Source organism: Mirounga leonina, unplaced genomic scaffold, assembly GCF_011800145.1.
Source record: "Mirounga leonina isolate KUSES-001 unplaced genomic scaffold, KU_Mleo_1.0 Mir_93, whole genome shotgun sequence".
NCBI classification, from domain to species: domain Eukaryota; kingdom Metazoa; phylum Chordata; class Mammalia; order Carnivora; family Phocidae; genus Mirounga; species Mirounga leonina.
In genome coordinates, this window is record NW_023270854.1 from 32,662,159 (window position 1) to 32,734,247 (window position 72,089).

Consider the following 72,089-nt stretch of genomic DNA (forward strand, 5'->3'; position numbering starts at 1 on the left):
AAAAAAAAAAATCCCACATGCACAAATCCAACTGTGCTGAGAGGGAGTCAAGGATACCACACAGCAAAAGATCTGGAAGCTCCCCTTGGAGACATTAACACCTAAGTCAGAAAAGTGTGGTGTGAGGGGGAACGTGAGACAATAGGGTGGACAGTTAGAGACCAATTTAGAGTACCTGTGCATCCACTGATTACCCAAATGAACTTGGGCAGTTCACTCAAAACTTCTCTGTGTATTTGGGGAGTTTGCCAAATGGGGGTAGGGAAGGGTAGGATTTGATGATCCCTTCTAACTCTAACATTCTGTGATCTTTCTGTCTCTATTTTAGGCTTTTCAAGATAATCCCATTGATGTTTAGGCCTATAGGGGGTTTGAGGGATTAATCAATATCCCTTTCATTCTGGAACCATTCCAGCTAAGCTCAGAAAAAGAAAGCAAGCAGTTCAATCTTCTTGTGTATATCTGTAACAAGGATACCGACATGCCCGTAGACACAAATCTTAGGTCTAATTGTAATTATGCCTAGACTCATATATGAAAGAAAATATAACATTAGAGATTTGAGATGAATGATAGTCATCTTTTTTTGTGTGCTGACAAAACTGTTGTTTTCCTCTTAGTAAAGTTATTTTCCAATCCTTTTTTTCTTTTTCTTTTTTTTTGTATTAAAATGTATCATACTAATTATCAGACACGTAGTACATATGCTTTCATATACATTATCCTATTTACTTTTTATAAGGACTCCATAAAGAAAACAATGTAAGGTAGTATTTTCTATATTTAACAAAAGAAGAAACCAAAACCCGGGGTAGGAAAAGATTTAGCTGTACTCACACAACAACAAAGATGAAGAACTGGAACTTGAACTCCGCCCTTTCTGATGTACGATTCCTTATACTTACTGATATATCATGTTGCAGAAAGTAAAACAGAATATTTAAACAATTATATATTTAAAGTGCATCTCCTCTGGTTCCATAAACTTACAAAATCATTTTGATGTGAAGGAAAAAAAAAAAACTTTTGCTTTCTTCCCATTCAAATTTAAGAGAAAAATAAAAGCCTTCAAAGTACAAGAAAAGCTGGGATGCTGATTTGACATGCAGATAAATTAAATATTTTGCTTGTTAAAGTCCAAGGAAGTGGTTGCTCTGTGGGCAATAAATTCATCATGAGGCTCCACAGAACTCTGCTCTGCACAGCATTCTGGGATTACCTGTGGAATGGGCATCGTGGCATGGCATCTTTTTATTTTAAAAGGAAAAATCTACACCATCCTTGTATTTTAAGCCATTTCCCTTCTGTTCCCATTAAGTCACCTCCTCTCTAACATATACATACCCGTTAAGATTCTCCAGAGAAACAGAACCAATAGTCTATCTATCTTTCTGCCTATCTATTTATCTATCTACAGAGAAATTTACTCTAAGGAATTAGCTCATGCAGTTATGGAGCCCAGTAAGTCCCACCATCTCCAGGGTGAGTTGGCAAGTTGAAGACCCAGGAGAAGTGATTGTGTAGTATGAGTTCAAGTACAAAGATCTGAGAAGCCAGAGAGCCAATGGTGTAGTTCTAGTCTGAAGACTATCAGGCTTGAAACCTAGAAACCTAGAAACAGCTTGAAACCTGGAAACAACCAATCAGTTCAAGTCCAAAGGAAAAAAAAAAATTCTGATGTCCCAGTTCAAAGGCAGTCAAGCAGGAAGAATTCTCTCTTACTTTGGGAAGAGTCAAGTTTTACTTCTAGTCAAACCTTCAACTGATTGGATGAGAACCACCCACATAAGGGAAGGCAATCTACTTTTCTCAGTTTACTGATTTAAATGTTAATCTCATCCAAAACACCCTCAAAGACACATCCAGAATAATGTTTGACCAAGTCCCAGGGCACCCTGTGGTCTGGTCAAGTTAAAGCACAAAATAAACCATCAAAATCTACTTAGCGAGGGAAACATACTGTGGATTACCTGAGCTATATAACATGTCAGGAGGAGAATTGATCGATGTTTAAGTTATCCTACTCTGTAAATAGAGAAAACTCTAGAAAGTTTCAAGAAACAGGATAAACCTCCACACACTGTACTTTTTTCTTCCTTCTCAGAGTCATTATTACAAGCTTAAATTTGTAGAAGTTCACATGTTCATTAGAACAGAAAGGAAAAAACATGGTAACAGTGACTTAAAATAACTTTTGCCTACAGTAGCTTCAAAGGATCTTTTTCAAAAGCATATTTGAAAAGTCCGGAAGAAAAATGTTAATCTATCTAGTTCTTATATACAAAAAAGTAAAATTTGAGGTGGGTGCTTTTCAGAATATAGTTCTACTATTATTAAGATAAAAGAATCCATAAACTTCTGGGACTATTAGATTGGGTTCAGAGGGTCTGCAATTCCCTTTAAAAAGTATGCAAGAATTTATTTTTAGAGGATAATTTATTTCTTTAGTCAGATTTTCTTTCTTCTTCTTTTTCTTTTTTTTTTTAAAGTAGGCTCCATACCCAGTGTGGAGCCCTACGCAAGGCTTAAACTCAGGATCTTTTTTTTTTATTATGTTATGTTAATCACCAACATTACATCATTAGTTTTTGATGTAGTGTTCCATGATTCATTGTTTGTGTATAACACCCAGTGCTCCATGCAGAATGTGCCCTCTTTAATACCTACCACCAGGTTAACCCATCCCCCCACCCCTCTAGAACCCTCAGTTTATTTCTCAGAGTCCATAGTCTCTCATGGTTCATTTCCCCCTCTGATTTCCCCCCCTTCATCCTTCCCCTCCTGTTATCTTCTTCTTCTTTTTTTTTTTTAAACATATAATGTATTATTTGTTTTAGAGGTACAGGTCTGTGATTCAACAGTCTTATGCAATTCACAGCACTCACCATAGCACATACCCTCCCCAATGTCTATCACCCAGCCACCCCATCCCTCCCACCCCCACCAGCAACCCTCAAATTGTTTCCTGAGATTAAGAATTCCTCCTATCAGTGAGGTCATATGATACATGTCTTTCTCTGATTGACTTATTTCGCTCAGCATAGTACCTTCCAGTTCCATCCACGTCATTGCAAATGGCAAGATTTCATTCCTTTTGAGGGCTTCATAAGATTCCATTGTATATATATACCACATCTTCTTTATCCATTCATCTGTCAATGGATATCTTGGCTCTTTCCACAGTTTGGCTATTGTGCACATTGCTGCTATAAACATTGGGGTGCACGTACCCTTTCGGATCCCTACATTTGTATCTTTGGGGTAAATACCCAGTAGTGCAATTGCTGGGTCATAGGGTAGCTCTTATTTTCAACTTTTTGAGGAACCTCCATAGTGTTTTCCAGAGTAGCTGCACCAGCTTGCATTCCCACCAACAGTGTGGGAGGGTTCCCCTTTCCCCGCATCCCTGCCAACATCTGTCTTTCCTGACTTGTTAATTTTAGCCATTCTGACTGGTGTGAGGTGGTATCTCATTGAGGTTTTGATTTGGATTTCCCTGATGCCGAGGGATGTTGAGCACTTTTTCATGTGTCTCTTGGCCATTTGGATGTCTTCCTTGGAAAAATGTCTGTTCACATCTTCTGCCCATTTCTTGACCGGATCATTTGTTCTTTGGGTATTGAGTTTAAGAAGTTCTTTATAGATTTTGGATACTAGCCCTTTATCTGATATGTCATTTGCAAATATCTTCTCCCATTCTGTTGGTTGTCTTTTGGTTTTGTTGACTGTTTCTTTTGCTGTGCAGAAGCTTTTTATCTTGATGAAGTCCCAATAGTTCATTTTTGCCCTTGCTTCCCTTGCCTTTGGCAATGTTTCTAATGAAAGAAATTGAGGTAGACACAAAGAAATGGAAAAACGTTCCATGCTCATGGATTGGAAGAACAAATATTATGAGGATATCAATGCTACCTAGAGCAATCTACACATTCAGTGCAATCCCTATCAAAATACCATCAACTTTTTTCAAAGAAATGGAACAAATAATCCTAAAATTTGTATGGAACCAGGAAAGACCCGAATAGCCAGAGGAATATTGAAAAAGAAAAGCAAAACTGGCAGCATCACAATTCCGGACTTCAAGCTCTATTATAAAGTTGTAATCATCAAGACAGTATGGTACTGGCACAAAAACAGGCACATAGTTCAATGGAACAGAATAGAGAGCCCAGAAATGGACCCTCAACTCTATGGTCAACTAATCTTCGACAAAGCAGGAAAGAATGTCCAGTGGAAAAAAGACAGTCTCTTCAACAAATGGTGTTGGGAAAATTGGACAGCCACATGCAAAAGAATGAAACTGGACCATTTCCTTATACCACACACAAAAATAGACTCAAAATGCTTGAAAGACCTAAATGTAAGACAAGAGTCCATCAAAATCCTAAAGGAGAACACAAGCAGCAACCTTTTCGACCTCAGCCACAGCAACTTCTAAGCAAAGAGAGAGCCTAAAAGTAACATAGACCAGAAAGGAACACAGACAATATACAGTAACAGTCACCTTACAGGCAATACAATGGCACTAAATTCATATCTTTCAATGGTTACCCTGAATGTAAATGGGCTGAATGCCCCAATCAAAAGACACAGGCTATCAGATTGGATAAAAAATCAAGAGCCATCGATATGCTGTCTGCAAGAGACTCATTTTAGATCCAAAGACACCCCCAGATTGAAAGTGAGGGGGTGGAAAACCATTTACCATGCTAATGGACACCAAAAGAAAGCTGGGGTGGCAATCTTTATATCAGACAAATTAGATTTTAAACCAAAGACTGTGATAAGAGATGAGGAAGGACACTATATCCTACTTAAAGGGTCTATCCAACAAGAAGATCTAACAATTGTAAATATCTATGCCCCTGACATGCGAGCAGCCAATTATATAAGCCAATTAATAAAAAAAGCAAAGAAACACATTGACAACAATACAATAATAGTGGGGGGGACTTTAACACCGCCCTCACTGAAATGGATAGATCCTCTAAGCAAAAGATCAACAAGGAAATAAAGACTTTAAATGACACACTGGACCAAATGGACTTCACAGATATATTCAGAACATTCCATCCCAAAGCAACAGAATACACATTCTTCTCTAGTGCCCATGGAACATTCTCCAGAATCAATCACATCCTAGGTCACAAATCAGGTCTCAACCGGTACCAAAGATTGGGATCATTCCCTGCCTATTTTCAGACCACAATGCTTTGAAACTAGAACTCAATCACAAGAGGAAAGTCAGAAAGAACACAAATACATGGAGGCTAAAGAGCATCCTACTAAAGAATGAATGGGTCAAGCAGGAAATTAAAGAAGAATTAAAAAAAATTCATGGAAACCAATGAAAATAAAAAACACAACTGTTCAAAATCTTTGGGATGCAGCAAAGGCAGTCCTAAGAGGAAAGTATATAGCAATACAAGCCTTTCTCAAGAAACAAAAAAAGTCTCAAATACACAACCTAACCCTACTCCTAAAGGAGCTGGAGAAAGAACAGCAAATAAAGCCTAAACCCAGCAGGATAAGAGAAATAATAAAGATCAGAGCAGAAATCAATGAAATAGAAACTAAAAGAACAATAGAACAGATCAACGAAACTAGGAGCTGGTTCTTTGAAAGAATTAACAAGATTGATAAACCCCTGGCCAGACTTATCAAAAAGAAAAGAAAAATGACCCAAATAAATAAAACCATGAATGAAAGAGGAGAGATCACAACCAACACTAAAGAAATACAAACAATTATAAGAACATATTATGAGCAACTATATGCCAGCAAATTAGATAATCTGGAAGAAATGGATGCATTCCTAGAGATGTATCAACTACCAAAACTGAACCAGGAAGAAATTAAACTCAGGATCTTGAGATCAAGACCTGAGCTAAGATCAAGAGTCGGATGCTTAACCGACCTAGCCACTTAGACACCCCTTTAGACAGATTTTCTAAGGAGAGTGTACCACACCCCCAAAAGATAATATTTAAAATTTTCTATCCAGTGATGAGGAGTAGGAATAAGTCATGGAGTCTGAATGGGGGGGAGTAGGGTGCTGAAGGTAACTCAAATAGGTAGGGCACAGTCTGAAGAGAATTTCTAAAAGAAGCTTGACTTTTGAGACCACCTGGGTTTGGCTCCCATATGTCAGGAAGGTTTAGAGTGCCAAAGCAAAATGGAGCCTCTATTTGTGGCCTATGAGGCACTGGGAGGGAACCTATACTCCACTTCTTGAAACTGCTTCTTGTCCACACTGTCCTCTCCACACTATGCTCACCCTACACACATGTGAAACAGAAAGAATCCCTGAAAACCAAACAAACACACAATCAACCCCTCTGAGAACAGGCTGTGAGAGCACTTGCTGAACTGTAGTGCTCTGTTCCATAATAGCTGGGCCAGTAAGGTAAGGAAAATCAGCTCTGTAAGCCTCAGTTTCTTTGGTTAAACACGGAGATAATTTGAGTTTTTTCCTCAGATGGTTATTGTGGACATAAATGAAATAGTACACAAAAGGGATGTATCGTAACAGTTAAAGACAGTAGGTAGAATGTGCTCATTAGCCTCAATTCCCTGCTGAAACCCCACTGAAGTGACAAAAAAAAAAAAATCTTTAAAAAAATATACAAACTCACAAAGTGAACAAAGAAAAGGAAACATTAGCAATAACATTTTGGAAGGTGGAAAGTCGATAGATATTAAATAATCTATCGAACCTCCAAAAGCTGTGTTCAAAACTGGCAGCAGCTAAGAAGCAATTCGATTTACATCAAAGAAACCCTAAAAACCTCTAGAATTGGTGGCACTCTGGCAGAACTGTTAAAAATCTCAAGAACTGGTGGTATCTCTGGGAGGAGGTTTATACAGGACTTAAAATAAGAAAAGTGGATAAAAGTGTGTTTAGCAGTCACTTCTCCATCTCTAGGAGTCCTGGGAATACTGCAGTGTTGGTTATCACAATGACTAAGGGAGGGGGGCTTCTGGCATTCAGTGAGCTGGGATCAGCAATGATCACTAAATGTGACACAACAAAGAATCGTCCAGCCCCAAAATATCAACAAACCTCTCCTACTGAGAAATATTGATTTAGAGTCTTCCCAGATTCCTTCTCCTACTTGCATAGGTGACTAACTACCACCTCTCTCCCCATTAGAAGATTGGAATTTTGTGTTCTGAAGAGGGTACGCAGTGATCTAGACTAGACAATGTCAGTCACAGTTGTGGGAGGGTACACCATTTTGCACACCATGATGTTGGTTACTATTAAAACTCCTAGTCTTTTTTTCCAACCTAACCACCCAGAATTTCAGCCGATTTGCTGCCCTACAGGCAGAAGAAATCAAGAGATTTCTCTGGAGAATCTAACTAGCTCGTGGGAAAAGTTCTAAATGTGCTGACATAGATGATTGCTCAGTGAAACAGACAAACTAGATTACCCTGAGTGAACATTACAGTTGATGAGTACCACCCACGAATTCAGAGGTTCCAGTAAGTGTCTTAGTTTACACTCATGAATGCAAGTAGACAGCAAACAATAGCCAGGAGAGAAGCCAGAAAAATAAACAAATAAGAACAAATGGGTGGGAAAAGAGACTATGCAAGAAAAATAAATTTAAAAAAAAAAATCTCCAATGTCCTTATAGAGGAGAAAGAAGTTCGGTGTCCAAGTAACTGTAGAGAGATAGATAATCTAGGAAATAATGGGATAATTTTTAAAAACCCATTAATAGAACAAATATGACCTTTAGGGAATAAAAATTATAATAAGAGAAATGAAGAATGTAATAAAAAGATTAAAAGGTAAATTTGAAAAAAGTCAGAAAGAAGAGCAAAAAACTGAGATGAAAAATATTAGAGAAACAACATGAACATTGGTACAGGAGTTCCAATGACTGCATAGCAGAGTTCAAGAGAGAATGAGCAGAAGAAACAGAGAAAGGAATAAAACAAAACAAAACAACAACAAAAAACTCTGGAATCATTCTTAGAACCAAGAAAATTGGGTAGCCATATTGAAAGAGCCCATGAAGGGCCCACAAAAATGGATGAAAATACATCTATACAAAAACACAGCATCTTGAATTTTAGAACGAGAGGGACAAACAGATTATTTTTAAGCTTCTGGAGTTAAAATGGCATCCGATTTCTTAAAATGAAATAAACAAAGAAAACTGAAATAAGAAAATGGAAAAATGTTTTCAAAATTCTGAGATAAAATTATTTCCAACCTAAAATACTATACCTAGTCACTATCAGTCAAGAGTGGAGGTAGAATAAAGACATTTAGGCATGTGAAATCATAAAACCTTCCCTGCTAGGCACATGGTCTTATGAAATGACAGCATGACATGCTTTGCCAAAAACAAGAAAATAAACCAAAAATGGAGATGCGGCATAAAGGAAACACAGGTTCTGACCCAAGAGAGAGGCCAAGGAAATCCTCAAGGCAATCGCAAAAGGGAAATTCCAAAAGACAGCTGGACAGCAGTTCTTGCTTCAATTCCAGATTGAAGGAAGTCAGGAGATGCCCACAAACATTGCTTCGAGAAGGTGACACAGAGGGAATACCTAAAGGATCTTAATATACTGAAATACAATTTCAACAGAACGAGGGAAGCATGGAATAAATTAGTGAAAATTAATAGAAGATTTGTAAATTATTAAATATAGATTTAATCCAAATTATCACATAATCATTTTTGGATGATGGAGACACAAAAAGAGTACATATATTTGAGGGCAAAATGGGGTGAGAAAGATTGTGTTAACATCTCATCTTTCTAAAGAATCAAAAAGTAACTATATAAGCATATTATTTAGAGATGTAAAGAAAATTGCAAACAAGTCTATTAAAAGACCCCAAATCATTTTCTTTGGGTAACAGAAAATGTGCGGATGAGGGAGGGGTCAGAAAACTGCCTTTTTTATGATGATTCCATAAAACTTTGGGGCATGTTTATTGTGATTTTAAAAATAAAAAGTAGAAGCATGTGGAACATTGATAAAATAAAAATTAAATTTAAAAAATTTATAGTATAGTATAGTGCCAACACATTGTAAGCTGTCAATATTATTCCTCTTGATATGAATAATTAAAGAACTGTAAGGGTTTGTTCTCTTAAGCACCTTAAATTTTCCTTTTTGGTATTACTTATATTATTCATTTTCTCAGGAAACCGGTGTGTTCCAGGGCAAAGAAGTATATTCCAATATACCATTGCTTGAATAATCACAAAATCCCAGTCACTCAGAGATTAAATTAATATGTTTGATAGTACTATACTTTATGTACAGTTAAAATGTTGAATTAATTTTATGTGTGTGTATGGTGAGAGAATAAGGAAGATATGTAAGTTAATATTGAGCTAATACGAAGTGTGCCCATAATGTAAATAAGACTCATTTTTTTCAGAATATCACCAAAGAATGGTTAAGATCTATAACAATATTTTAGTGCATCAAATGTAAAATAATGCTTATCTCATTTACTCTCACAACATTCTATCTTAACAACCACTATTCCTATTTTAGCGTAGAGATTACTAATAATATTAGATTATACCCATTGACTGTTTTCTATGTATAAGACCCTATGTCAGTGCTTCTTCTAAATTACCTCATTTAAACCATTTTTAAAATGAGTAAACTTAGATTCAAGAAGGCTGGGTAATTTGTCTATGCTCAAAGCTAATATAGGATGCAACCAGTTTCATAATCATTGTTTAGACCCTGTGCTCTTTAGTTCTCTATATATTTCCCCTGCTGTAATTAACTCTTTAATCCTATCTTCTAGGGAACAAAAATGAGTGTTCAGTGGGCTCTATTGTCCCAAACAAGAGTGTGGAAATGGTTTCAAGGACATACAGAGTGAATCCAGTAAGAAAGCTGGGAATTCATATCAAATTCCTTAATCTTTGTAACTTTTCCATCCTTTCCATCTTGGCTATCACTTGCTTATTTTTCCATAATGATTGTCATAAGGTTCAGAGTGGAATAAGGACTGCTGAGGAGATGGGGTATCATTGCACAGCTAGTTTTGTTAATCAAAGTGAATGTTGACCTCACTAAAGTGATGACATTAAGACATTGGTAGAGAATAAATTGATAAATCCTGAAGAAACTGATAAATCCTAATTTGTTTTGCATAATTCTGATTTCTCCCTTAATGTCTAGATGCATCAGGATGGCTAATGACCAAAGGCGGCTGACATCAGCTAGGTTACTCTGTCTACTTGGTTTTGTAGTGGCTTTTCTGAGATGGATATTCTGTGATTGGCATTAATATGTATCACAAAGATACTCACAACTTGTGACCACACACATAGATCTTTCCACATGCTTCTTCCTCAGACTGCCTTTTCCTTGATTTTCTAATCTTTCCCTTCATTCTCTGGGTCCATCCAGTCAAGTCATTTGCTACTGCCCATCTTCCTGTACATGGTGAGTTGCCAGATGCACCACACTAACCTCTGACTAGTGAGGGGATGCCCACTCACCACTGTTATGGCAGCCCATGAGGAGGAATGTATTGTAGTTACAATCTATTTGGGATTTGTGCTCGTATACTGAACCAATCAACCTATGAAATAAACAGCCTTTTCCCTCCCATGTTAGCTGGTCATACAGGGTCAGCCTCATACCAGCATAGGTATGGGCTGAGGAAGAGGCCCTGGTGCAACCATAGTGGATGACACAGGTATCTGGGACACCTACTGAGGCAGCTTGCTTGTGACCTCCACATCTGCCTATGATTTATCCTAGATGTACTACTTTTCTCTTAAAATAGATCACTGTTGGTAATGCTCAATCTCACTAGATGGTGGCATAGAGAATCAAGCTCCTGATGGGCACTTCTGGTCCCAAGCCCACTTCATAACCCATGGTCAAATTTTTTATCTCCTGCCTTATATCAAGCCAGTTTTCTGAAAGGTGTAAAATTTTCTTTACAGCTGATATGGTCTTGCTCCAGAAACCTAGTGAGCTACATTGTGATTCTCCTACTAGGGCTTTCCATATACTACATACAACATCTGTTTCCAACAGAAATACTGCTCATACCATAGGTTGCAAAATCCTTTCCAATTCTGGACTGCACCAAAACTGGCATCCTTTAGTGTCATCTGATATACATGTCAAAGAAATATTCCCAGGTGCAGAAAATGTTTCTAGAACCCAAAAAGACCTACCAGATATTATGCCTCCTTGTTAATATAGGGGGTTGAGGAATGTAATGATATCTCATGCCCCGGAATGTTGGACCCTGAAGACTTTATCAGTGTGGCAAGTCTCTGAGTCCTAGGAAGGCCTATAGTTAAGAACTGTAAAGGTTGTAAGATTTTATCCTATTCGCAAGCTAAATTGTGACAGCTTTGTAGATGCTGGATAAAGATGCAAAACTCCTGGATCAGAGATGAAGAATCATGTTACTCACCAAATAGCATGAATATCGTGTTTGCCTGTTTTCCTTGCCACCAAAACATATTGGAGCAACATAAAAAGACCCAGGTAAACTCTGCACACACAGTAGGTTTGCATCACAGCTGAGGTACCCAAGGTTAGGGAACTGAAATCTTTGAGACTGCGTAGTAAGCCTGCCTGACCTCTGTCCAGAAGGAGACTGTCCATATTATCAGGGACAGTAAACAAACCTACCTTTTTGCTCTGGAGAGAGAGACACTATATTTTCCAAGTCTCATTGGTATACAAAGATTCTTGAAAAGATAGTCCGGTACAAATGCAGTCAGTGCTCTGCTTGGAAACAAGCAGAAATTCTAGAGACCATGGAGAGTTGTCTCCCAAAAGGCCTTCCACGTACTCGCCACTTCTTGTTCATCTGGTCTGATCTCTTTGGAGAAAGACTGAAAGCATCATTACCATATATATTTCCCATGGTGTTGTAGGGTTGTTTTCCCTAGAAATCCAGTTTCTCTTTCAGTTAATGGATTGCAGAAGAAAAAAACCTAGAATTTGGGTGAGGGAATCATGACTTTTTTTTTATTGAGGCAGCAGCCCTTACCTTTCTGATGATCCATATTTGATTTTCTCTTTTTGTATGCATTAAGCAATATTTTTGTTGGCAGCCTATCTTGCCCATAGGGATGTCTTGCTCTATGAAACATCTCTGTAGTTCTCTACAGGTATGGATTTTCTGGCTGTCACTATGGTTTTGTTGCTTAGTATAATAATTGCACTCACTTGTCTTCTTATTGTTGAACACTGAAGCTTGACATTTACTATATGGTGATCCTGCCAACCCCATTTTTCAGCAAGCCTCCTGTATAATAGCATCTCCTACCATCATCTATGATCTACACAGGACAGCCACCACTGAGCTTCTCAGTGGTGCTGTATCACTTTCATCAGTGTCCTCTTCACCGGTGTTTCTCTCTGGGTCCTCCTGCAGAACATGAACATCTTACAGTCTTTCTAGTTTTATGTGGAATATCCAGTGTCTGAGTCTATTGATCCCTTCTTTCACCCATCTGCCACACTAGTTTTGTCATTCCTCTGTCATTTGTTATGGGCATTCCTTTTTCCAAGTTTCCAAAGGCAATTCTAGCAATATGTTAGCATTGTGTCCCAGGATCCTTTCTAAAATGTTAAATCTTAGGGGCACCTGGGTGGCTCAGTCATTAAGCGCCTGCCTTCGGCTCAGGTCATGGTCCCAGGGTCCTGGGATCGAGCCCCGCATCGGGCTCCCAGCTCCGCGGGAAGCCTGCTTCTCCCTCTCCCACTCCCCCTGCTTGTGTTCCCTCTCTCGCTGTGTCTCTCTCTGTCAAATAAATAAAATCTTTAAAAATAATAATAATAAAATGTTAAATCTTAAATTATGGAAGCATGCTTCTATATCAATAAGGTCTCAATTACCCAACTTTAAGCTCTATCCCCCAGAATCATCACCTCAGGATCTGTTCCAGACATACTTCCTGACTCCTCCTGTATATGGAGGTTAGGTTTTTCAGCTCCTTCAAGGTAAGATCCCTTTTATCTCCTAGAAGTCCCAATAATTCTCGAAATAGGTTGTAAGAGCTGGTTGTCTTTGATGGCAGAAACTTCTGCATCATCATCAGGCAGGCGAGGAGTGTTAACCTTTAACACAGATGAATAGACCACGTCTAAAGTCCAGACTATTCAAGGGAATCTGGGGACTCAAGTCTGTATGCTTCAACTCAGACATCCCCAGTCTCTTCTCATGGGCCCACTACTCCTACTAGGTTGAGAATTCAACTCTGCTATGCTTATAATTAAGTCTTAGGCCTGATCCTCAGTCTTTTCAGCTCTTATGACAAGGATGCTGTCTGGGATTTATGCTTAGCCTTTGGTGATGAATCACCCTTAGTCTTTCCTCATCTTTCTCCAAGACATACATATTCCTCAGCATCGCCATTAAATTCCATAGCTCTTATAATTATCATTTCCCCATAATTTCCAAACACTGCCAGTTCATCCCTTTCTATTGACATACGATCTCAGTTTGACACCTATGAAAGTTTTAACAATTGCTGTACTAAAATGCCAGAGGCCACCAGTACTCCTATAACTACTGCAAGCGGTTGAATTCTCATTGCCACATTACCTGCAGCTCCAAAATCTCACTTTCCAAGGGCCTTCTTTTTAGGTCATTCTTGGTACCAACTATCATAGATTGGCTTTCAAAGAAACAGACTCTGGGATGGAGATTTGCATTTATTGGAGAGTGTTCTCAGGATCCAATACTCATGGTTAAGTGGAGGAACAGCATTTGACAAAAGAACTCTGAGAGATGGGATTGCTCTATAGAGTTGTTCAGATTTTCAGGCAAATAAGGTAGACTTTGACCAGTCATTGGACGCATGCTACCAACAGAGAGGGGGCAAGACCTTGGGTGAATTGGGCTCTTCAGACAAGGGCCATTCATAGAGTGGGTCTCAGCTTAAAACTGCCAATCCTTGACTCTCCCAGCATCTGTGGGAGTGAGCACTTCATTCCTGAAGGGGAAAATCTGAATAACACAACACCACATCCACAATAGCATAATTTAACCATATTCTATAGCCTACAAGAAAAACAAACATTGCAGAAATACACTAATGGTTAAATTCCATGTTCCTTTAAGACTTCATATCTCCACTTTATACTCCGGATTCCATGTCCTCTAGTTGTCAAAAGGATTTTGCTCCTTAATGATTCTTCTTACTTTAGCACCACCACTGTCACCACTTAATTCCAATTCTTTATCCCTAATGACTATATTATTCCATGTGCATGCAAACATATTCTAGCATCTTCTCTTTCCTGTCAGTAATGGAGGAAAGAAAAAAGAGAGACAGAGAGAGAAACAGAGTAAAATAAAAAGACAAAATTAAAAATTAAAAACTCGCATACATCCCTTTCAGTCATTTCCACATTTCTCTGCTAAGTTCTTGAAAGATTTATCTAAAATCTGTCTCCTTTTTCTCCTCCTCTCTCTTAATAACTTCTTTCCTCACCCTACTGTAAAAATCTGTTGCCCCTTCATAACATTGAAACTGCTCCTAAGAAGGTCTCTGACAACTATCCTATTGCCTATATCAATAGTTATTTGTCTTTACTTACTTTAATTAACCTCTCATTTAAAATAATTAACCACTCTCGGGGCACCTGGGTGGCTCAGTCGTTAAGTGTCTGCCTTCGGCTCAGGTCATGATCCCAGGGTCCTGGGATCGAGCCCCGCATCGGGCTCCCTGCTCCGCGGGAAGCCTGCTTCTCTCTCTCCCACTCCCCCTGCTTGTGTTCCCTCTCTCACTGTGTCTCTCTGTCAAATAAATAAATAAAATCTTTAAAAAAAAAAAAATAATTAACCACTCTCTAGGGAGCCTGGGTGGCACAGTCGGTTAGGTGTTGGACTCTTGATTTCAGCTCAGGTTATGATCTCAAGGTCCTGAGATTGAGCCCCACATCAGGCTCTGCACTCAGCATGGGGTCTGCTTGAGAGTCTCTCTCCCTCTGCCCCTCCCCCACCAACTCACATGCTCTCTCTCTCTCAAAAACAAATAAATAAATCTTTAAAAAAAGATAAAATAGTTAACACTTCTCTTCATCTTAAAACTTTTTCTTCTCTCCAATTAGTGACAATACATTATCCTGGTTTTCCTTATTTTATAATGACTAATTTTTAGAATTTACTTTCCTGAATATTCCTATTGGGATGGACCACTGAATGTTGGAATGCCCCAGAACTTAGTCTTGACATCCTTCCATTTAATATGTACATTCATTTTTTTAGAAATATCTTCTAATTATCAGGCTTTAAATACCCTCTATATACTTTTAACACCCAAATCTCTATGTCTAGATCTGACTGTTCCTCTAAATTACAAAAGTCTAAATTACAAAAATTATTCCTTTCTGTACTTGGCATCTGCACTTAGGTGTCTAACTCAAACTCAAACATGGCTAAAACAGAACCATACAATTGTTCCCTTTTTGAAATGTCATTAAGTAACTTAAGCTAAAATATAATTGTCACTCTTTATTCTAACCTTTCTTTCACCTCCCATATTAACCAATTTACCATTACCAAAACTAGCTGATTTTTCCCTCTGAATCAAAGCTTAATATCTCCACATTTTTATCTATTTTCTGTATGGCCATCTTTGTTCAAATCATTGCCATTTCTTGGACTAATTTGATCAGACTTTGTTCCTTAACTGTTGCTCCCTCCTATAAATTATGCCACAAACAAAAGCCAAGATCATTTTGGAATTGTAAACCAAAGAATGTTTTTCCTTTGCTTAAAATCTTCCAATAGCATCTACCTGCAATTAGACTAAAATATGAACTCATATTTTGGAACACACAGGTAAATATGATGATGATGTCTTTTCCATATCATCTTATGTCTTACTCCTCTGTATTGGCTCTTTTCCAGTCAGAGCCATGCTGGCCTGGAGTCAGTTCTTAGATCACCCCATGCTTGTTCTTTCCTAGGGCCACTGCATTGGCAATGCCATCTGTTTTGGATGACCTCTCAGTTTTGACCACTACCAGCTCTTATAATCTTATAATATAATAACTGAATATTAATAATTCAGCTCCATTTCACCACCCTATATAAGGAAGTTATCTCAATACTTTCTACCAAAACATGCTGTATATGTGCCATGCACATAATAACTTCTAAATATTTGTTGCAGGAAAGACTAGAGAGAGGAAGAAAGGGGGCCTGGTAGGGGGAAAAAAGGAAGAAAGAATATAGTTTATTCACTAAATTTTGTCTGCTGACGTTAGTTGCAGTAAAAGGCTAATGGAAGGTGCATATCATTGCAGATATTGAAATATACTTGATTTTACTGCCTTAAAATTTTTTCTTCTAGAATTACTTTAAAGATTAGCAAAGACGGACTATTTCTGGCAATGGAGACATTATTATATTATGCATAGAGATGTTACTATGCTCAATGAAAGCATTGGATATAGCATTGGATTTAAAATACTTTTTAAGTTAAAGTATCTTCATTGAATGTGATTTAAATGTCATATTTCTGAGGTAAGGGATTATATTATTTTTTTCTTTCTGCTATTACACTGCCTTGCAAGTAAGTATGCTTAACAAATATTTGCTTGAAAACTAAATGACTATATAAATTCACACAACTTATCCAAAGTTCACTTGATTTTTTTTGAGACACTCACCATAAAGCTTTGGTCATTTTTCTGCCAAACTGATATATGAAGTTTCTCTTTCAGTATAGTGGAATGAATCCCTATTAGACTAAAGGTCATGTAGGTAGCAACTGTGAAGTCTGGATGCACACACACATACATACACACCCACACAATCCCTGAGATTTAACAGTTTTTAGAAGGGAGTTAAACTTTAGAAAAAGGGACCAGCACCCTTTTATTTCTTATTAATATGGCTGCAGAATTAGGGAAAAACTGCCTTTGCAGAAAACCATAAGATAGCTGATATTCCTTTTAAAGGAATTGCTTTGCATTGGCACAAACTGGAGGACAAAACCCAGGGCAACAGCAGAAAATAGAGCAAATCTTAGGAGGAGAGAATTAGAGAAGGATAGCTCAAAAGTCTGTGTATGAACCCTAGCCCAATCTCTAGCTGAATCTTCAACCAGATATGTGGGGGCAGAATGAAATCAGCTCTCCACAGAGGCTATAAAGTAACGGAACTGCAATTTGAGCAACCCCCCACTGCAAACAAGACAGAGTTTGTAGTTTGAGACTAACCAAATTAATTGCGTTCTGAAACAAAAAATGAAAACGTACACATCCACTGGAGGAATGTAACAGAATCCACGTTCTCAACAAGATAACATTTAAAATGTCCAGGATCCAATATTGAATTACTTAACATATGAAGACAAAGAAATAAGAAAGTGTGGCTCATTTTGAGTGAAAAGATAATCAACAAAAGCCAACCCTAGTTGACACAGATGTTGGAATTATCAAACCAGGGTTTAAAGAAGCTATTATAATTTTATTCCCTGAAGTATAAGAAGATATGCTTCTAATAAATTAAAAATTAGGAAACCACAAGAGATAATTGACAATTATATATATTGAATGTTAATGTATAAATATATTAATAATACATAATGATATGTAATATTAAATGATTAAATATATATTAAAATAGTGAAAATTTTAGAAATAAAATAAAAATTAAAATTGACTAGATGGGCTTACTTGTGGAATGGACACGACAGAGCAAAGAACAGTAAACTAGAAGATAGCCTAGTAAAAATTATACAATCTTAAGGAGTGAGAAAAAATATAGAAAAAATTTTTGAAGAGTTCAAGGCACTATGGAGAAATATTTAAAGTTCAACACATGTATCCCTGAAAGGAGAGTAAGAATAGGGGAAAGAAATAGTCAAATAAATAATGGACCCAAACAGCTCCATTTGGGGGGAAAGCAGAAATTTTCATATGCTCAAAGGTTAGATAAACCCAATAATAATATATATATGAAGAAAATCACACTTAACTATATCATAGTAAAACTGATAGAAATAAAAAAGAGAAGAATATCTTAAAAGCATCCAGAGAAAAACAATGCATTACATACAGTTAAACATCAACTGAAATCATTGGGAATGTTCCATTGGAAAGAATGGGCACCAGAATAGAATGAGACAGAGTACTTAAGGTGCTGATAGAAAAAAAATATAATAAAAAATTTGCCAATCCAGAATTTTATATCTAGTGAAAATATTATTTAAGAAATAAGACACTTTCAGATAAAACTTAGAGCATTCATTGCAAGTAGATCTGCACCATAAGAAATGCTATCAGAAGATCTTTAGGCTGAAAGAGAACTAATACAGGAGGGAAAAAATCTCCAGGAAGAATGAAAGCATAGTTAAGTGAGTAAATATATTTCTAAAACAACTTTTCTCTTTATTTTAAATTCTGATTATTATAAATGTTATATATATGTGTATACTATTATATAACATATTATCATTATATTGTATATATATAACATTTTCTTGTGGCATTTATAATGGAAATAGATACAACACAAATGACAACTATAGCAAAAGGAGAAGGGAAGTATACAGGTTAAATGTTTCACTGTTTCTGTTGAGGTGGTACAATATTCAAGAAAATCAGACCATAAAGGTTAAAGATGCATACTGTAACAACTACAGCAACCATTAAAAATAATGCAAACAGTTATATCTAAAAAGAGAGAAAAATTAAATACACTCTGAAAAATATTTATTTCAAGAGAAGGTAGGAAAGGGGCTGCAAATGAACAGCAACAAGAAAATACAGGAGACAATAGGAAAACTAATAATAAAAGTATAGACCAAAATTCAACCATACTAGTAATTGCATCGCATATGCTATGCAGCAGTGAGCCTGAGAAGGTTGGAGTGGCTATATTAACATAAGACAAAACAGGGCGCCTGGGTGGCTCAGTTGTTGAGCGTCTGCCTTCGGCTCAGGTCATGGTCCCAGGGTCTTGGGATGGAGCCCCGCATCGGGCTCCCTGCTCCGCGGGAAGCCTGCTTCTCCCTCTCCCACTCCCCCTGCTTGTGTTCCTGCTGTGGCTATGTCTCTCTCTGTCAAATAAATAAATAAAATCTTTAAAAAAATAAAATAAAAATAAGACGAAACAAACTTCAAAACGAAGAATATTATCAGAGAGGAAAAAGGGATACCTCATAATGATAAAGGGTCAGTTTATCTGAAAGTCATAACAATCATAAACGTGTATGAACTAAATAACAGTGCTTCAAAATACATGAGGTAAGGGGATAGAATTAAAAGAAAAACAGACAATTCAACAGTTATAATAGATGATGTGAACACCTTTATTTCAGCAATTAAAAGAAAAATCAGACACGGATGAACAGTAAGTACAAAAATGATCTGATCAATATGAAACACCTTGGCCTCATTGATATGTATGGAACACTACACCCAAATAGCTACGGTAAACACACTGTCTTCCAGGGTACATGGTACACTTGCTGAGATTAACCATATGTCCATACTGGGCAGATAGATTTTCCTTTAAGACAATAAAATATTGGAGTGAGAAGATTAACAGTATGAAGAACTGCACAAAAAGTGACAATATGGATGTGAAACAAAATAAAAGAGTTTGGGAGTGAAGAGTGAGCAAAAAGAAAGCTGAACATATAGATAAACATTAATTCATCTAAGTCAGTTACTTGTCTGTTTCTCCATATTGAAAGAAGACCCTTATAGTAAGTACATCAAATACACAAAATAACTGGTCAGTAGAGCAAATATTTTTCTTATGATCATTGACTTTATGAGCACATGGTATTTTTTTTTTCACACAGAGTAGCTCCCATTTAGGAGATATATTTTATGCACCTGAATTGTCCAGTACTTTTTCCTTTTTTCTCTAACACAGCGCTATGGGACTCAAGAGTTATTTGGGATTTATTTGTCAAGTAGATATACATTCCAGCATCTTTCAAGGAGTAGAACAGCCACAAAGTTTAGACAGACTGACATTACTTGTCTGCACCTGCTATTTTCTCCCTAAGTCTTCCCTTCTATTTGGAAGTTCTCACCTTGCTGTGTAGAAATCATAACAGAGGAACAAATATAAACCATGTCAGCCAAGAGGACAACTTAAAAAAAATTTTTTTTAATGAGAAGGCAATCAGAAAGTGTTTGTGAAGTCTGTTTATAATCTTAATTAGAGCATTTGCTACCAAGAACATCATAACATGACTGATGAAGAGGGCTTTGAGATTAATGGCAACAAGCTTTTCTACAGATTTCAGAATTCTGCTGCTGAGCATAATTCTGTGGGTTAGCAGTTTGGTCTGGGTTCAGCTGGGATTTTCTTCTGTTGGTATTTCCTGGGGTAATTGATGTGGCCACAGTCCACAGATGGCTCAGTTATGGGCTGACAGGCTTAAGGAGACTCAGTTCTACTTCATCCTCCACAGACTAGAGCAAGCTTCTTCATGTGACAATACCAGGTTTCAAGAGGAGAAGAGAAAGGCTACAAGGTTATTATGGCCTGAGCTTGGGAGTCACACAACATTACTTTCACTGAATTTTACTTGTCTAAGCAAGTTATAAAACCATCCCAGACCTAATGGGTGGAGGAATACACACCATCTCTGGAGAAGAGAAGTGGTAGAGTCAATTACAAAGGGCCATGTGTACATGAATGGAATTTTTGAATTCATTCTTGCAGTTTACCACACATAGAAATTCTCATTTTCCACAACCTTGGCTGCCCTGAGATATTCACAGAAAAATTCCTTCTCAAGTTCTCACAGAGGTCAATAGGAGAGAAAACTGCCAGCAGGAAAACATACAAAACAAACAGTTTAGAAACAAAAACAAAATATTCCCTAATATGCTTTCTGTACTATTCAGATTTAGCACTTATATATGCTTCTAATTAAATTCTATTTATTTGGACAACAGTGATGAACTGTATTGTAGGCTCAAAATCCCTTCTTCAACCAAAGGATTCACATTTCCCAGAGTGAAACTCTGGACCCATACTGTATTTGTCCTGTAAGCAAACATATTCCTGGCAAAGACCTTCCAAGTCACAGTTGATTTAAGCATCTTTTCATCTTGTTTCTGGCTGGACACTCTTCTTTTATTGTACTATTTACTCTTTTCCATTAGGTTCACTCCATACCCCACCCTGATCTGTATCTCCTAACAACTAATGAGATAACTTGTTTAAAGGTTGGTATATTTATGGTAAAGAATTTTCAAATTCTTGTTCAACAATTTTGCAAGTATTGTTCTTTGAGGCACAAGCAATCCACTGATCTTATTTTATAGGCTAACTACATATTTTTATTAATTGGTAGTGAAAATTGTCAGTGCTCCTCCGCTTGGGGATCCCTTTTAGGATTTTTTTTTTTTTTTTTAAATTTTGTTTCTAACGGCCTGTACCTCTGACTCTTGTCAGTTATGTTCTGGAGTAAGAGAAGGAGCTTTTCCTGTGCTCACCAACAGTGGGGAATGCCTGGGTACATGAAAACTCAGCTCCCTTACCTGGAGGAGCAACAACTCTGAGGTATTTGTTACACAACCCTATCCCCTGCCCCCCCCCACTCCCTCCACCTCCCCCACCCCCCACCCCGTGGATCAGGAGGAATCGTGTTCTACAGGACGTTGACTGAAACCAATTCTTGCTGGACTTCCTTTGCTTTTTTTGCTTGGCATCCCTCACTCCCTTATCTGTTTCTCCTGGGAACATATTCCCTAAGAGATCACTCTGCACTTACCTCAGATTTCTGAGTATGACTTAAGACAATGAGTCAATAGGGGCACCTGGGTAGCTCAGTCGTTAAGCGTCTGCCTTTGGCTCAGGTCATGATCCCCGGGTTCTGGGATCCAGCCCTCATCGGGCTCCCTGCTCAGTGGGAAGCCTGCTTCTCCCTCTCCCACTCCCCCTGCTTGTGTTCCCTCTCTTGCTGTCTCTTTGTCAAGTAAATAAATAAAATCTTTAATAATAAAAAAAGACAATGAGCCAATAATCTACTTTTTTCTAATTTAGAAAAAGTTTACTCTCTTCAACTTCATTGTCACTTTACTGTCTGTATTAGCTTGGTAATACCTAGTGTTACCTCCTTTACATCCTTTCCCTACTGGTGTATTAAGTTGAGTTTTAGGATCTGTGGCAAGTTTGTCCAGCAAAATATACTCTTTTTAAAAAAAAATGATGTTAAGGAGCCTTTACTTAATACTCAAAACTACTTGAGAGTTACTGCCAGCATAGCACAGAAATTTTGTTATACCATATAAACTATCCATTAAATTATGTGTTACATTAGCACACAGAAAGGGAAGCAAATAATTGAAGTAATAAGCATCAGGATTATTTGAGATTCATGAAATAATCCTTCGGCCTAAAATATTTAATTCAAACTCAGAATTTCCATTCAGTCTGCCCTTCCTAGGTCTTTATTAGAAATGCAACCATGGTTCTTACAGAATCCAACAAAAGATTTCCTTTACACCCATTCATTTCATAGACATTTGTGCTTATTATGTGCAAGGCACAGATACCAGTTGGCCAAAATAGGCTCCATCAGTGCTTAGGCAGCCCAATAACAGGAATCCAGAATATTTCTGGACAACTGCTGATACGTTGTCAAACATAATTAGATCAATCACAAATAGATGTTTCTAGTTCACTATTAGTTTCATCAGTTTCTCGGTGGGTCACTAAAGTAAAAGTATTGATTGAGGGCCTAGTTAGTGCTGAGTATTATGAAAACATTGCAAATTTTGGGGGGAGAAAGGCAATCATAGCCTTTGCGCTAAAATAAGCAATTAATTTAACTGATAAGTTAATAATATATGAAACAGTAATAAACAATCCAAAGAGCATTCTGCCAAGCCTTTAAATTGTTTTGTATTGATGATAAGAGTTCAGAGTAGAAAAAAAAAGCAATGAGAGCCAAATTAAGGAAGTCTTTATTGAGAATTAGCAGAGTATACAGTATTGATGGTTGCCAAGACCACTCTCAGGAATGAAAATTCTCTAGAAGGACTTAGATAACTCAAAAAAGCTGTTATATGTATGGCTAGGTAAAATCCAGGAGAAACCAGGTGCAAGCTTCCATGTGTCCACTGCCAGGGGAAGTCTATTTAGTTTTCCCAGCAAAAATGTGTGACAACAGGTATGGAGCGCTGCCAGTTAGGGAGGCTAACCCATGCTTTAGTGTCCAGGGGTTCTGTTGGGGTTCAGTCGTTATAAGCATGTATTTCCCAGGTGACTGATCTCAGCTGCTCAAACTCCAGCCCCTCTCTCTTCAAAGAAAAACAAATATTTACCAGAAATCACATTGTCAAGATAAACTTAGATGGTCAGACTAGTCTGCACCGCCTGACACCTTAGGCATGCAAAACCAATCTCATTATCAGGCAGAATATTCCACTTGTTCAGAGGTTACCTCCCAGGAGTTGGCCAAGGGTCAGTCCTCCAGGCAGGCTTCTCTATGGAATGTTCAGGGTTTGAGCAATTCAGGCCTGCTGAGTGAACCCTTTGCTGCCAAAGTAGCTTGGAAAGAAAAGCTCACAAGTCAAAGTGCAATTTCCATTTAAAATATTTACTTCAACTTCTAAGTTACTACATACCCTGCTATTAAGCACATATCTAGCAGGACTCTCCACTTCCTGAAAAAGAATAAATGTATTATTATTGCAGAAATAAGTTATGGGGGTAGAGATCTGTGTATTAGGGGTAGGGAGTGAGGTTGGGAAAATTGGTGGTGTTTTTCTTATTTGTTTGTAATAGAACTTCTTCATAACTTCAAGCTGTTTCATTATATCACTTCTATCTTACTTATCCTATCTCATCAAGTCTTGTTTTCAATATTCAGTGCTTTTTGGAGGATGGAATATTTGTGCTTAGCAAGATGACATGTTGTAAGTGATGAAAAGCCAAAGTGTGGGGTACATGAAACAAGCTTGTTTGGCTTCGAAATGTGCTAGTCTCAGCTAAATCCTAAACTTATCTTTATATTCTGGTCCTCAAAGATGTACTACGAATGCCATTTGACAAAGAAAAGATAGTCTAATTCTATAGGGAGAAATGGAATAAGAAGGCCCTCGTGTCATTTGGGAATGAGCATATTTTATAACTTCACACATTACAAATGGATCCTGAATTAATCAGTGAGACTTAAGAAGAAAAAACAATTAAATATAATAGTTTTCAGGGTGGGGTGTCTGGGTGGCTCAGTCAGTTAAGCATCTGCTTTCGGCTCAGGTCATGATCCCAGCTCCTGGGATCAAGCTCCCTGTGGGGCTGTCTGCTCAGTGGGGAGTCTGCTTTTCCCTCTCCCTCTGCCCCTTCCCCTGCTCCTGCTCGCTCACTCTCTCTTTCTCAAACAAATAAATAAAATCTTAAAAAAAAAACAACTTTCAGAGTCATATTTAGGTTAGTATAACTCAGTAAATAATAAACAATGAAAATGTGTTAACCATTTCATATGCATTTTTTTAAGATTTATTTGAGAGAGAGAGAGGGAGAAGAAGACACCCTGCTGAGCAGGGAGCCCAATGCAGGGCTCCATCCCAGTACCCTGGGATCATGACCTGAGTGGAAGAAAGATGCTTAACTGACTGAGTCCACCCAGGCACTTGTCTGATGCATTTTATATGCAATTTATAAAAACAGATGGCAGTGTAAGTTGGCACAATTTTTGAGAAAGTAGTTCATCTCCCAGTATGAACAATAACCACACCTAGTTAATTGAGAAAGTATAGAATGACATAAGATTGTAAGAGATTTCATTTATTAAATTTATTTTCATTGTGTTACTCACATTTATACATATTTAAAAGACATATATGCTGCAAATAGATCCATTATTTAGTAGATACATGTTTCAGTGAATATCTGAAGCCAAGTGAACAGGCAGCTTTATTTCCACAGCCTCTCTGGGGTCTAAAAACCAAGGCATGGAACCACTGACCTTGACTAATCTATTTAAAATAACACTGTTCACCTGTTATTGTATAACCTTCAGTGGATCACTATTCCCTATTGTAGCCTTTCTTTAATTGAACTAAGTTCTTTACTGCCCTGTAAACATGCAATATCTAATACTGACTTTGTGGCTTATGTTATGATTTACTTCCATCTGGTATTTATTCTCTTCTCTCTGTAAGTTCAAATATTAGCTAACAGTCAAGATGCAAGTCAAGACCTAGCACCTTCAGGTTATCCTACAGGATTGTCCTTTTCCTTTAGCGTGAATTCTTATAAAGGCTAGAGTTTATACCATATGGCTTAGCAATTAGCCTTGCTATCTTTCTTTTTTAATCATTCACTATTGTTCCACATGTTAATCTTCTTTAAAAATCTAGAGTATAAAGTTCAAGGTCTCTAATGATAACTTTCATTTGTGTTGTCTTTCCTCCTTTAATAACCAATTTTGTTCCCAGTGCAGAGCATTATTGTTTATGATATCAATACCTATGAGGACATTCTTAGTGGCTATAATTTTGATAAGTATGGAGTCTTCTTGCTTCTCCCACATATCCTCTTGTCTAAAATTCCCCTCTTTTGGAGTATACTATTCCTAGAGAAATTGCACTTGGTTCACCCTCTTCAGTGGTAATCTTTTTCTCAGTCATCGCTCATATTATCTTGTCTATATTTTCCATTTGGAATTAGATTTTATTGAATTCAATAATTCTGCATCTTTTTACATACAAATTCCATTTCACTAATTACATTAAGGTAAAGCACAAGGTCAAAGACTGTGTTTTATGCTTTTACCTGTAGCCACTAACACAGTTCCGTAAGGAAAGAGTGCAGTAAATGTGTCAGTCAGCAGTGATGCTGATGGACAGATCAGTAAGGCACAGTGGTGAGTATTGCATGTCATGGAATATCAGGTGAAATTCCACCTTTTTTTTTTTAAGATTTTATTTATTTATTTGACAGAGAGATAGAGAGCACAAGCAAGCAGAGCGGCAGGCAGAGGGAGAGGGAGAAGCAGGCTCTCCACTGAGCAGGGAGCCCGATGCGGGGCTCGATCCCAGGACTCTGGGATCATGACCTAAGCCAAAGGCAGAAGCTTAACCAACTGAGCCACCCAGGCGCCTCAAAATTCCACCTTTTTTAAAATTAATAATAAAAGTTAACATCATTATCTTTTTTAATCTATTGGATGAGGCCACCCCAAAGAAACAATCTAATTTCTTGGTAGGCAGATGTTCATCATACAGTGTTGAAAATAAGCAGTAAGATATGTAATTGTTTCAGAGAATCATTTGTTTGCAATATTTTCTCAGGAAGACTAACATAAGAAGAAAGAAGAAAGCCATTCCTGTAGATAACAACTTTTACTTTCCATACGGTAGCCCTTCAGTAAGAGCCCTTCAGATCTAGAAGTTGACCAGTAGTCTGGCAGATAATGACTCCTCCAGCCAGGAGTCTCTGCCTCAGGGACAGCTATGATGTGAAATCTCTGGTGAAGAGGAACTATGCTTGCTAGCATTGTCATGGTTCTTGGGTTTTTCTGTGTCTTTTTCACACACCAAGATGGTTTGTCAGTGTGTTGTGATTGTGTGTCAGGAGGCACCTCATTACCAGTCTGCATGGAGACAAGAAGGAAGTGAGGGAGGCTGACATGGTTTGCATTAATTACATAGCTATCTGTTGTTCTTGCAACCATCCAAGCATATAATAACTTAAGTAGAGTTTCAGTGAGTTAGAAGCTTCAGCCTCTTGTAATGTTTTGGCAAGCTGATTCCCTATTATAGCACAGTCAGTACTTTTGTGTAAAGCCTTGACAAAGAGCAATGGCAGCCACAGATCTTTGTTCTCTCCCACCCCCCAGTGCTACTAGGATATTACCAGTGTGCGTACACAAGAAAGGAAGTCACTGATTGTGCCCTTGGAGCCAGAGTTAACTCCTTTACTCATTCAAATCTCAGCCACAAACTCAGTGGCATAATATGGAGAATGAGTCTTTTCTGCTCACAGAACAATGTTGGCACTCACAGAGTTTAACGACGGTGACAGCAAAGGATTTTTCTCTCTCAAAAGAAATGAAGTAGTGCCTTGCTTAATGTGTAAACAAATCTCCTTTAAGTTTTTGAAATTTGACATTTACTTTCTTCCATTGTGGTGGAGCTTAAGTTATGACTGGGAGATAGAAATAAGAGAATTACACCTGGGGGCGCCTGGGTGGCTCAGTTGGTTAAGCGACTGCCTTCGGCTCAGGTCATGATCCTGGAGTCCTGGGATCGAGTCCCATATCGGGTTCCTTGCTCAGCAGAGGGTCTGCTTCTCCCTCTGACCCTCCCCCCTCTCATGTGCTCTCTCTCTCTCTCTCTCTCACTCTCTCAAATAAATAAATAAAATCTAAAAAAAAAAAAAGAGAGAATTACACCTGGAGAGAGCAAAAGTCAACTTTGAAAAGGAAAATTTTGCTAAATGGAGGGGCCTAAGGAAGTAAGATCAAAATGGTATTCTAGCTAGACATAATAACAACAGTGTATGGCATTTGTATAATCTCATTGTATCAGAGAACATCAAAGTATTCATCAAATGAGAGTTAACACTGATTAATTAACTCACCTGGCCATCACCTCTCTTTTGCTCTAAAAATTGAGCAGCAGTTTCTCCATGAGAGACATTTTTAATTGCATTTATTACACTAATTAAGCATTCCTTGTGCTTTAATTAAGTGCACAAATGTTGGGGCATTGAATCCATTTCCCCCAGAATAGAAAATTATCACCTCCAAGCTGAAAGGATAAACTTGAGATCCTTACTAGCACTTTGAAGAAGAAAGACTTGAGTAAAGTTCTGATGGGAGAAAGAAGAGATAGATTTGGGAAACCTAATATTTCAGACCCACAGAAGTAATGAAAAATTTCAAATGTATATATCAATCAAGAAATACTTATTAAGGGTTTATTATGTGCAGAGCACTGGGATGAAGAAAGTAAGGATGACAGATAAGCAGAGTCCACACTGAAGCCCAACTTTTGGGGAAGAAAATGCTAATTTCATTATTGCATTTCTGTCCCCAAACATATCCCAAAATTATATCAGGCAGCTTATAAGTTAATGTGATCAAATAAAACAAATGAAGAAATGAAGACCTCTGGGGGCAGAATGAGCTAATTTAAAAATATTTAAGCCCTCTAGAGCCAGAAGGGAGAATATATGAAAAGCATGAAAGAGTTGGAATCAACATTTCTAAGTCTGGATATTTTATGAGTGTTTAATTGAATTATCCTCTTATGGTTATATTGGGGCACATTTATCAAAATTTCAGCAATTACTGGTTATTGTGAGCCTAGCCAGTTATAATGTGCAAAAAATAGCTCTTTGGTCCTGAACTTTGCCGGGAATCAGAGAATTAGAGCACCCTAGTCAACTAAGATGTTGTAGTTAGAATCACAGACCCTGCTTTAACCAGAAAGCTTTGCCACAGTAACCAACCTGGGCTCCCTATAGAACCCACAGGGGTCTTAACTACCCCCATAGACCAGCAGCATAAAACTTTCCTGGTAGCTTGTTAGAAATACAAATCTAAGGCCCTCACCAAGACCTACTTCATCAATATCTGCATTTTAACCAGATTCACAGGTGATTTACACGCTAGTGATTACACTCCACAACCATCACTTACACTTCTCCATGGGAGGTGAAAGCATTGTTTGCACTGAGAATATAGGAGAAAACTCTGGGAATGCTTGACTTGACCCTTCTGGATTGCCCTTTCATCCTTCCACCTATGGAAAGGGTGCTTTTTGGTCTGTATTTCACCATGATGCCAACTTCTTAAGGCAGGCTTCTGCTGAGCAGATCTGTAATTAATTATCTGTGTCTGTACTGGACAGGGTAAAGAAGGTACTAAGACAACTTATTAGAAAACCCATGTGGCCACACATCTAACCCAAGTACCCCAATCAACTTTGTGAAATAACATTGATAGTTTCATTCTAGATGTCCGATTGTTAGAGAACAATGGCAGCTTCTAGCACAGATAGTTGCAAAATACAGTTGCTGTTGTTCTCCTCTGCAATGTCTCTGATCTCATCCCTCCTGTACAATTCTGTTCCCACTACTTTGGCTCACAGACCTTCATGTTACGGGATATTTCCACTCCCTCCCTCAGTCTCCTCCCTCTCTAATTTCTCATTATGAATAACATCATAATTTTCTTTAAGAAATATGCAACTTAGTTGGCATTTTGGTTTCAATTACTTTTCTTTTGCTTAGAGCAGAGGTTTCTATTTTAATTTGCCTTTCACAACTTTAAGTTACTTGATCCAGCTTACTTCCTCATCTCTTCCTCCATCATAGTGCCAAATGTGCTTTATTTTCTAGATACATAGAATTTTCTTGTGTCCCCCACTCCCAATACGATAGGAACAACATTCAAGTCCTATACCTTTGCTCTTGTTCTAATGATCTGCACCACATTCTTTATTATTAAGATTTATCTCAAAAGTCACATCCAGCTCCCTGGTTTACCTGTTTTTCCTCCACATGTTTAGGCTCAGCACTTGGCATACTGCTTGTTCCTATACTTGATAAAGTTATGTTCCCTTGTCTTCTTATATAGCTACTTAATCATGCATTTAGGATGTGAGACTCACAATAAGCTGTATGACTTTTTTTTCAGTTTTGTATCACAAGGGTCTCACCGATGAATGAATGGAAGGATGGATATAGGAATGAATGAGTGTATAAATGAATGAATGCAATAGCCTTCCGTATTTGGTTTTTTCTCTTAAACCGACAGAATGCACTATCAGTGTGTTTCTGTGTAGGCAGGTATAAACAAATACCGGTCCCTTATTTCACAAGTTGATTGTTTGTGCGATGATCAGGACACAGATCACTGCAAGCCTCATGTCTGCCCCTTCCCACAACCCGCGGCCGCAGGAGCGGTTCACATTTCAGCTCTTCTCCTTCATTGAGCAGATGCTTCAAATGAGAGGGTGTTTAAAACTAGCTGGTTATAATTTACATTGTATTAGTCTAAATAAAAACTTATGCATTATCAAAAGTAAAATTAAATGATCATCAACGTAATTAGCTACTTTTTTGTTATCACTGAGTTTATGGTTTCAATTGTATCAGTGCAAATTAGCAAAACCTTAATTTGTACAGAAATCAATATATTCATTTTGACCATAATATGTGCATATCTTTAGATTAATGGCATTTAAATAGAAACTGGTGCAATGGGGTTGGGTTTTTGCTTCAGATTTAGACACTATAGAATCTAGGACTACAATCCTCTTCTGTCACAGGGTAAAGAGACTGAGATCCAAAGAACAGTTTGTCTGTCATTCTTGAGCTCTGACATGGCTTCGAGAGGTTAAGACTTTGTCCTTACATATGGATATATGCACATGGGAAAGTAAGAAAGGACATTTATATGAACACCAGAAACATATGTTAGTGTGGAATTACTTAGAAGTCAGGTATTTTCTGGAGGAAATAATAATGAATGAGATTAGACAATTGGGGTTTGACTCTGGAATTTTGGTTCAGCACACGAGCCATGATTTAATTAGTGGAGAAATTATTTTACACATCCCTTTTCATTTTTCTCAAATATGGTCTTCCTTCACATTGTCTCTATCTTTTACTATCAAACACATGGTTCAAACTCCACCTCCTTTTAGACCTTCCTAATTACCTATCTCCCATTATATTTGTCCTCTCCTCCAATTTTGTGGTACATAGAATCTGGAAAACACAAACAGCTTTCATGTTGATTTAACAAGTATTTACTGATCAATCACTATGAGCAAGGTATTTTGGAAGGACTGTAGAAACCAATATTCTGTACTGTGAAACAATATTTTCTAATTGATTTATGTGCTACATTGGTCTTCTAACTTCCTTTTAAAAAGGATATCTTTTCTATTGGCACAACACCTAACAGAGGGATGGGTCCAGTTGGAAATCTGATTGATTAATTCTGTCGGCCCTGTCTATAGCCTTTTAAATACTGGTGGTACTTCCATGCATTTCACCATGGAGGCCAATTAAATGTCAGTGATAAATTACACCTCTTCTTGATTTTTTTTCCAGAAATAACCTTCCACTTAATCTCTTGACCTCTGTTCTCTACTCAGGATTCCACTGTCCCTATGTTTTGACTTCATACTGAGCCTTTGACATCTGCTTCTTTTCTCTCTCAGTTTGATAAAAAATGTGCTCTTCCATTTCTTGCTTTACATTTTGTCCACTGGGTTCTTTGCCTCCCAAGACTTCTTACAGATTCACTTAGGAATATTTCCCTTTGTGAAACTTATAAAATCTCCATTTGCTTGGTTAACCTTCACAGGTAGTATTAATCCACCAGTTTCTACATTTACAACCAGACAGAGAGATCCAGATATACTAATGGAGGAAAATAAAGGAATGGAAATACATGTAAATATTTGTAAATCTGAACTTTTTAGGAAGGAAAATATCAGCAAGAACCAGAATAAGATATTCAGGGAGTTCTAGGAAAAAAAGTCTTACAGATAGTATATTTGTATGAAGGACTTAGTAGTTAATATTAAAAATGTGATGGGGGCTAAGTTACAAAATCTTGGTCATTCTTTATATACCCTCCAACGTTTTTGAATTATTTGGAATGTGGTTTGCTAATTTTTTTTTCCTTTCTTAGCTTTAGGAGGGTGAAGATAATTCTTGCCCTGATTCACTGTCTCACACTCCTTCCTTGTTTTCAGAACAGTAGTTAATAGCTACAATGCAATCAATATCGCTTTACCCTGTATAGCATCTCCCATACACGCAATATTGCAAACTTTTTTCTTTAAATAATACAGTAACCAAGTTAAATAATAAATAATAGCCCAGAGAGAGAGAAAAAAATGAATGCTGTGTACAAAGAAGGAGAAATCGGCCTTTCTATATGATTTGAAAGGAAGTTAGGAGTTTATGAGGTAGAGGTCCAGGAAGATCATATATCATGGGAATAACTGCTCTCTGTTTTCAAGCTTTCTGGTATCAACCTAATGTTATGGAGGCAATTTTAAAATGTCACCATGAGATGATGAGCTTTTTAGGGAATATAAGAATTTGCCAGTAAAGCAACGTAGTATTATGCCATGGTAAAACAAGTGGGCCTCAGTTTTAACTCTGGACTGTGAGTATGGAATATAATTTTTTGAAAGATACCAACTATTTTTAAATGAGTATCAGATTGCATAGCAGGCTCTTGTATGGAAAAATACATTAAGGACCAAAGGACCTGATAGATATGCTAACTATACAGAACAGGAATCAATAATAATATTGTTCTGAAAAATACCTAGTTGGGAAAATCATGGTCAAGGTTCTTACCTGCTCAGGCTGTACTATTAGCCTCTATATCTGCCAGTCCAATTTCTGTTGTGCAAACCATATTCCTTTTTGGGGGTGCAGTTCACCTGTAGCCTCATCTGAGATGAAGCTCCCAACAAGTGGTAATTGTTTTCTCACCTCTAGTGCCCCATCCCCACTCATATCACTTCCTTTGAGGACCATCTCTATTGAGCTCTGCACAGTTGCTATTGCTTTCCTGTTACTTGCCCTGTTGGAGGCGCATCCCCAAATTCCCCAAAGTGCTTTATGCAGAGTGACTGTTCAGTAACTCTTCCTCTATTGAAAACCAGCCAGAGACATTACAGAGTTCAGATCCAGTAAGTGAAGAGGATATGAATCTCTAAGAATGTGAGCAGAAATTGTGACCATAGGATCATAAATTTTAAAAGGCATTATGCTGGTCAAAGGATTTTGAGTGACTATTGAATACACTCATGGAGGATGCATTTTCATCTGTGCCATGGTTGGCTGGGCAAAAAGCTGATGTATAATTTCTAAGTCTGACTTCTGGCTTTATCAAAGAATTAGTCAAAGAGCCAAGCCATTCAAAATTGTTTCATATAATTTGTGAAACACTTAAGATGTAGGTAGAATGCATGGTTTTCTATTATCTTTACCCAAGACAAACTGCCTAGAGTTTTTGATCACCTTCATATTGTCTTTTCCATTTAGGTTGGAGTCTAAGAGAGAAAAGGAAAAAAGAAAAGTTTAACATTCATAATCCCCCAACTGCAAATGTAAATCCTGACGGATAACACTCAGTTCAAGGTAAATATGATGTAGCCATTAAACTTGCATACTCAATTTTGGAGTGCCCTATAGGAGGAATATATACAATATTCACCTCAATCATGTGCTTATTCCTGATGTAATGTAGTTGAAAAAATGAACAGTTTTTTTATTTTATTATGTTATGTTAATCACCATACATTACATCATTAGTTTTTGATGTAGTGTTCTATGATTCATTGTTTGCGTATAACAGCCAGTGCTCTATTCAGTATATGCCCTCTTTATTACCCATCACCAGGCTAACCCATCCCCCCACTCCCCTCCCCTCTAGAACCCTCAGTTTGTTTCTCAGAGTCCATAGTCTCTCATGGTTCGTTTCCCCCTCCGATTTCCCTCCCTTCATTTTTCCCTTCCTACTATCTTCTTCTTTTATTTTTGACATATAATGTATTATTTGTTTCAGAGGTACAGGTCTGTGATTCAACGGTCTTACACAATTCACAGCACTCACCATAGCACATACCCTCCCCAATGTCTATCACCCAGCCACCCCATCCCTCCCACCCCCCACCACTCCAGCAACCCTCAGTCTGTTTCCTGAGATTAAGAATTCCTAGTATCAGTGAGATCATATGATACATGTCTTATATATGTACAATGGAATATCATGCAACCATCAAAAGGAATGAAATCTTGTCATTTGCAATGACGTGGATGGAACTGGAGGGTATTATGCTGAGTGAAATAAGTCAATCAGAGAAAGACATGAACAATTTATTTTTGTCTTGCACATTGGTACTTACATTTGTTTTCAATTCAAAGAAAGAATGGAATTTTCCACACTCAATTATAAGCTCCTGGAGATCAAGACTATGCCACATTTAACTTGTATTTCCAGGGCCTAAGACAGGGAACATCACATAGTAGGCATGGACTATGTTGAATGAATGAATGAATGAAAGTGAATGAATGAAGACTGTAACTCTAGATCTCAATTGACTGTTATTTTCTTCAGGGATTGCTGGAGTAGAAAAGAGAAAAGTGCCTACAACGTCTAATTCATTCTTTCCCATTATTACCGTTATTCCCTTTGTTCTTATCATTCCACCTATGGGTAAGTGGAAGGAAGGCTGCATGCAAAGGTGGAGGAGTAATCTATTTCTAGGTCATCAGCGAGTTACATGCACATAGCAAACAACCAGACAGTTAGTACCTAAAGGCTACATTGGAATGTGACCGACTAAGAGCTCCAAGCATTCAGAAAAGGGAAACCTCATGCAGGTTGAAAAGCAGTAGGAGGGATCAACTCCAGTGCTGCTTCGTTTTTAGCTCTATGACCTTGTTTACTAATGAAACCACTTCAGTCTCCTTTTTCTCATCCATTAAAAAAAGTAAGACAATACTTGCTGGGCTAAACTTCCAAGGTTGTGTGAGGATCACTGAGTTAGCTTATGTTAAAACACTTTGAAAATCATAAGCACTAGCAGGGATGTAAATGATTATTACTAGTTGAGGAGGTTTCAAGGAGGGTCAATAGTGTTTGAATATGCAGAAAGAAGGCAGGCATGTATTGAAAGCACAAGGGGGATACCTGGAAAAAAATGTCTAGAGGTATAAATAAATCTGCAGGTATGCAGAATTTAAGAGACGGGCGTCTTAATTGGTGCTTAGGTGGAAGATGTAGGGAGAGTGAAAATTATGGGGGATCTTACTTCCTTTTTTTTAACCCATCTCCTCCCCCAGCCTCTCCACGTCAAATCTGGCAGCCAAGTCAGATATACTGAAGGCCAATGTCTGTCCCATTGGTTAGAACATGGGCTCACTGTTACTTAGTAAGGCAATTGCCCTGTATCCTTTATCAGCCCTGGTTATTCAATCCAGCTCTATTCAGAAAAAGAAATGCAGAAGAGAAATAGTGGATTTTCCATCCTTGAATAGGTGTTTTGTCAAAGGCCCAAACTATGGCAGAACGGTTGTAATGATTTTCCAAATCCACTCTGGGCTTTTCCATTAGTATTCATTTTCTTCTCATACAAATGGCTACCAATTCAAATAAAAAGTTGAAAAAGTCTCCCCAAACAGGAAGAATTCTGCCTGAAGCCTGAACATGCAACCTTTCATAATTTATTTTAGAATAAAGGAAGAAAAGCTACAAAGTTTCTATATATATTTTAACTTGCATGGAAGGGAGATTTCTCTGTGACACAATGACCACTAGAATTTTCTGAAGGAAATTTAGTGTGTTATTAATACAAGAGACCAGAAAGAGGAGTGTGCGTGCATGTGTATCTATAAGTATGTGTGTATAGAGGGGAGGTTGAGGGGGGTTGAATATGGGAAAAAAAGAAGCAGATATCAGTTGCTAAAATCTAGTGATTTTTAGAAAGTAGAGAAAATACTCCTAGACAAGAATTGTACACTTGTGATTTGCTACAAAGCCTCTGGCCAGCATATAAGGAGGTAGGCATTTAGCAAATATACAAGGCAGTTTAGCCTAGCAGAAGAAATGCTGTGGGAATGCTAGGAAGATATCTAGTTGAGATCTTGGGTCAATCGTTAAATGTGTCTGCTTCAGTTTCCTCATCTATGAAATCATTACAGTAGTATATCCTCTCTTGCCTATTGTAAAAGGTTATTTTGAAGCTCAAGTGAGATATTACATTAAAAATCTGTAAATTCATAACAGAGATTCCGTTCAGTCCTTAAATATTGTTATCTATGGGTATATCATCATTTGCAAAAATCCCACTCACAACAGCGTCACAGAAACCTGGCCCTTGAAGGTTGAAATATCAGAGCAGTTTGATAAAGGTTTCAGCAGCCCTCAGGTTGTTGGGGTGGTCTGCCTCCAAGTTGGCCTCCAGTGGTCTCTGTTTAATAGTATTCTTACCTTTAGGTAATGCCATCCCATAATGGGCTAGGGTTGGTCTGTGTGACCAAGAGGTTACAGTTGAAATGATAATATGTCATTTCTAAGATTAGGTCAGAAATGACACCGAGTGTCAGATGTAGTCATCCTGAAGCCTTAGGGCTTGGGTGCAAGATATAAATATTCTTTATACAATAATAATAGCCAGAATTTGCTGAAGCCTTACTGTGTCCACAGACCTACCCTAAGCTCCTCATTAAATCCTCACATCAACTTGTATGAAAAAGTGAGACTGACATTCAATCTTCCTGTGCTTCTCTGTGCCCGCTCTATATTGGATCTTAGCACTGGGTTTGTTTGAGAACACAAGGGTGGGTCTGTATTTGGAATTTTGGTCCTTTTCTTCCAGTGCCTGTCTAGCTCCTGAAGAGGTATTTCCAGGGTGTGGTATCTTCTCTCTTTCTTTTCTCCAGACGTTTTACCTCTACTGGTATGGAAAAAGCAAAAGCAAAAATCCCAATCAAATAAAATGAATGCAAGAAGTGTGTTGCTTTTAATAAAAGGGCTAGTTGTACCAATGGGGATATTAGTGTGTGAGGTCACAGCTGTTTGAAACAGTTTGAGCTTCTCAGAGAATGCCTTCATTAGGATAATTCCTAAAAAGGAAAAGAATAATAGCAATGCTTTATGTTTTTTTAACATAAGGCATGCAAATATACACCCACGCACACACACAGTGCCTTTCTTCCCTCTTTCTTTGGGCGGGAAGGGTGTGTGTAAATGTGTGTGAGCAGAAGGAGATTTATTGTGTAGACAGTAGATAGGTCATACTTCAAAGTGTAGTGTTCCAGGAGGTGCCTCTTCAAACTTCATTTCTCAGTTAAATGGGAATAGGAGAATTATGGGCATTAATCCTCTTTGAGCTGAGACAGGGATTAAAACAAAAACATGTTTCACCTAGTCAGTAACCTTAGGAATCCATAAGACCTGAGCTGCTCAGATCAAATTTATTTTGAGAGCTCACTGAAGTATTTAAGCTCCCCTTGATTAGATGTTATAATGATCAGACAGAGGAGTACAATGAGCTAAACTTTGCTGAGGGCTCGATGACATTACCAACATGGTTTATTCTCACGCATGTGGCAATTTCATTAATTTATTCATTTTAATTTGGAAAATTATTTGCTCTAGAAAAAAGAGTTACATGAGGACTAATGTTCAATTTGTTTTTCGTGTTCTTTAAATGCTAATGATATGTATTAGTTTAGAGGGCCTGCCCTTTCACTGATTCCTCGTCCTGTGATATATGATATAATTACAATGGCAATTGATCTTTGACCGAAACGTTGGTAAAATGGAATGGAAGTCGCTTTTCATGTGCCAAGGTTACAGTTAAGGACACAAGAAGCGTTGCTCGGGCTTGCAGATTGGCTTGCAGAGCTTTGTCTAACCCCAGATACTGATTGCTTGCCTTTTACAGTGCTCATGTTCACCCACCCGAACATGAAGAACGGGATGAGAGATCGCAAAAATGACTCATTGTGAGAAGATGGTTAGGAGGAAGCAGAGGCAGGAGCAAAGTTTGTCAACATAGTTTGGTTTTGGAAGTTCCTGAAAGGAACCTAGTTAGTACAAGTCTCACAACAGGTAAGAACAACTGGGAAGCTTCTGGATCAGGAATGTGACTAAACCCACAAGTCAGAAGGCTGCACTCTGCTCTGCTACTAGACCTTTCTGAGCCTCTGCTTCCTTAGCCCTAAAATGGAGTTAATAATAAATGAACTACACCTCTTAGGAAATTCATTTAAAAAAAAACATGTATTGTTAGAGAGAGAAAGGACCTAGGAGGTCGTCTAGGTAACTTATTCTTTCATTTTAGGTCAACTCAAAGGAAACTTGATTTATGGCTTCAGTAATACAGTAGAGACCTTCAAGCATGGTAAACTGCAGATTCTTTCACTTCTTTTTAAAAAGATTTTATTTATTTATTTGAAGGGGGGAGGAGTAGACGGGGAGGGAGAGGGAAGGAAAGAATCCCAAGCAGACTCCCCACTGAGCACAGAGCCTGATCTCAGAACCCTGAGATCATGACCTGAGCCAAAACCAAGAGTCAGTTGCTCAACCGACTGAGCCACACAGGTGCCCCAGATTCTTTCACGATTGAGACTTGTCAGCCATTTATACCTAAGGGTTGATGTTTATTTAGCAATTTCTTTTCTAATACTTGCTTCAGCCAGAAAAGCCTTTGGAAACACTCAGCACCAAAGGGGAAGGGGACTCAGGGGATAGGAGGGTGAGGTTAACCGGACTGTATGGAAAAGGGACACTTCTGGCATGAGACCAATTAGTGACTCAATGGATATAATACCTGCATCTTCTATTGACCTTACATGAACTTCATTGAGCAGTCCCATCAGGGTAATCTATATGTTTCACTGAGTATTGATATGTCTAACTAGGTCACCCATTATGAAAAGGAGCAAGTCAGTGTTGAAGGAATGCTGCACTGCTCCCCAGGGCTGCGTGTACATCTAGAATTGTTGGCAAAACAGACCTTATACCCATGCGCATAATGGAAAATGAAAGGTGAAGTTGAAGAAAAATAATGAAAGTAGAATTTCTCATCATATAACTTCACAGTATCGGCTCTTCTGAAAGGCTATTGGTGTGCTGACTGGGTAAGTATCCAGAACAGGAGCAAGCCACTTGAGTGAAGAATTATAGGATGTCTGAGTAGCATATAGTTTAACAGGGCAGCTGAGAAGCTAGGACAGTGTTTACCTTTGAACTACAAGAAAAAGGCTCTGCCTTTTGAACTATATCCAAAACACAGATTATTATGAAGAATGCCCTTTCTGAATAGAGACTATAATCTCCCTTCAACACACACACTTACACATATTCAGCCTGGTCTCCCAACCCTCTACTCGCCAAAAATACCTTTAGAAAAATGACCTCTTCAATATTTGGCTGATTTTTGCCTCTTGAGGAAGAGCTTGAGAACAAGTTGAAGGTCACTTCAGATTTTCTAAATCAATGATTCATTTAGCAATGTAGTCATGGCTTAGAAATGCAGCTGCATACCCGAAAATGAAAGGAAATAGGAGATTTCTGCAGCCCCAATGGGATCAGACTGAGCAGCCCACATTAGTCAAGAGCCTGAGCCAGGATTTGAAAAGACATGCTACCGAACATTGAGTAAGCCAGTTTCGTTTGATTAGACAATGAATGCTTACTTAAGAATATTTGCGCTAATACTCCCTCTGATTTAAGTAGGTTAGACCTGAGTTCCCAACTCCCACTCATCTGTTTGCCAACAAAACCCATCACATTAGAGGAAATTAACCATGATTTATTTTAAAAAGTAAAGACTATAGTTGGCAGGAGAAACATTTCTAAAACTTTGTAAAAGACTCAAGTCCTTTTCAACCTACTGTATTGTTACAATAAAGATATTTTACCAGTTCCTGAAACAGAGTCTGACCCTTGAGAAAGCATATATCTCTTACCATCCTTGTGTTAGCCATAGTAAAAAGTCGTATCAAAAATTATTTTTTATATGAAGAGAGAGAACAGAGAGAAAATTAAATTTTAAAATTAGCATGCTAGAGGTAGGTAAATAAATCAGAAGCACATCTTTCTGTAAATACCAAATACATAGCAATAGGTGGTAACTCACAAAAACAGACATGGAACATTTTATAGGAAATAACATTTTATAAAGCAGGCTAGTAACAGCTTAGTATTCTGAGATTTTGTAGAAATGATGACACCAAAACGATTGTAATCAGCAATAATACTGATCCTAATACTAATAGGAAAAATAATAGTGTCTATATTTCTCTTTACCAGAGAAATATGTTTGCTAAAATTCGTAAGTGAAAATGCCTGTAAGTGATTTTGAGGAAAACAAAGTATTCTTATTGTTGGAAAAAAGTCTTAATAAAATGTTGCTGAGCATCCACTTCCAAAATATTTTAACTAAAAATGTGCATATGTTTTAGCCACCATATTAATCAATATGTGTGTAGATACAATTTTATAAAATACTTATAACCTAATATTTTATTTAGAAATATTTTGTCTGGACCATTCTAAATTAAATGGCTATCTTGGTCAAGTCTTTTAAAAAACCTTTCTGGGTTGCAAGTATTTTAAAATTTTGAATATGATAGTTCATCATGAGTCTTGGTCTACCTTGCCTTTACTAGTACTTTTCTCCTTTGGGGTTTGGGATATCATATAATTTGGCTAATTACTTCAATCTGTTCCTTCCTTCTGTCAATCTCTTTCCTACAGCTGTCTTAAACTCCTGCCCTCCCTCTGACCCTTAATACACGTATGGAGGAGTCACTGAAAAAGTAAATACCATTGAAAAGAATTTAGAACTTGCTTCAACATGAATGATCGGTTCTATTGATCTTGCTAAATTGACCTATCTATAAGTTCCAATAAATGGATGCAGAAAAACAAACTCAGTTAAACCATTTCTGATTGAACTAAACACATACTTGAAGTTACCCATGTAAAAAGATCTACTTAATTTTCAGGTTTATTATCAAAGTGGCTACTCCATGTACAGCACCATGCTAGCACCATGCTAAGCCTTCTGCAACATGCAACAGAAATATGCTATCCTTCTACACTAAAACAATTGTAGCTTGGTATGGAAACAAGGTATGTACCTGTGTAATAAACAACAGTATAAGATAACGTGTAATCAAATACTAAGATGTCTAGACCACATAAACAAAAACTAGGAGGTATCAAAGAATTATGTTTGGACAAAGAAATCAGGGAAGGCTTCTCATTAGGACTTTGTGGTAAACATCTTTATCCTTTCTTTCTGGAAATTATCCCTTTGCCCAATCCATCCATATACTTTCACAGGGAGCTGCCATGTGCTTACCTAATTCAGCTTTCTGGAAACTGTGAACTGATTGTTGGATGAACTTGTTATGCATGCTAAACGTTCCCTGTCACAAATGTTTGAGCTTTGGCTCGAGAAAGTTTGGGGAAGTTTGTGGATAGAGATAGAGGCTCTGCTTGATACTTTGAGAGCTGTTGGTGGATTTGCTTCCATTAATTAGGTCAGAGAAACTTAAGTGGTCAATCGGTGGCAAAGAAGGAAATAACGAGGAACGGTTGAGAGAGAATCTATTTGGATTTGAATTCCTCTTTCTAGTTGTTTTTAATGTTAAGTCAAATTCTTCTCCTTGGGTTCCATGTGACTCTTCATATCATATCTTTGTAAAATGCCTTTTTCTTTGTCATTTAGATTGAGTGGAGATTCTTTTCTTTTCTACAAAGAATCTTAATACAAAAATGAATTTGGTTTATTATTTTAGGCCTGGTGCCTTATTCTCATTAGGAATATCTTGATCTGTAAAGATTGGTTGGCAGATGTGTATTATTATCATTAAAATTACACATTTCCAGACCACTCTTGAGACTGCTCTGTATGACAGAGACATTACATATTTTAGCAATTGTGATAACTCCATAAATTTGCCAAGAGATTGAATTTGCATAACCCAGCATCATCTCAGTATGAGCATCTGAGAGACAATTTCCTACATTTGTTCCATCATTGAAAAGTAGAAAGTTGTCCTATATTCAAGCAAGTTAAAAAGAAAAGAAAAAAAATGTCAATGATTCCTTTACTCGTGTCAAATAGAAATACACAGATGTTTATTTTGTTTTTTTATAAGTCTATAGGATAATATATCTTACAATTAATGAAGAGATGTTTATAGATGTTTACAACATATGATTTTTAGTAAGGAGGAAAAAGTCTGAGACTGACTAACCAATGATAGCACATTATATATCTATATCTATTCCTATATCTACATATTTAATCCAATAGCTCAAGTTAGCTTTACACAAACCTTGTATGATTATTATTACCCCATTTTACAAGTGGAAAGACATCTACACATACAATAAAAGAGTGCTTAAGCTTATAAATAAAGGAGTGATAGATGAATCCCTAGAATTGAGATTTATTGATATAAATCTGTCACTTCCTTGAATACTTAGGAAAACTTAAATAATAATAATAATAAAATAAGGTTAAGAATTATGTAGTATTCTAATGTCATCTTAGAAATAAATCCTATTTCTTAGACTTGGCAAGTAATACATGCCCTTCAGGTTTCTAGAATCAGAGAGTGGTCCTGTTATGAGAGCATAGTTATCTGTTCTTTTAGAAATGAGAAGCTAAGAATCAGGGCTTCTCCTCTGCTCCTAATGCTATCTTGATAAAACAGTGCATGGCTGGATACTTCTGTGGATAACTTCAGCATTTCTCTAGAAGTAGCATAGTAAAGTCTTTATCTCCCATTCAGTCCCAAACCTCAAGAGGTTTTTTTCTTCCCAGGTTTGTGACAGCAAACAATCTAATGTATACAGTGTTCATTCACTATGTGATTTATTGATTACAATTCTAAAGATGGAAAATCAGATGATGTAAGTTAAAATGTCTCATGTCAAAATCACGTATTTAACAGGTTCCCAAGGGAGTATTAAGTCAGTAGGAATGGAGTTACCTCCAAATCTTGGCAGAGCCTCTACAACAACTCTTAGCACTAAGAAGAAAAAAAAAATGCCTCTCAAACAATGAAATCAGTGAGTTCTTTCTTTTTTCCTTTTACTTATTATTATTATTTTTATTTAAATTCAATTAGCCATCATTAGTTTCAGATGTAGTGTTCAGTAATTCATCAGCTGCGTATAACACCCAGTGCTCATCACATCATGTGCCCTCCTTAATACCCATCACCCAGTTACCACATCCCCCCACCCACCTCCCATCCAGCAACCCTCAGTTTGTTTCCTATAGTGAAGAGTCTCTCATGGCTTTTCTCCCTCTCTGATGACTTCCCATTCAGTTTCCCTCCCTTCCCCTATGATCCTCTGCACTGTATCTTATATCCCACATATGAGTAAAACCATATGATAATTGTCTTTCTCTGATAGACTTTTTTCGCTCCGCATAATACCCTCCAGTTCCATCCAAGTCGATGTAAATGGTAAGTATTCATCCTTTCTTATGGCTGAGTAATATTCCATTGTATATATATACCATATCTTCTTTATCCATTCATCTGTCGATGGACATCTCAATTCTTTCCGCAGTTTGGCTATTGTGGACATTGCTGCTATAAACATTGAGGTGAAGGTGCACCTTCAGATCAATACATTTATATCTTTGGGGTAAATACCTACTAGTGCAATTGCTAGGTCCTAGGGTAGCTCTATTCTTAACTTCTTGAGGAACCTCCATACTGTTTTCCAGTTTTCCACTAACAGTGTAAGAGGGTCCCCCTTTCTCCACATCCTCACCAACATTTGTTGTTTCTTGTCTTGTTAATTTTAGCCATTCTGACTTGTGTGAGGTGGTATCTCATGGTTTTGATTTGTATTTCCCTGATGCCAAGGAATGTGGAACATTTTTTCATGTGTCTGTTGGCCACCATTTGAATGTCTTCTTTGGAGAAATGTCTGTTCATGTCTTCTGCCCATTTCTTGACTGGATTATTTGTTTTTTGGGTGTTAAGTTTGATAAGTTCTTTATAGAACACGGATAATAGCCCTTTATCTGATATGTCATTTGCAAATATCTTCTCCCATTCTCATAGGTTGCCTTTTAGTTTTGTTGACTGTTTCCTTTGTTGTGCAGAACCTTTTTATCTTGATGAAGTCCGAATAGTTCATTTTTGCTTTTGTTTCCCTTACTTTTGGAGACATATCTAGAAAGAAGTTGCTGTGGCCCAGGTCAAAGAGGTTGCTGCCTGTGTTGTCCTCTAGGATTTTGATGGATTCCTGTCTCACATTGAGGTCTTTCATCCATTTTGAGTTTATCTTTGTGTATGGTATAAGAAAATGGTCCAGTTTTATTCTCCTACATGTGGCTGTCCGATTTTCCCAACACCATTTATTGAAGAGACTATCATTTTCCACTGGATATTCTTTTCTGCTTTGTCGAAGATTAGTTGACTGTAGAGTTGAGGGTCCATTTCTGGGTTCTCTATTCTGTTCCATTGATCTATGTGTTTGTTTTTGTACCAATACCATACTATCTTGATGACTACAGCTTGAAGTCCAGAGTCCAAAGTCCAGCTTTGCTTTTCTTTTTCAACATTCCTCTGGCTATTCGGGGTCTTCTCTGGTTCTAAACAAATTTTAGGATTATTTGTTCTAGCTCTGTGAAAAAAAAAATTTTTTTAAAGATTTTATTTATTTATTCATGAGAGACAGAGAGAAACAGAGGGAGAAGCAGGCTCCCAAGGAGCGGGAAGCCCAATGCGGGACTTGATCCCAGGACCCTGGGATCATGACCTGAGCCGAAGGCAGACGCTTAACCATCTGAGCCACCCAGGCGCCCGCTCTGTGAAAATGTTGATGGTATTTTCATAGGAATTGCATTGAATGTGTAGATTGCTCTGGGTGACATACACATTTTAACATATTTATTCTTCCAATCCATGAGCATGGAATGTTTTTCCATTTCTTTGTGTCTTCCTCAATTTCTTTCATGAGGGTTCTGTAGTTTCTAGATTACAGATCTTTTACCTGTTTGGTTAGGTTTATTCCTAGGTACCTTATGGTTTTTGGTGCAAATGTAAGTGAGACCAATTCCTTAATTTCTCTTTCTTCTGTCTCATTGTTAGTGTATAGAAATGCAACTGATTTCTGTAATCAGTGAGTTCTTTACCTGGACACTTTCCCAAAATTGATTCAATTGGATTGTGTGTGTGTGTGTGTGTGTGTGTATGCATGCATGCATGTTGTATGTATGTTTTTGGTATTTTGTTCAGGGTGACATAATTAGAGCTCCAGGGAAGTAGGACCCATATTATCAAAGGTACAAAAGCAAGAAAATGCAAGAAGTATTTTAAAGATGAAAATAAGCCAACTTTTTCTGGAAAATAAGTTGTATGTAGAAGAAAAATAAAAGGTCACATAGAAAACGAGGATGGAACCATGTTTTATGGCCCTTGAATACTGGACAAACTTTTGTATTTAATTTTGTGGCAATGGTGAATCATTCATGGTTTATAAATAAAGAAATGATAAAGATAAATATATCAGATAGATTGAAGAGGGGGTAGCGGGAGTAGGAAGATCAGTTCAGGGACTATTACAGTTGTTACACCTGAGCTAGGTAATAGTATTGGGAACAGAAAATAGATGGATAGATGTGAGAGCTATTTCAAGGGCTTCATAGGATTTGCCAAGCCCCTTTCTCCCAGAACTTGTATATTTTGTATTCAATTCTGGAGTCAAAACAAAACAAAACAAACTACTACTACCACTACCAACAACAAAATATGTTGATTCCTTTAACTGTTTTGCCTAAGTCCACAGGGCTACTCAGAAGCACTCAGGCCTCAAACTCAAGATTCTTGATTGTTCTCCCCATACACTTTTTGGTGTTGTTTCTTCAAGGCAGTCTCAAGTCTGCTAATGCAGTTTTTCACTGTTAACATATCAAACTTTTTTATATCCAGACATTTAAATTTTAAAAAATCATAATTCAACACCCTCCTGAGAGGGCTGAGTGCTTTGCAAACATTCTGTCAGAACAGCCCTCTGAGAAAGGGAGGCAAGCTATCCCCCCATCCTTGAATGTTGGCAAATAGAAAGTTACCTTTGATTCATCCTTGTGTCCTTTGAATAACTGTTTTGTTATTTCAATAAAGGTCAGAAGGCTTAATGCACAGGGAAAGGTTTGCTCAGGTTTTTTTTCCTTTATTTTTAGAAATGAACACAAATGCAAACCCTATTCACTGGTGGCTTTGAGATACACAGTTTCACCACCAAGAAGCAGTTGTGATTTTTAATCAGAAAATGAAACCCAGAAAATTCGCATCAACAGACATAGCCTTATTTTGGCATTGCCTCTTCAAAACTTGAGCTATCCCAAGGATGATGGACAAAACCAGAGATGGTGTGCTCTCTTTAGAATAAAAGCTCTGTTTAATAACTCATTTTTGGTTGAATTACAAATATCATCTTTTCACTTTGGCTATGTGGTTTAATTTTCGTTTGTTTTTGTTGTCTGCATTTATTTTTTAATTCTTTTTCTTTTTTAGATTTTTTAGTTTATTCATCAGAGAGCAAGAGAGAGAAATCATGAGCAGGGAGGAGGGGTAGAGGGAGAAGCAGTCTCCCCGCTGAGCAGGGAGCCCGACAGGGGACTTGATCCCAGGACCCTGGGATCATGAGCTGAGCCGAAGGCAGACGCTTAACGACTGAGCCACCCAGGTGCCTATCTGTATTTATTTTTTTAAGATAGGGCCACTGGTCTGAATCCTAGGCAGGGACACAACATTCTATTGGAGGGAGGCCCTACTAGCTGTATTCATGCTGATCTTCATAAATCTAGGCAAACATTCTTTTGCTCCCTTTCCACATCTTGGTAAGCATTTTTTCATTCATGTATTCAACTAACCCTTTTTGCCATGATGTTTATCTCTCTTCCCTAAGCAGTGTCTCAGGTTAGTTGAGATGTTATACTTCTTCGGTTATTCTAAAAGTGCAAAGTTATCAACTTCACTGGGAGAAGTTGCTGTGTAAGATCAACAGCAATGATAGAAACAACAGCAGCAACACAAGTATTGATCACTTATCAAATGCCAGGCTGAGTTTTAAATGTTCGGCAAGCTCTGTCTCATTTTGTTGCAAGAAAACCCTAACAGAGTGGATATTGTTTTCATCCCCATTTTGTACTCTGAGTCAACAGACAGAAAGAGAGGTGAGGGTAGGTAACTCACTTGAGGTCATGTGGCTTATAGGCAGACTGCGGTATTTTCTCCTTGCCTCCTCCAATTCTTATCAGCTGTTACGGAATCCACTCTAAGAGCCTGCTGAGATGCTAGAAGCAGCCCTACATGCCTGCATGTTTTAAGGAAGATATAGTTTATTGATGAATACAAACCCCTCAAGGAAATACCTTCCCAAATGATGAAAAGCTCTTTTTCTTTTATGGGCAGTTTCTGGAGTATACGTATGTAGAAATCTTGTATAGTCCATTTTAATTCTTAAAATAGAAAAACAGTGAAGGAAGAAAACAGCTTAGCATTCTTCAACTTAGGTGTAAATGTGAGGGTGACTTAAGCTTTGATTCTTTCTTCTTTCCCTAAGTTACAAAGACAGTTAACATCAGTGAATTAGCTTTTGTTTTTATGTATCTCATTTAATGCTGTGATTGGGGAGACTTGGGTAGCTTCCTGTAAAACCCGTCATGACAGAAAAGAAGCTGATTTCAGATCTTCAAAGTGCTGAACTGAGTAAGTAAAAGAAAAGTACTGGCTGTGGATTATGAGTTTGGTCACAAACCTTCAAACTGTGGAATTCTATTTCCATTTTTGGTTGTGGTTCTCTAGGGCTCCAAACACAGATCAAAGGCCTCTTCTTGCTTTCATTTTTAATGGGTTACTCCTTAAGAAGTAAAACCTACTGCACTCCTGGGTCTTCTACAACAGGACTCCCCTATGAGCTGACCCCAGCTTCTCCACCACCCCAAAGAGATCTGTGTGTGATCTATGTGTAGATCAGCTCTCAGCCAGAGTTATTATAAGTCCTGCTGACCTACGTCCAGAGTGGCCCCCATCTGGATTCAAATACCAATATTCAGAACTTGGAAACCCACCAAAATGGACACCAGTCCACCCTGGCACTCAGTTTGGAGTTCTTAGGTGATTTCCATCCAAGATCCTCTTTGGCAGAGCCCCACTTGCTCCCTCTTGCCAACAAGAAGGAAAAAAATAAACAGTTTTAGAATGCACAAATAGGGGAAAAATACCTTCCAAGTGAACAAAATGTTTAGGGCAATGGATCCATTGCAAAATGTTCATATATGAGCAGTCATTTATCCTTGATAATGTGTGGGTATCTGAACCTTATTATATTATTTAATTCTGTATTCATACATAAGAGTAATAAGACCAATTGTAAGACCCCATGAATATGTTTGGATGCATTTTTAACCACACTTATGTTTCTCCATCCATTTTATGTTTTACCATTTTTAAAAAATTATATTTTAAAATACTGTGAATTGGATTAAAGTACTCTATAAAATGGATATTTAGAAAGTCTAAACATTGTTTCAATTGGGACCAAAAAAATCTCATTTTGCTGGATTTATTCTTTCATATGGAGAAAGTATCAGGGAGTGACATAGAATGAATTACGAAGAACAAAAATAGATTATTCTGTGTGTGTGTGAGTGTGTTTGAGTGTGTGTTCCCAGATTAAGAATTGGTTCCACTCTTCCAAAACTCTGGTAACAGAGGCTAAACTTTGAAGGAACACAGAGAAAAAAGAACAAAATCATGAAAGATTTCTACCCAGAGGGTTCCCTTAGACTCATATTCTTTTTCTTTTTTTTTTAAGATTTTATTTATTTGACAGAGAGAGACACAGCAAGAGAGGGAACACAAGCAGGGGGAGTGGGAGAGGGAGACAGAGAAGCAGGCTTCCCACCAAGAAGGGAGCCCGATGCAGGGCTCGATCCCAGGACCCTGGGATCATGACCCGAGCTGAAGGTAGACGCTTAACGACTGAGCCACCCAGGCGCCCCTAGACTCATATTCTGATAGTGTAATTATGTCCCACCTCAAAGTGGCTTGGAATTCAACAAGCAAAAGAGAAACCATTTTAAGAACTAGGTTACAATTTATATCTCCAAACCATTAACTAAGTGTTATTACACCAGGCATAATGATAAATAAACCTCCATGTATCTCTGAGTTGCAACAAACTCTCTCATCATCAGACTTTTGCAAACACTATTGCTTTTCTTCCTGATTGGAACCCACTCCCTGAAGCTTGCCTTCTTTCCCTCATCTACACACTACTCACTCTTCATCTAGTTGATATCAGATATCAAGTTTCAACTTACTGCCTATATTCTCTTGAAATACTTCCTTGATCCCCTCCTACCCACCAAAATACCTCTCATCTGTGCTTCCAATGTGCCCTACAGTTTTCCATTTGTGTCATTTATGACACTGAATTATCTTGTTGTATCTGTTTTTGACAGCAAACTGTAAGTTCTATAAGTCAGAATCCATAGGCTATCTTGTTTACCTCTGTGTCTAGCCCAATATTTTGTTTGTTTGTTTGTTCCAAGTTTTTATTTAAATTCAATTTAGTTAACGTATAGTGTAATATTGATCTCAGGAGTAGAATTTAGTGATTCATCACTTACATTTAACACCCAGTGCTCATTACAACAAGTGCCCTCCCCATCACCCATTTAGCCCCTCCCCCCACACCTGTCCTCCAGCAACCTTCAGTTTGTTCCCTGTAGTTAATATAGTCTCTTATGGTTTGTCTCCCTCTCTTTTTTTTCCTTCTCCTATGTTCATCTGTTTTGTTTCTTAAATTCCACATATGAGTGAAATCATACGGTATTTGTCTTTCTCTGACTTACTGATTTCGCTTAGCATAATACAGTCTAGCTCCATCCATATCGTTGCAAATGGCAAGATTTCACTCTTTATTAGCCTCATTTTTGATATATAGTAAGTGCTTGATAAAAAATTCTCATCTAAATGGGGAACAAATGTATACCATGGTTTATTTAAGAGCTTCTTAAACCACACAACAGTTTCCCGTGTGTTCACAGGGAAACTGCAACATAGACCACCAAGCTTAGGATATTTCCCACCTTATCCACCACAGGTAATCAAGAGCCAGAACTTCTTCATTTTTTTTCTCAGGCTTCACCACTGAAAAGTTGGCTTTAAACCATGCTTCCAATGCCCCACATGATTCCTGATTCTTGTGTATATTACTGGCCCATCTGCCAGTGGGTTTGCCCAACCATCTGCCTGAGTTACACTGTCTGAATCTTTGCTTCAGCATCTCCTCAGAGCATTTCTCCTTTCTTCCCATTGTGCAGTCTCTCCACTTCCTATTACTTCCCTCAACAGCTGATGCAACAGCCCACCTCTGCTGTCATTTGAGAATATCACAAGTCTGACCCCACAGTACTGATGTGGAGAGACGCAGCTTCCATCATACCAGTCTTGCCTCAAGATGACTTTGAAACACTTTTCAGGCTACAATGCTTCCCAGGGATGTTGTCTTTTTATTTCAGAAAGATTTCAATAACATCAAGTCCCACCCTTACAGAGGTTCCAGGGAGGTGAAGGAATGATGCCAAACCTTCAGCAACTGTCCCCCAGGTCCCAGCCATACAGCACTCCTCTTACTTCAAGTGACAGCTTCTAAGGAGAAGGTAAGATTGGCTGATCCCCAGAAAAGAAAGCTGGTCTATGTTGTTCTGGAGCCTGAATGAAAAAAAGTAGCTCCAATGACATTTTGAAAACAATTATTAAGGAAAACAACCCAAATACATTCTCTATAGATTTATTTCCAAATGAGTGAATACCAATTATTCCCTTTTGTTTAGTATGAAAGCTTCAGAAGAGGTAGTGTTGATATTTTTCTGCATATATATAATTTACATCACACATGCATATATGCACACATATGTATAGCTCATAAGATCATCTTAGAAAGAAAAATATGCTGCTACCCACTAATCTTCAAGGAAGTCACCCCCCTCTTATTGAAAATCCAGCATATATAAAAGACTTAATTTGAATACTACCATGGTTTAGAGATTTTGAGACCACATTAATAGACATATCGAGGAAACCAGAGATTGCCATTTTAGCTCTTATTTCTCAAGACATGGCCTTAAATGTTTCCATGGGATCATCCCCTAAATGAACCAAGATCAGTCAGATAGAGAAATTTATGCTGAGGAATGTTGACAAGGGAAGCAAAGCAATATAAATTTGGTCATGTCTTTGCTTTCCTCAAGAACCCCCTTTCTTTGGTATGAAGAACAAAGCTTTTTATAGAGTCCTTGTCTTCTTGACTAACCTCATTTCAGGCCCATTCAACTTGGTGTCCTGTGTTCTAGTTCTACTCTTGCTAATTAATACCTTCTAAGCTATTCCTTGAAGAGCCTTCCCTACCCTGTCATCCCAGACAAGTCTAGATCACTTTGATCTGTACTTAAATTACACTGTACTTCTCCACAGCACTCAAGACAATTCTAAGTTAAACAATCATCTGTTTACTATTTTTCCTGAACTAAAGTTCAATGAAGATAGAGAGGTTCTAGATAGCTTGTTTGCCACTTTATTACTACCATGGTCAATATGTAGAAAAATTTCAATCAATATTTGTTGAATGAATGAACACCTAATACACTAGGTACTTCATGATCTCCCCATGCACTCTCTAACATATTTTATTCATGGTCTTTATCATGGGTCAGCTGGGTGGCTCCACTCTTAATGTACCCAACCAGAGGATCAACCTGGGGGGATACTTCATCTCCTTTCTGTGTTTCTTGCCTACACAATTATTAAGGCTCATCTTCAGTCTCAGCAGTTCCATAAAGTTTCATATGGTCTTTCCCTCCAGAATGGTTTTGCTCTTCTCAGGTCGTGTGCATTATATATTTTGCATCGTTACTTAATGTCATCATAGCTATGCAATATTTTCTCCCACTGGGATGTCATGGTGTCTTTTTTTTTTTTCCTACCTCAGCTTTCCTTAGTACTTTCTTAGGTGGTCCTAAAACAAATAATGTATGATACTAAGAAACACACACACACACACAGATGTAGTGTTATTTTGACGATTTTGTCTCAGATTGATGCCCTGAGGTTCCCACTAGCCATTTGTTACTTATACTTTGAAATTAGTTTCTACATCCTGGGGACTTTTCACTTTCTCCTTAGAATGACATTTTGGCCAATTTTTCTATGCCAAATGACCTTGACTACATTCAGTAAGCACTCTCATTACCCAATTCTCTTTCTTAAAGAAAAAAGATCACTGTCACAAGAGATAAAACGGGGATATGTGTTCAATCAATTTATATTGAACAAATGAATTATTGCCTACATATCTCTAGCTCTCTTTCAAATACATAAAAGAGATAAAACAAATAGAAGGAAATCATTTCTCCTGAGTTCTACAATCCTATTGACAATGTAACCTAGGACACAAAAATTTTAAAGATATGTCAGCCAGGTTGGACTTAGTTACCAAAAGCAAAAAATTACCCAAAACTCTCAGAAATAAGGCACATTAAAGATTATTTCTTGCTCATGTTGTTTGACCATCATGGGTCAGCTGGGGCTCCACTCTTAGTGTATCCAACCAAAGGATCAGCATGAGGGAGGCTCCATTTCTGTGTTTTCACAATTCCCGAAGTAGGAGAAAGAAGCAACATGAATGTGCACTGGCTTTTAAAGTTTCATTGACCCCCCCCCAAAAAAGTCAAATGGACATGCCCAACCTGAAATGGGTGTGAAAGTACAATCCTCCCATGAGCCTGGGAAAAGGAAAACAGGGATCATTTAAGACATTGCACTAATGACTAGCCCAGGGAGCAATTGCTAAATTTTGCAATGTAGATCATTCATTATAAGAAAACTGAGGAAAAGAAAAGGAGGATAGACTTTATAGAACAAATAAAGTAGTAGTCCAAGTCCTCTTGGTAGTCAAGAGGAACTACATCATAGGGTGAATTTTTAAGGACTAAATGAATGAAATGTAAATTTACCATTCTCAAACAAATGTTTAAGGGGGAGAAACAGTTGCAGATTGAGTGAGTTTGGTCCCAAGGAGTCTGATAGCAGCAAGAGGATATACTGCTGGGAAAACTGGACTGGTATGAGCAATCAGAGTGGGTGCCAACGTTTGAGAAGTGTGGTGTCAAAGCCAAAGGTATAGGCACAGCATCTGGAACTTTATTGGGAAGTAATAAATGAAGTCAGCACTGTGGAGTGCTGGAAGAACTGTGGTTCTGGTGACACTCAACATTTGGAGTGACACCCTGCTGCGGTGGACCAGTAAACAGAAACGGACCCTGCAGGAAGTTGAACTGCTATAGAGGGGACATGTTTCATCCCAGGCCATCTGGTAGAACTCCCAGATCTGAGGGCAACCTGAGGTGCTAACCAGGAAACTCAGAGAGTGGACAAGTTAGAGAAGGAAAGTCTAGTGGTGTGTGTGTGTGTGTGTGTGTGTGTAATTTGCGAAGTCTGTGAAAGAGCTAGTTGTGCAGATGGCTCATGTTCATGAAGAGCAGACTAGAAAAATCGGATGAAAAGAGGAATTCCCGGTGATATTACTCAGCCGTTTGCAGCAATGTGGATGGAACTGGTGGGTATTATGCTAAGCAAAATAAGTCAGTCAGAGAAAGACAAATACCATCTGATTTCACTCGCATGTGGAATTTAAGAAACGAAACAGATGAACATGGGGGAAGGAAGGAAAAATAAAATAAGATGAAAACAGAGAGGGAGGCAAACCATAGTAGATGTTGAACTCTAGGAAACAAACTGAGGGTTGTTGGAGAGGAGGTGGGTGGGTGGATGGGGTTACTGGGTGATGGACATTAAGGAGGGCACTTGATGTAATGAGCACTGGGTGTTATATGCAACTGATGAATCACTAAATTCTACCCCTGGAACAAATAATACAGTATATGTTATCTACATTGAATTTAAATACATTTTTTTAAAAAATAGAGAGGAATTCCTGGTAAAGAGAACATTTCAGGAATTCATCAAACAAATGTGACTTCACAGAGAGCCTTGTGGTTGTTTTTGGAATACAAGTAGGTAAGGATATTTAAGGATATATTCGCCTAAGGAAACCAAACAAAGTGACCTGAGTGTAGAGAAGCGAGAAGAACATGAAGACAGACAAATCAGATGTCTTTAATGCAGAGGATGAAGCCCCTAAACCCCTCCAAAATGTTCAGATGACACCAGTTGGGACAAGAATTATGCAGACCAAGGACAAAGTACCAAGGTGCTCGTGCAGAATCCCTTGTGGCCTTAGGCAAGTAGCTCTGTTGCGGGAGGACTCCAGCCCCTAACTCTGCTGACTCCAGTTATTTCCCAAATGCTCCAAATCCAACTATGCCCACTCTAGTTGAGTACCAGAAATTACGTTGTGTACATTTTTCCTCCAAAGGATTCTACAGAGTCTGACCTATGCTCCTACAGATTTTCTCCGTTCAGTAACCTTCTTAGTTCCTGTTGATTTTTCCAAGGTTAGTTAAAAGTTAGATGTCTCAAAAAAAAAAAAAAAGTTAGATGTCTCAGACAGCTTCATACAATGACTGTAACCATCAATATGCTTAACTTGCTGTCAGACCTGCGGCCAGGTGGAGCCAACATCCCCAAACTTGCATGGCTTTGTATGTCACATCAGGTTTCCTAAAATATCCCTCTTCGGTTCTACTCAGAATTCAGTGCTTAGTTACTTCCTCATCCCAAATTCCAATGTTGCTTAATAAAAATGAATGCCTCATGCAGTTAGATCAAAATTTTGACTTTAATTTTTGTTTATAGTATTTGTAAATCTCTGCTAAATTTTAAAATTTGCATAAAATATTCTAGGCCAAATGTGGCCCACTTATTTATTCAGTAACCACTTATTGTGAAATGACTGTACTTTTGGTTGAATAGATGTTTGCCATTGCAGGGTTCATAGTCCAGTGTGGAAATCAAACAGATGGACAAATAGCTGAAGTTCAGTAAATTCTGTGAGAGAGGTATGATAACCACACCAATGATGGTAGTGATGAAAAGAATTGAAGTCTTTGGTAAAGTCCCCAGGTAGTTATAACACAAGTCCCAAATTGCCGGAACCTCTATGGTTCTAACTGAATGAACACTAGTTCTCTGGTATTTCTGACATTATACAGGCTGCTATAAAAAATAACTTATTTCTAAATTTCTTCTGGGCTCTGCTCCTGCTGTCTCAGATACATTTTAAATATCACTGGGCCCCAGTTTCCATTTGCAGTCACACGAGGGCACTGCTTTTTCTCCTAGGTCTGTTTGAAGGATAATCAAAGGAGGCAATGGGCTTACAGGAGGCTAAATGTGGATGCCTCACATTTTGCTGGGGGCAGCCTTGCCTCTGTGGCCAATGCCTTCTTGTCTTTGATTATTTCCTGCTTTGTTATTCAACTGTTTACGAGTAACACATGGTCATCTGTATTGGCAGGACTAGAATGAGAATCTTGACTGCAGAGGTTTGTGTCAAACAAAGAGACCAAGATAAGGGTGATTTATACACCACTGGTTACATATCTTGGCCAAGATGAAAGATGAGAAGAGCACAATCAATATTCTGTATAATTGTTGATTAGTAGTACTATTCCTGCTAATTATATTCCTGAGATGGTTAGGAAAAGTTTATTCCCCTAGAGAAAGCTGCACAGGAGTAATTTCATCTAGTTTCTATATTGATACTATAAAATAAGAAGTATGGGATATAAAAATGAGAAAATCATTACTTAATCTCAGAGGTTCTTGTTTCTTCTTTTTTAAAAATCTAGCATCAGTGTAATAGATGCAAAGATTATTACTGAAAAAGAGTTGTCTGAACTCTTATTTGCAACATCTTGGGAAGCTGGACACTGGCTCTTGGCGTCTTAGCTATCAGCTAAGCCCAAGAAAGAAAAACTGAGGAAAAGGCCTGTGAGAACGGGTTTCAGTAGAACTCATCCAAAAGGTGGTAACATCATTGTTTACTAAACCTAATGAAGACTAGAACCTCAAGGTTATCTGATGGGTCCCAAATCTAAAAGGAAGTCCCTCTTTCTCTCTGTCTCTTTGTCTCTCTGTCTTTCTCTCTCTATCTCAATCCCTATCTCTTTTTTATTTTGTCCTACAGAAATGGTTGTCTCTAGCCATCGTATCTGACCCAGTGGCTGGAGACATCGGAGCCCCAGTAATTCTCCTGGGTAGCCATGGTGATTCCCTTTTCTGACATTCTGCAATATTCATGCTTATCACTACCACCAACATCATCACCACATCACTACCACTCCACTCAGTGAACTTTGTGGACTCTGGCCTCCCCAATTTCTTATTGCCAATACCAGTGCATGTTCCAGGGCCATTGTCCAGAATCCCCCAGGGGAAGTACTGGACTTCCTATGCAAGACATCTAAATTTCAGACAATTTTCATTTGACAAACATTCATTGAATGCTTATCATAAGCTGAAATATAGTAACACCAGTATGACTAAGCCATATACCATTGGTGATGGAAAATCCAATGCTTAAGAACAACAATGAAAGCGGTTATGTGCTTACTATATGGCTGGTGTTGTATGAAGTACTCTGTATATATTATTGCATTCAATCTCTGCAACACACCAATGGGATAGTTCATATTCTTATGTTTTTGTTTTAGGTGAGGAAATCAAGGCTAAAAGAGATTAAATCATTTGCAGAGTGATATAGGTTATCAGTTGCAGGGTGAAGATTCAGACCGAGGCAATCTTTCTTCAAAGATGTTAACCACTGTACTTTCCCCTCTCTCTGTGCCTCACCACAGGTAACACATCTCTTCTGTGTTTAGTGGGGTGGCACCCAGGTGCTCCAGTTTCACAATGTGATTATGTCATCATTCTGTGAGTGGGGCCACAGACTCTGGCTGGATTTATCCACTTCTAAAGTATGCTGGAGATCCTTAGGTATAATTCCATAGTGGCTCATCTGCTCCTGTACTTTGTAAGGTGTCATTGTCCTGTTCACAGTTCTGAGCCACTCTAGGGCATGATGATAGTAGTTGTTACTCTCAGAGTCCACATGCCATCTCTCTCCTTTACATGTTCATAAAGATGACCCATATTCCCTATCCAGTGCAGCACACTTCTACCTGAGAGAAATCATCATATTCCAAAGCCTTCTGGTCAAACGTAACCAAGGTCCAGGGGACTCAGAATCTCTCTGACTCCCAGGATTCCCTCTTTGGGGTCCTGGTCCTTCACACGTCACCAAGCCAAGCCAAAAATCAGAACAAATGCTGTGGCATCGTTATGCTTCACTGATGTCTGGGTTATCTTACTCTCCCAGTGGATCTTTGCTAAAGTATTTCATTTTCACTCAAAGGAAAAACCACTTTTATAGCAAATAGGGAAACTTACTTAGCAAATGGAAACCTATTCCATTCTAGTTCCATCACAGCAGTTTTCCACCATGTTAGCCACCCTAGCCTTGAATGTCCTACAGACGAAGCTTTGTGGTTGAAGTCTTTGAAAAGCATCTTCTGTGGCATGGCCAGCAAAGTTTCCTCCTAGAAATAGACACTCTGCTGTCCTGTCATCACTAAGTCCTCTCTCCTTGCCTGTGGCTCTCATTGCACATTTCCCTGTGGGGCTCTATCCATAGGGTCATAGTGTCTAAGAGTGTCCCCTATATCCACCTTCTGAACCCATAGTATCTACCAGTGCATTTCTATATAACCACTGACTCTTGCTAGGACATTAGAGTCAAGTTCCTGGCAAACAGAGAAATATGGACTAATAACTAGTCTTTTACTATGTAGTGTCTCCAATTCGATGTTTGTTCCCGACCTTCAGGAGCAGATCTAAGTTTTTGGGGGGACTTGAGGCCTATCTAATTAAACAGTCTCTTTAAGAAAAATAATACAAAATAAACAAAAATAAATAAAGAAAAAACCCTGAACAACACAACACAATATTATGGACAAAATTGTATACAAATTAGTATTTATGTAGTCTAATAAAAGAAATCAAGATTTTAAATTTTAATTTAATTTTTTTTCATTGCTTTACTTAAATTTTAATTTTAAAAGCTTTAAAATACCACAGGTGTTACCATATGTAGATACAAAGAATGTTAATTTTTGAATATTTTTAATATTTAAAGTATTTTAAAACTTTCAGTTAACATACTATAAAATTAAGTTTAAGTGTACAGTTTATGAATTTTAACAGATATGGATTCATGCAACTACTAACACAATGAAGATACAGAACAGTTAATCACACCTTATCATTTCCTCATACTTTCCCTTTATAGTTAAACATACTCCCCCAAACCCTAACCCCTGGAAAACACTGATTTTTTTTTTCTCCTTCCATGTGGTTTTACTTTTTCCAGAATGTCATACAAATGGAATCATATGCTATTGTAAACTTTTCAGACTGACTTTTTCTACTTAACAAAATGTCTTTATGATTCATCCAAATGGTTGCATAACTACGGTTTTGTATTCTTTATTATTGGGTAGTATTCCATTGTGTGAATGCATTCACAGTTGATCTCTTCATAACATTTTTTCTACATTTTGTGACAGCGCACTATTTATAAGACAAAGATTTTATAATATTCTTTCTAAGATAATAGAAAATTTGGTCTTTCTCCTAACATGATTGAAATTTGATTTTTACTGCTGATATTTTTTAAATGTCTTTCAGTTGTATCAATTTGTTTTAGTAAATTTGGGCAAAATTTTCAAATTATTATCAAACTCCCAAATTTCTTTATACTTGAGCAGTAAGGTTTGGGAGAATTTTTGAAGACTAGCTCTGGCTCTATATATTTTTAAGTTTGTACATACACCTTTGGTTTTTCTCCATTTCTGTCATCCTTTGGATGCCAGGTACCATGTGGCACAATCCTGCTGAGAGTCAGCCTCTGACCCTGTACCTTCATCATGTTACTGCTCCCTGTGAGTCAGCACAGTGGGCAGTGGGAATAGTCCTGGAAGCCATGACTGCACTGGGATAGCTAGCAAGAATTCAATCATCCATGCAAGAGCTGCAAACCACAAACTATAGCTCACTAAATACAAACCAAATGTATCCCCTACTCAACTTCCTCTTAGCTGTATCCCAAAATTTCCGATGCCATCCCCCAAAGGAGGAGGTATGTGAAGGGGAGGGTGTCAAAGTACAAATACATATGATCTTAACTGATAGGAGTTCAAATATTTTAACTTTGTAAATGTGTAAAACAAAGAGATTCTGTTTTCACCAGCCTGCTACAGCTGCCCTCCATGGAGACTAGGCCACAGTATTAAACTCTGAGGTCCAGGTGGTTTGGGACAATCCATTCCAATCCCATGTCACCCTCAGAGCCCCTGTTCTGGGTATAGGAAATGCCACAAAACTGCATAGTAGACCCTGTAATTTTTCTCTTTGCTTCTAGAGAATGTTTCTTGATAACTCTCTGCTTTCTCAGGCCTCTCTTAAGTAGGGTTTAGATAATCCTTATTTATTCGCTCACCACTACCTGCCCTTAGAGGGTTTCCATCCTCTATCTTTTTTTTTTTCCTTCTGAGAGTCTTTGGAATATTCCCCACATGTGTTCCCGAATGAATTAGGTGAGTTTCCTAAGGGAATTCTCGAAGTATTCCTTGCACCTTCTATTGATTATCTATGCCAATTATGTAGCATTCCGATGGTTTTGGTAGGTACCAGGTAACTCTCCTATATGAATGACTACCACCTCTAGGGGGCTTCTGTGGAGAGTAATCACTTCCCATGGCTCTAGATCTATTGTTTCTGCAGGGGTCCACTGGTGTAACCATCTAAAAAAAAATAGCAGTGCTGCTATCCTGGGAGAAAAGTAGAAAAGCATCTTGTTCCTTCCTGGTAAACAATGACTTGATTAACTGCTTTGAAAAATCAAACCAACAAACAATAACAAACATCCTAAGGTGTTAACAAGCTGAAGGACTCTTGTATGTATCATATTTCCCTTTCCAGCTGACATGTAGATGTTAAAAGTGCTCTCTAGAGACAGTTCTCTAGTCTTTATTTCCCCAAGAGGAATCTTCTGATTCTGGGAGGCATCTTCTACACATTATTAAGATGGATAAACGGTAGTCTGAGTGAGAATGAACCTATTGCCTAGGGAATAACTACAGTGCAATGTGTGGGTGTATGTGTGACTGTTAATCAGAAGGGAGAGCTTTAACTTTGGGCTTTAGGACACTATATTTGGTCTTGTGTGGTTCAACATGGAGATAAAGGATAAAATGTATTACATTTGTGGAACAAGAAAGTTGTAAAGAATAATCAGTACCCTCTATGGTAGAATCAAGATTCCAAACTACTAATCATCTTGGGATCCAATAATTCCACTTCTAATCTTTGAGTCTGAGAAAATAATCAGCAAAGTAAGTGACTATTTGTTTACCAGAATGTTCAAGCATGACTTATAAAAGCAAATACTGTGAGAGAACTAATAGTCACTGCATTAGTTTGCTAGGACTACCATAGCAAAGTACCACAGACAGGTGGCTTAAGCAACAGACACTTATTTTCTCACATTTCTGGAGGCTGGAAGTCTAAAATAAAATTGTTGGCAGGGTGGTTTCTTCTAAGTCTCCTCTCCTTGGCTTATAGATCATCTTCTTCTCCCTTTGTCTTCATGTGGCCTTCCTCTGTGTGCCTCTGAGTCCTACTCTCCTATTTTTATAAGGATCCCAGTCATTTTGCATTAGGGCCCACCCTAATGATCTCACTGTAATTTATTACCTCTTTAAAGATCCTATCACCTAATACAGCTCCATTCTGAGATACTGGGGGTTAGGACATCAACATATGAATTAAAGGGGAAACAATTCAGTCCATAACAGTCACAAAGTTGGAAATCCATTAAAATAATTATGGTATGTGTACTTTATACTCGGCAGCCACTAAGAATTACATTTTGGGAATATTTAAGGGTGTAAGGAAATGTTCATGGTAAAGAGTTAATTTTAAAAATGGGTTATAAAATTATTTAGAATATAATACTGATTTTATTAAATTACACAAAAAACCCCTCAGATCTATAATATATATTTTACATTTACCTAATTCTTGCCCCATCTGTTCACATGAACCTAACACTTATATCAAATCTCACTGTCGTGAGTTTCTGAAGATTGTGTGGAGTGTTTTGTGGATGCTCAGTTCTAAGTCAGCATCTAAAGTGTTCTCTAAAGCTGGTCAACCACTGGCCCCACTGGCCAAGTAATACCTCCTCCTATTCCACCAGGCAGAGCAACTTCCCTTCAGAAGCCACTGCCCATCCTGGCATGATGGGGATGCTGACATCCTTCTCCAGGGATCACAGTTCACCCTGCTCTGCCCCCTCTCTCTGTATCCAGTGTCAGCCCTCCAGGCACTGCTTGGGCCCGGCGATCTCTGGCTACCCTCTTGGGAACTTGTGACACCAACTAGCTCTCTGAAGGCCGAGGTTGAGTATTATTTTCTGGGTAAGTGGGGAAGGGGGTCCCATTCCCAGTGTTGCCAGTTGTGTTGCTTGAGTTCTAACAGTATAAAGAATTGTAGGTGAAATAGCACCTGTTTCAAATTACATCTCCTGTGGTCCCTACAGCTCGTTAACATGAGTCAAATGGGAATTAGGTTGGGAAACAACCCAAGAGACAAGCACTTCTAACTAAAGGATTTCTAACTAATTCACACCATGGTATTTTCATCCTTCATCTTTCCAGGAGGTCCCAGAGATTTCATGATGTTCATTGGATCTCTCAAATCTTTACTTAGACCCAAGCTGACATGCCTGATATATATGTACGTGTGTTGGTATCATTTGTTCTAAATAATTTAACTGATTATATGTACATATATCCACTATAAATATAGATTCTATCTATCTATCTATCTATCTATCTATCTATCTATCTATCTATCATCTATCATCTATCATCTATCTATCTATCTATCTATCATCTATCTATAGAAAGAAGTACTAACTGCTATTTCTTCTGGGTTGTGTAATCATGGGTTTGGCTTTCTCTTTTATACCTTTTTAGCTTAAAATTTTTCTTTAGCAAGAATTTATTATTTTTCACCAATTTTATTTTAGATCTCTAAAATAGAGGGAAAATACTATCAAAGAAATGATAAAAGAGCAAATGCTCAAAAGGCCAGAACTGATCATTTCAATTTTTCCAAAATTTCAATTTTACCAAATTTACAGTTCTCACTTTACTTAAAAAAATGATTCACCCCTGAATAAGATAAGGAAATCTGGTTTGTTTTCAAATGATATGTAAGGTCCTGAGATTTTCATTGTTCTGAGCATGGAAAGAGCCCATATCCAGAGAAGAGTCCATAGGGAATACCTACATCTGGATGCAATGCCTTCTTAGGAGGCAGTAAGAACTCCAGCCATCATTAGCCTAAAGTAGAGAGGACTTGGAGATCTTAGCAGTTTTCACATATGTGATGGGCTGCCTCATGGGACAGGAATTAAGTGGATTTATTGGATAGGTATATCTAGAAGGCAAAACTAAGATCAATATTTTCTTCCTTATAATACAAGTATATTGATGGCCTACTATATGCCAAGCATTGAAGATAAGAGGAATAAAACAAATAAATGCTATAGAAGCAGATATACGCTCAATACTTTTTAAAAGGGACTTCATAACAATTTTTTTAATAGAACCGTTTGTTTTTAATGTAGTAAGTCTCCCACCCTTCAGATGTCCTGAGCAAGACTGTATGACCATCTCCGAAGGATGCAAGACCAGAAATTTCTGAGTCCAGGGAGCCTAGAGTCGTGTTTCACCAAGTTTAGTATCAAGCAAAATCACCCAGAAGTCTTGTGAAAACAGAGTCCTGGGAATACCCCCAGAGACTCTGATTTAGCATAAACTTTCTATTTCGAATAAGCCTCCAGGACACACTGATGCCATTGGTCCACAGACCACACTTGGAGAAGCAATGGCTGAGGTTAGGCTAGGACAGATTCTTCTTCTTCCAAGATTGGTAATTCTAAGACTACAGACAGAGAAAAATGTCTGCTTCCTCAAGTGTATTGACCACAGCGTGGTCCTGAAAAGGGAAAGATGGCTGAGGAAAGGAAAGAAACATGACCTGATCAAAAGCAGAAACTGCCCAAAGTGATGATAGACCTGTTTCTGGGCCAGTGAGATCTTTGGAAGACAAAGTTTCAAGCAAGCCTCCCCCGATGAGTCCTGTAAAATGGTTTCAAACATAAATTTTTTTTTCAAAGATCCCCAATTACACTCTACACAGCTCTTAGATTGCACTGACAAAGCTTTAAAAAATGATGCATTTACTCCATCCAGGCAGCAGTCTCTGGAGCTGAAGCCTCGGCTTTAGTGATGTGTCGCAGCTGGTTTCAGGGCTGCGTTGAAAGCTTCCAGCTTTGGCACGACCGAGCATTAACTCAGCATTAAGCAGAAGCTTTGACACTGGAGACTACAAACTTGGATGGATTAAATACACATTTTGAATATCTCACAAAATACTAGCAGGAAGGAGGATATAGAGATTTTCAAAAAGAAAGAGCGAGAGAGGAAATAAAAAGCGTGCAATGCAAATGAGAAGACACATTGGTCTGGCAAATCCTAGCTCTCCCACCTTCGCTCAGCTTCTTTCCCATTCCGACCATGCAGCATTTATATCCACCTTTTGAAGGGGAATGGGTCCTCGAGATTTTAGCTTCTGTGTGCACCACCGAAACACAACAAAAATTATTTGTCGTGTGGCAAACTCAAATCTAACATCTCTTATTGCTGAAGAAATTTAAGGAGACTCCTCCTGCAGGCCAGCTCCTGGCCTCCAAACAGCAAAAATGTCACCATACAGTAAGCATTCCTAGGTTCATATAGGCTACTAAAATATAGTACATAATAAATACCACCTTCTAGTTATATTGTACATATAATTTTTTCACTATAATCTCACAGGTTTCACGCATTTGATTCTTACCATAATCCATGTGTTAAGTTTAAGATTATTGCACCATTGCCTGGGGAAAAAAATGAGTATCTAAGTGATTTAGTTCCTTTCCTACATTTATATAGAAGATTAAAGGAAGTGTCAGCGTAAGATTCCAGTTTTACTAAAATCAAATTCTCAGACTTTTCTTCCACTACGCATAACCATAGGTTCCAATACCTAGTAGTGCCATTAAAAATAAATTATACAAATGTGTCAATTTTGCAATTCACATGCATAAGACCCTTATAGATATTCTAGAGAATCTCTTTCTGAAAATATTACACAATACTAGTAAGGAACAATACTATAAACATGTTTAACAATAATGTAAACATGCTAAAGTTTTAAAGGTAGGTATTTAAAAGATGTTCTTTAGAGCTGTCCAACCAGTTTGCCAGAATTCTACTGCAACTCCAGAGTAATTTATTGGTTAAATATAGTTGATTTCTCTCCCTCCCTCCCTCCCTTCCTATCTTCCCTCCTTCTCTCCCTTTTTCTTTTTGGAAGGTAGTGTTGGGGGCAGGGAGCTCTGAAAATGATCAAGAAACCCAAGTGAACTAACAAAACAGCAGGCCGTGTCAGCACATTATCAATGTAACCCTGTGTTAAGTAAACAGCCTCACCAGATAAAAGAACATTTTTGGATAGACATGCATATTTTGTCAACTTAGACCATAGTTACAATTCAACACAATTGTTTGAAGGTGTTCATTCACCCAGTCATCTGACCACATTTTGCTGCCCCAACACAACCATCAGCTTTGTTTTTATCACTAAATTGCTGCAGAAATTATCCAGATATTATGCTGGTACAGCCCAAGATCCATGTTCTTTTTCATAATTCTTCACCTTCCAACAATGACTTATTAAGCATCCACCTCTAAGTTCCTGGGTTAGAAAGATGAAAGATACGATCCTTGTTTTCAAGAAGTTTAGAGAGTGGGGAAAGGACACATATATTTTAACAAGTATGTGCAATCTATCATTACAGATATACTAATAAAGTGTATATGGGAACAGGCTCTGCCCAAAGAAGTGGTCAACTGTATGCTAAGAAAACTTGCCTAGTAGATGGAATATTTAAAAAAAAAAGGGGGGGGGGGTCCAATAGGACACAGCACACATTCATACAGTTTAAGTTGGTAGAAATCCAAGGGGTAAACACCAGTGTTTATCTATTGAATCTTAGCAGTGAAGACAATGCACTAGAATTTTGACACAAGCTGGATGGCCGATGTCCTAGTATGCTTCTTTCCATATGCATATTCTGATGAGCTTAGAGAGTTGCCAACTTCTCACCTACTCTTCATTTAGGGTTAGTGGACACATCTGATATCACCACAATAACAAAATATAATTAAAAAGGAAAGAAAGTTTACAGGCCCATTTTATGCAGGTGGGTTATTTCAGAATGAATTTATTCCACAATTTTGCCACTTTCCCCTGACTGCCTAGATAAAAAGTTATTTGTAGGTATATTAAAAAGTTCAGGGGCGCCTGGGTGGCTCAGATGGTTAAGCGTCTGCCTCCGGCTCAGGTCATGATCCCAGGGTCCTGAGATCGAGCCCCACATCGGGCTCCTGGCTCAGCGGGGAGTCTGCTTCTCCCTCTTCCTCTGCTTCTCCCACTGCTCATGCTCTCTCTCTATATATATCTCTGTGTCTCAAATGAATAAATAAAATCTTTAAAAAAAATAAAATAAAATAAAAAGTTCAGTCTGTGGCAAATCAAATGATTCCCACTAGACAAGCCAACTATGGTAAGTATCATCCTTAGGGAAAAGATTCATTGGTGCATCCTAGGAAGGGTTACAACCTAGTATCTGGAAAAGAAGGTGACAGGTATTAGAGGGACTAGAACAACCGGGCAGGGAAGTAAAGGGCTTCAGGGAGGACCGGTAATGAGTGGAGAGAGACACACAGACAAGAGGCACGCTGAAGACAGTGGGATGGAGTCCTTTTTTGGCCATTCTGTAGACCTCGGGAACACTGGTAGGAATAAGACCAGTTCCAGTCTCAGAAAATTGAAGAGGTATGGTGTGATCACCCAGTCAGGGACAGGGTCCCAGAAAGCTGAGAATTAATATGTGCTTGCTCTGTTCGTGTGGTACCTCATGCAGTCTGAGCAGTGACTGGGGAGGCAGAGAGGATGGCCCATTTTATAGATGAGGAAACGGAGTCTCAGGAAAGCTAGAGAGAGGGAGGGAGGGATAGAGGAAGAGAGAGAGAGAGAGATTGAAGTTATTGGAGCAGCAGCGAAGTTAACAATGCTGGGCCACTAAACTCCAGCCCGAAGCTTCCAAAATAACCGATGATAAGCTAATGGGTCTAAAGCCTGTGGGGCTGTGTCTCTGCTATGAGGATGTGTTTGTGTGCACAGCGTGTGTGTGTGTGTGTGTGTGTGTGTGTGGTGCCTCTTTCAGAGGGGAATAAAAAGTGGGAAAGGAGGATGAAGATGGTCAGGTTATTACATTACCCTTTTAAGATTTTAAAACATGGCATTTATGACAATCATATTGTGAACCATCTACTGAAACATAAAAACATGGAGGCCTAATCTCCCTAGGTTTAGGATGCAATTCTGTCTCTGGAATATCAAGTAACAGTATCGAATGCAAAGGCTGCCTTTGACTGAGGACACTCTGGGAAACAATTTTCCACTGCACGTTAGAGTATCTGCAATCAAAGTCTGTGTCTATCTGAGATTTTTTTTTTATCCTTTCACTGCTTTCTTCCTCTTTTTCTTCAACTGCGTCGCTACTTTCCCCGCCTCCCCACCATCCCCCAAAACACTTTTCTCTGGCCCACAGAGATGGGAACCAAAAGGAAATTGATGCAGTGGCGGGTTTAATATGACATTTGAAAAGTGACTTTTTGATTTTCAATTAACCTTACACAAAGAGGAAATATTGAAATTCGCCCCTTTGTTCTTGGCTGGATCTGCAGACAGGCTGGTTGGTACCAAGAGCTGAAAGGGCTTGGGGTGGGGCAGTGGGGAAGGAAGAGGCAGGAAAGAAAGAGCCTGGCACCTACCAAAGCACTCCGCTTCTGTTTGCACAAAATGAGACAAGACTAGCCTGTAGTAATTACTCTCCGAAGAGGGAAACAGGTAGGGGAGAAAATGCTCTTGTCATTTGTTTGACTTAATTGTATGCTTTTATGAGCCGTCTGGCTGGAAGGATTAAAGTTACTTTTAATAACACTTCCTTTCAGAAAGCATTTGATTTGAAGTTTCCCAGCAGGGCCTCCCAGTCAACAACAGGGCCACTTCCCCAATCCACGTCCCCCTCCTCCTTTCCCCTCTAGTCAACCGTCTCCCCTTGGCTCCTTTGAAAGCCCCATTGTTCTGTTTGTAGAAGAAAGCGATGCTTACACCACAGTAAGATCATAAAGTTAACTCCCTAAGTCTCCTTTTCCCGGATTTTCTATACAGTCTTTCCTAAAGGCGCCATCCGCACCCCCCCACCCCCCCCGCAAGAGGAAACCTTGAAAATTACATATGGAAAATAAAGTCGCTTGACGCTGTGGACCTTGCTAGGCTGCGCGTGGAGCCCCGCGTGCTGACAGTGGCCAGGCTCCGTAAACACACACACGGCTCGTTACGGTGGCACAGTCGGGCTTCCCCAGGGACCCTGTCACCGCGCTTCCTCCCCGCTCTCGCGCCTGTCGTTGCAGTGTGTGTTTGTGTGTGTGCGTGTGCGTGTGTGCGTGTGTGTGTGCGCGCGTGCGTGTGTGTGCGTGTGCGTGTGCGTGCGTGTGTGTGCGCGCGTGTGTGCGCATGTGTGTGTGCGTGTGTGTGCGTGCGCGTGTGTGTGTGCGTGTGTGTGCGCGTGTGTGTGCGTGCGTGTGTGTGTGTGTGCGTGTGTGTGCGCGCGCGCGCTCCCCTGGCTCCCTGGCTGCCTGCTCTTGCTCTCCTTCCTCCTCCGCACTGTTTGTGTTTCCACTTGCTGCCCGGCTTCCAGCTCGGGCCGGGGTCCCGGCGGTGGGGGCGCGGGGCGTGGCGGGGGGCGCGCTGGCGGGACTCCGGTTGCCCGCGGCTCAGCAATCCCCGCGGCGGGGGGCAGGGACCGCGGCGCCCCGCGCACGAGGCCCAGCGGCTGGCGCCGCGCCGCGCGCGGGAAGACGCTCCATCTCATCCCTAGATGGCAGCAGGATTCTGAAGCTGGCGCAGCCCTCGGCAGCCCTTCCGGTCTGTTTTCGCGAACAGATTGCCAGGGGATAGGGCGGCTCCACAGCCCGGCGCCTCCCCCGAGTGCGGGTCAAGCAGAAGAGCAAGCCGGACAGACGCAGCCGGCCCAGCCTCGGGGGTCAGATGCTGCAGCCCCGGACTCCGCATCGCACACAGATGTGCCAGGGTGTTTAAAAAAAATCTAGGGGAGTTTCGCCTCTTGGAGACTGTGTCTTGCTCAGAGACCAGTGCTTCTGGATGGTGACAAAAGTCCTCGAGGCCTGGCTTGTACACAGGACCCACACACTTCGCCACGCACGCCTAAACTCTCGGGGGGAAACGCTTCTTCCTTCCCAGGCTCTGCAGGCAGGCGGCAGGACCTGAGGACTGAGACCTCAGGCCCCGCATCCTGCAGTCCTGTATGCTTTGGGGGAAGCTTCTTTCTGTCCCTGAGCTTCAGTTACCTCATCTCTAAAATTGGGGTTATTATAGCTTTCAGCTCTGTGTACATACAAAAGATTGTCAGGATTATCAAGAGGAACAAAGAAGGGAAAAATTCACTTTGGCAGGAGCAGTCTCACTGCTGCAGCATTTGGCCCAGAACAGGAATTTTCCTTCAGAGGATACATCCAAATGGTGCTACAGTGTTTACTGTGATCAGCCAGAAATTACTCATTTGAAAACAAAGGGCAGAGGTTGTTTCACAACTTAAAAGCCACAGACCTTTATCTCTAAACCACTTTGATTATCTACATCCAGGTCCCATCTATGACCTTGTCATCACCTGGAAATCTTGTATGTCAGAAATCTTTATCACCAGAAAACAGCACTCAGCAGCCCAATAGCTTTGTCCCTGAAGCAACCCAGGATTAAACAGAAAAGGCAGAGGCTACTCTGGTGTATGGTATTTTGGAAAACGTTACTGTTAACACGGCATACAGCATACTGTGTGAGTCAGGAAATTTTCTCACCAAGCCTGACTCAGAGAGAAAAAAAAAATTCAAAAAAACCCCAAAACAAAACAAAACAAAAAACAACAAAAAGAACCTTAATTCCTGATAAACAGTACATTCTCTTGTTTGCCTTGAGTTCTGTCCCTTTCTAGCACCATGGCAAACTTTGTAACAAAAGGGGCCCGAGGATGGAGGTTTCTGATACTTATCTCTTTATCTTGTGGTTCTTGTTGTTTTATTCTCTCCTGATCCACAATTTCAGCAAATGTACCAAGGCAAGAAACATCCTGTCCTGCCTCTGACCCCAGGTACTATGTAAAAAGTGTAAAATATTAACTAACCATTGACAGTTATCCTTCCTTAAGAAGATCATGCCAGATCACAGAGAAGAAGGCAGAGTCGAAATGTTTTTGTCATTTGCGTTCTCTCCTGTTCTGTCTGAATATTAGACCTGATTAGTGTTATTATTAAACCCCCGTAGCATCAGTCACAGCAATATTATCATATCAGTAATTCCCAGCAATCTCATACTACAACATTGACTGATCACATAATCTCAGTCTTACAGCTCTGTAGTAGTCCTTCTCGTTGGGCAAGTTCTCCAATCTCATCAGTCCTCCACTTCAAAGAGCCCCTACATTGTCCTGGAAATTCGCTTCCCACTGCCCCCCACTTGGCTTTCCCCATAAACTTTGGCAGCCTGAACCCCAAGGTTGATCTCTGAATCTTTCATGTGAAGACCCTCCATCTTCTCTTCTAAAAAGAGCATGACATGGGGCGCCTGGGTGGCTCAGTTGGTTAAGCGACTGCTTTCGGCTCAGGTCATGATCCTGGAGTCCCTGGATTGAGTCCCGCATCGGGCTCCCTGCTCAGCAGGGAGCCTGCTTCTCCCTCTGACCCTCCCCCCTCTCATGTGCTCTCTCTCTCTCATTCTCTCTGTCTCAAATAAATAAATAAATAAAATCTTTAAAAAATAAATAAATAAATAAATAAAAAAAATAAAAAGAGCATGACAATAACCAAGAACCTCTGAAGAGATGGGAACAGATCAATACTGCATGCAGTCTGCATTCTCTCCTCCTAGAGCCAGAGAACACGATATTGTTGATGACCATCACCCAGTTTTTCTTATCATCGTCATTAAAATAATAGCATACAATCTTAGACGGACCTTTACGTTGCCTGATACTTTATTTACATCTGATTATTTATTAATCACTGGTGGTTTTGTTTCTTTGCTCTTAATTATTGCTTGCTTTCGCAGGAGCTTTAGTCCGGATGGCACAACTTTGCCCTTTCCATGGTTCTCACCCCCCAAAACCCTCCCTTACAGCAGATGAACCCCTCAACTGCTTCACACAAGAATCAAAGCTGTTAGGCAGAATGGACCCATATCCCTGCTCCCCATCTAAATGTTTATCTACCTGTGAGCTTCTCTTAACCTCTGCTCTCAAGGGAGAGAGGCCCTTTGTCCGCTGTAAGGCGCCCCACCTAAAAATTCTCTTACTTGCACATTTGCTCATTTCCCAAGAACCTACATCTGTCAGTTACTTTTTCTTTCTTGTCTTTAACCGCCCTCCTAACTCCCACACTTTCCTTTATTTTCTCTTCACACTCCCTTTTCATACATGCGTCATCACCTGCCCTGCCCTCCAGACACTGCCGCACGGCCTTGCTTTTGTTTAGACATGTCTCTGTGCTCCAGGATGGCTTACCTACGCTTCTTTTTTTTTTTCCTTTCTGATTCTTGCTCATCCTTTAAGGTTCAGCCTCGGAGACTATATCCTATGAGGTAAATTTTCCTTAACATCCAAAACAAGCAAAGTCCTCTTCCTTCATTCTGCCCTAGCAGAGAGCACATACCTTTATCATAGCAGTTACACATTTTTTCCCCCATTGTGTGTGAAATTTCTGTTTAACACACTAGAACATGAGTTCCTCAAGGGGGAGAAAAGTGTCTTATTCATCTTTTTTTTTTTTTTTTTTTTTTGGTGCCAAATGCTGGTCCAGGCACATAGCATTAAACTGTTTTAAATGTATCAGTCATGTTCCCTCCTATACTTGTTGCCTTCTAAGGAAAATGTTTGCTCACATCACCCCTGCAGAACAGAGAAGGCTCTAAATTTTATTCTGTATTATCTGGTCCCTCTACTTATTTCAGCTCTTTGGACCGTGCTGAGTGCTAGTCCAAAGGCTGACGAATCTAACTGGTCAGTGGCCTATGAGACGGCGTGGTGGAGAAAGTTCTTCCAAAACAATCATGATGTGGTCAGCGAGTCATGTCAAATTTGAAATGGATGCTATAGAGAGAAGGAACAAGTGTTGGCAGCAGAAATAGAAGCTTTAAGGTCATGAGATAGTTAGAGGGTAAGAGACAAGAAGTACTGTAATAGTCCCTCAATGAGCTGAGTTTTGAAAGCAGAAGTAATGAACTTGATCAAATTTAAGGTAATAATCCATCCTAAGTTCTCATAGAAATTGTCAGAGGGTGGACTAGAACTAAGTCTCTTTATATTAAGCCTGATGGTCCTTCTAGTCCAGTGTATGTGCTTTGCTTCTCCTTGTACATAATCTAATGGTATTGCAAAGATAGGTGTCAAATGAGTTATTAGTCAATGAACAACAAATGCCCAAAGGTGGGTTTTTAAGTTAAAGTGTCACTCATTGAGATTGTAAACTAATGATCACAATTGGTTGATGTGTGTCCTAAGCAAAGTAGTCACTCTGTCTTCACCACCACCACCACCACCACCACCATCATCATTACCAACATTTAGTATCATCATGTAAACTCACCAGGCATTCCTCAAAGAACTTTACAGGTATAAGTATTTAACTTTCCTAATAATCCCTGAGGTGGCTTAGGCAGAGAGGTTAAGTAAATCAATTAAATCACAGAGCCACGAAGCAGAAGCACGCTGTATGTGCATACTGTCATGCATTATCTTATCTCATTCTCACAGCAATTTTAAAATGTAGTTAGTGGACACTTAGGTGACTAAGATAGTCAATCTTGTCTATTGTAAATCGTGCTGCAATACACATTAGGACTATTACTCAGCCATAAGAGATCTTGCCATTTGTGAAGACATGGATGGACCTAGAGGGTATTATGCTAAGTGGAGTAAGTCAGACAGAGAAAGACAATTACCTTATGATTTTACTTATATGTGGAATCTAAAAAGCATAAGAAACAAACAAACAAACAAACAGAAACAGAAACAGACTCATAAAGATAGAGAACAAAGTGGTGGTTGCCAGAGAAGAAGAGTTGGGGGGGGTGGGTGAAATAGGTAAAGGAGATTAAGAGGCCCAAACTCCCAGTTATAAAATAAATAAGTCAAGGAGATGAAAAGTACAGCATAGGAAATATAGTCAGTAATATTGTAATAACATTGTATAGTGACAGTGGCTACATTTATTGTGGTGAGCATTGAGTTGTTGAATCACTA